At 35.9% G+C, this 72,089-nt stretch overlaps 2 protein-coding genes across 2 annotated transcripts; one reads left to right on the forward strand and one right to left on the reverse strand.

Annotated features, from left to right (window-relative positions):
* Positions 1-25,039: 25,039 nt before the first annotated feature.
* Positions 25,040-40,277, forward strand: LOC129232858 (zinc finger protein 234-like). The gene is made up of 2 exons (XM_054866957.1): positions 25,040-25,069; positions 39,166-40,277. The coding sequence occupies exons 1-2, from the start codon at positions 25,040-25,042 to the stop codon at positions 40,078-40,080; spliced, it is 945 nt and encodes a 314-aa protein (XP_054722932.1). The 3' UTR covers positions 40,081-40,277.
* A 19,158-nt stretch (positions 40,278-59,435) lies between these two features.
* Positions 59,436-60,741, reverse strand: LOC129232929 (zinc finger protein 271-like). Its single transcript, XM_054867032.1, has one exon. The coding sequence runs from the start codon at positions 60,504-60,506 to the stop codon at positions 59,436-59,438; it is 1,071 nt and encodes a 356-aa protein (XP_054723007.1). The 5' UTR covers positions 60,507-60,741.
* Positions 60,742-72,089: the final 11,348 nt, after the last annotated feature.

A 72,089-nucleotide genomic window follows, 5' to 3' on the forward strand; every position in this document is an offset into this window, starting at 1 on the left:
TTTGAATAGTATTTCTTAACTCTCAACGGCATTGAAAAAAATACTTCAAAGATTTAAAAAATATGTATTTAACTTTTTTCTTTAACTGGTCAATAAATAACTCAAATTATCTTGACTAAGTCCTGTCACGTCTGATTTTCTCAATATTTCTAGATTGTACAGAGGAAACTACTCTATCTAAAAGGCTTTCATGTGAATTATTTTCTGCAACCCAACATAAGCAAATCTCGAATAAACAAGGTATTTTTTTAGAAATTAACAGATTTTACGAACGGTCGGACAGAAAACAGTATAGAATGTACAGTATTTTCATTATCTTACGAAAAAGTTTAATATTTCTTACTCTGCACACAGAAATAGAAAAACAGGCAACATAAAATTCAGAGAAATGTCTTGATTAAGCTGGAATTCAGTAAATAGGGATTTAAACTACTTGAGGTTCTACAGAAGTTTTGCATAACAAAATGAAATACAATAAAGTAAAATGCAAGAAAAAAAAATAGTAATTAGAAATGAGCATATGATCAATAGATTTTATCCCTCGAGAAGTAACTTTGCCTTAACTGTTGGTAATTATGGAAACTAAAAAATCTGAAACTTCACCATTCTTGGGTTTCGTCGTCTTTTATATTTTTCTTCAGAAAACGCTGAATGTTAACTAGTTTTCCAACTTTTTTTACCCCAAGACAATTTTTGCGCTTTGTTCATATACTTACGCTACAATATGCTATAAGTACCCCACATTTTCCCTAAAAATAGACAAAAACCCACATTTCTTTTTAAAAACCCAGCTTTAGTTGGGTTTTATTTAAAAATCCCCGAGTCCATGGGCTTTTTTTAAAAAAAAACCGGGTTTTTGCCAACCCTGTTCTAAGGGCGTATGTTTTTTTTTTGTGAAAGAGTAATTATAAGTTGTTTTTTGTGTTTGTGTGTGTGTGTGTGTGTAGTTTTTGATGCTGATTTATTTTTAATTTTTTTTCAGCAATGATCTAAACTGTGTCACATTGGATTTCGACATGCGATGATGTCAGATCTCTGTATGCACATCCTTCACATACATGTCCATCAAACTGTAGGTTTGAATGAAAGTCTGAAAAAATCTAAACTTAGACTCTAATAACCTATAATCCTTTGTTGGAAACCATCCTCATATTTTCCCTTATCGAACCATACTGATTATGAAATTCATTTTATTGGAATGCACAGAAACAAGTAATGAATTGATTTTTTCTGACTCTTTCTTAAATGACTTTGAAGTATGGCATCTGCGAAATCATTTCGGTTAAGTTGTTGGTGTAATACTTTTAATCAATTTTGCTTCTTTCGTTTGTCTCTTATCTCTACGTTTACCAGAATTCATAGACTTGTAAATATTATTCAAAGACACGTTCCTGTTCTTGTATTGGCATGTCATTTGAAGACCAATAACGATGAAAAGCAGCGTTTGTGCGAACATTGTTCTAAGAACTCTTCTCATTGTTCACTTTCCTTCGCTTTAAAACTTCAAAATTCCATGCTTCAGAGGAACAATTATTCCTGTGGTATTCTTGTTCAAGGACTTTTTCTAAAGAACACATTAAAAGTAACATTCTAGGCTCCACCCCTGCAATACACCATCTGCTTGCGAACATTTCCCAGAAATATTTTCCAAGATTTCTTCAAAGTTGAGGAAACAATACCAGGGGCACGCCAGAGGAAGTTGTGGTTTCATTTCAAGTCATTTTCTGGGTAACAACTTTTAGAAACTTATCGCACTGCAAAAAATGCCCTATTCTTGCGAATTCTGTTTTAGGACACATCGGAATGCTTCAAACTTAAAGAAACACTTGAGAATTCACTCTGGCGAAAAGCCATACCCTTGCGCACGTTGTCCAAAGGCTTTTTCTCGATCTTCAAGTTTACACAATCACATGAAAATTCACACTGGCGAAAGACCACATTCTTGTAAGTTCTGTTCAAAGACGTTTTTACATTCTTTTCATTTAAAGACACATTTGCAACTTCATAGTGGTGAGAAGTCATATTCTTGTGAGTATTGTTCAAAGGCATATACCCGGTCTTTAAATTTGAAATATCATCTACGAATTCACACTGGCGAAAAACCATTTGCGTGTGAACTCTGCCCTAAGAGGTTTTCTCAATCTTCCCAACTAAAGGCACATTTGGGAGCCCACAGTGGCGAGAAATCATATTCCTGTGAGTTGTGCTCAAAGGCATTTTCCCATGCTTCAAATTTATACCGCCACAGGCGAATTCACACTGGCGAAAAACCATTTGCCTGTGAACGGTGCCCTAAGACGTTTACTCAATCTCCTCAACTAAAGGCACATTTGGGAGCCCACAGTGGCGAGAAATCGTATTTCTGTGAGTTGTGTTCAAAGGCATTTTCCCATGCTTCATCTTTATACCGCCACAGGCGAATTCACACTGGCGAAAAACCTTATTCTTGTGAGCTGTGTTCAAAAGTGTTTTCCACTTCTTCAAGTTTACGCCAACACATGAGACTTCACACTGGCGAGAAACCACATTCTTGTGGACAATGTTCAAAGGCATTTTCCCATGCTTCGAATTTAAAGGAACACATGAGAATTCACACCGGTGAGAGACCATTTACTTGCAACCTTTGTTCAAAGGCATTTTCTCAGTCTTCTAGTTTACAAAACCACAAGAGACTTCATAGTGACGCGAAACCAAATGCTGGTGGGCATTGTTCGGAAGCATTTTCGCAAGCGTCTCAATAAATGGCACATTAATGGTCGCAGCGGCGAAAAGTCGTATTCTTGCGAGTGTTGTTCAAACGCATTTTCTCATCCTGAAAGTTTACAGCACCATACGAGAATTCACATCGAAGAGAAACCAAATGCTGGCGGGCATTGTTCGGAAGCATTTTCGTAAGCGTCTCAATAAATGGCACATTAATGGTCGCAGCGGCGAGAAGTCGTATTCTTGCGAGTGTTGTTCAAAGGCATTTTCTCATCCTGAAAGTTTACAGCACCATACGAGAATTCACATCGGCGAGAAACCAAATGCTGGTGGGCATTATTCGGAAGCATTTTCGCAGGTGTCTCCATTTATAATACATTAATGGTCCACAGTGGCAAAAAGTCGTATTCTTGCGAGTGTTGTTCAAAGGCATTTTCTCATCCTGAAAGTTTACAGCACCATAGGAGAATTCACACCGGCGAGAACCCAAATGCTGGCGCAGTATAGCCCTGAAGGGCTCTTGCGGCATTGAACCCAAATAAACCAACCAACCAAATGCTGGTGGACATTGTTCGGAAGCATTTTCGCAAGCGTCTCCATTAATAACACATTAATGATCCACAGTGGCGAGAGTTGTATCCTTGTGACTTGTGTTCAAAAACTTTTTCTCATGCTTGAAGTTTGCAGCGCAATGGGGGAATTCACATTGACGAGAAACCAAATTTTAGGGAAGCATTTTCGCAAGCGTCTGCATTAATAACACATTAATGATCCACAGTGGCGAGAGTTGTATCCTTGGTGACTTGTGTTTAAAAACTTTTTCTCATGCTTGAAGTTTGCAGCGCAACGGGGGAATTCACATTGACGAGAAACCAAATTTTAGGGAAGCATTTTCGCAAGCGTCTGCATTAATAACACATTAATGATCCACAGTGGCGAGAAGTCGTATTCTTGTGACTTGTATTCATAAACCTTTTCCCATGTTTAAAGTTTACAGCGCAACAGGAGAATTCACACTGACGAGAAACCAAATAGTTGGGAAGCATTTTCGCAATTGTCTGAATAATAACACAGTAATGGTCTACAGTGGCGAGAAGTCGTATTCTTGTGACTTGTGTTCAAAGGCATTTTCTCATCCTGCAAGTTTACAGCACCACAAGGAGAATTCACACCGGCGAGAAACCAAATGCTGGTGGACATTGTTCGGAAGCATTTTCGCAAGCGTCTCAATTAATAACACATTAATGGTCCGCAGTGGCAAAAAGTTGTGTTCTTGTGCCTTTTTCCTATGCTTGAAGTTTACAGCTCAACAGGAGAATTCACCCTGACGAAAGACCAAATACCGATGGGCATTTTTTAGAAGCATTTTCGCAAGCTTCTCAACTAATAACACATTAATGGTCACCGTGGCGAGAAGTCGTGTTCTAGCAAATACTGTTCAAAGGCATTTTCCCATTCTTCAGGTTTAGTGCCACTACTGTTTGACTACGGATTGCATGTAATTTGGCAATGTGCCAAGTAAAGACGATTCCATCTGAATGAATCCAGCAGGGGGAAAGGAAAATAAGGATAGGATTATGATGCACGCGTTTTATAATGTCACTAGTGTCTTATTCATTTATTGCATTCCAAAAAGTAAAATAAGAAGAAACAAAAATATTTGCTATGGATGCAACAAAAAGAAAATAAAATATTTTCATTTCGTTCAGGAACGTAAAAGCAAAATGTTAAGCTCAAAACTTTGTTATGAATAAATTAATCAATTAATTTTTGCCGTTAGAATGTAGATCGAATATACTTTAGATTTAAAAAATGTTGCTCTGAGCAAATTTTCGTTTTTCAAAACTAAGGCTAAATAACAGAGGCAAAAGTGCACATCTGAAACAAACCAACTAACCTCCCTATAAACTTATAGATATGTCCATTTCCGCCTATAAGCCGGATATTAGCTCTTCCATGTAATCGCTGGTCAGACAGTAGGGAATTTTTCCAATGAACTATTGCCGGCGCTCTGGGCATGGGCTAACATTTATAATCGTTTTACAAATGAAGTGATAAAGCATATAGTGACAGAGCCTTATTCAGTATACGATTTATTGTTGAACAATGACCAAGACTTAGTACCAATGCTTGGGAGGGGAGATTATTGCAACTTTGGACACTGCTAATTTCTAAGAATCTATTTTTAGCAGCCAAGTTTTTGTTATCTCCAATAGTAACCTTCACTACTAAACGGTGCCATAGAAAAAATCAGCATCAAATGAATAAAATTGACGATTTTGTGAGAGAAAGAAAATTTCATGACTCCAAAGTAAATATTTTCTTCATTTTTTGAGCAATCATGATTGCTTACTGTTCTCACTTGACTGTATTTGGCGTCCTATCATTTTATTTTCCCACCGCCACCCTCTGCACCATCATCGACGACCGGGTCCTCACGATGCTGCTCCTATAGCGAAAGCCGTCTCCAGGTTGCATCCATGTCCTACACACACACACGCGTGTACATACACAACTACACCTACACACACATACACCTACACACACAAACACATACACTCACACAAACACATACACACACGCATACATACAGATGCCTACACATACACACACAAAAACACACACACACGCAACTACCCACACATGCCTGCAAACAGAGACAAACACATATGCCTACCCACACATACACATACCCCCCCCACACACATTCATACACACAAATACCCACACACTTATGCCAGCACACAAACACACATGCCTACACATACACATACCCCCTACACACAAACATACACGCCTACATACACACACTCGTGATTGCGAAAAACATAATTTGAATTCAAGATGTCAAAATTCAAATTAATTTTTTATTTCTTTTTCTCTCTTTGTATTTGTAAAACTAATCAACGGAATTTTATTTTGTTATTAAAGAGAAACATTTTAAATAATTTGCTTATGAGAAAATAATGATAGTGCATCTAGATTGGACACTATTTTGGTTTTTCTTAAACCGCGTGGTGATTGTACCTTGGGACAGCCAAACATGTTGTACCTTAGGACATGTTCCAAGGTACAACCTATGCATGGTTCTTAATAATTAAGATATGTTTAGGAACATGGAATAATGTTCTAATATTATGCAGTCTTTTTAACACTTTTAAAGTGTGAGATAATAATTCATTCTTCATAATTCATTATTAATTATTCATGATTTAATCCAGTAAGCCTAACTGACCATTGGGTACCCACCAGTAAGCTGTACTGGCTGTTGGATCAGCTCACGTGACGGGCCAGTAAGCCCAACTGACCCTTGTATCAGTTTACGCGACTGGCCAGTAAGCCAAACTCACCGTTGGGTACCCACCAGTAAGCTGCACTGACCATTGGATCAGCTTACGCGACCGACCAGTAAGCACAACTCACCGTTGAGTACCCACCAGTAAGCTTAATGACTGTTGGATAAGCTCACATGACCGGCCGGTAAGCCCAACTGACCGTTGGATCACCTCATATGACCGGCCAGTAAGCACAACTCACCGTTGCATACCCACCAGTAAGCCCAACTGACTGTTGGATCAGCTCACGTGACCGGCCAGTAAGCCCAACTCACTGTTGGGTACCCACCAGTAAGCTGTACTGACCGTTGGATCAGCTTAGGCGACCAGCCAGTAATCCCAACTGACCATTGGGTACACACCAGTAAGCTGTACTGACCGTGGGATCAGCTCACGTGACCGGGCAGTAAGCCCAACTGACCGCTGGGTACCACCTACCAGTAAGTTGTACTGACCGTTGGATCAGCTTACGCGACTGGCCAGTAAGTACAACTCACCGTTGCATACCCACCAGTAAGCCCAACTGACTGTTGGATCAGCTCACGTGACCGGCCAGTAAGCCCAACTCACCCTTGGGTACCCACCAGTAAGCTTAATGACAGTTGGATCAGTTATCCCCAGACAACCAACCAAATCCAAAAGCCGTCTATAAGAGATTCATTGGATAAAGCAAGTAGACATCACCAAATCTACTAGATATCCATGCATGGTCTACATATCAAAGTCCATATCCACCAGAAGTCAAAAAGGTTGCACTTTAAAGACATCCCAGGGAGGTCTGGATGTTTGGATCTCTTTTGTATATGATACGATCTCCAATGGTTGTTATGGATTTGCGATAGATATCCACGAGATATGCGTTTTATGTCGATTACGTGGATTAGATAGCCATGGGAGATAGCTATTTAGATAGTTTATAGATATCTAGAATATCCATGTTGTTTATTTTGTGTACTAAGCCTATAAGCAAAAAAAATCTGTTCATAAAATGCATACTTAAAATTTTAAATACTAAATCATAAAAAAAAGAGATTATTAAAATTTATATATTTTCTCTACTACTCATTTAAAATATTTACTTTAAAAAAATTTAACATTTTTAATAATAAAAATGCAACTTATATTTACTCAGATATTAAATGCTATAGGTTTAATACACTTTATAATAGTTTGATCAAAAAATTAAAAAAACTACATCAATTTCTTTGACTAATGTCAGATTTAAAATGCAATTATATTTTACTTTATTTTGATAAAATCATAATTGCTAACTCTAAGCAATAACTTCCTTACTGCAATTTTATATTTTTTATAAACCTTATGTCATAAATTGTATTTGATTAAATCTTTTAAATTATGCTTGGTAATTTAAAGTAGCTTTACTAATGGCAACCCCCCCCCCCCCCCTCATACACACACAAAAAATATGTTTATTCAGCTAGTAATTCACTTTATTTGCAACCAATTTGAAATTTTACATCTAATAATATGTTATTAGAAACTCGTGGCTCAAATATAATTTATAAGTAAAAGGATTTCACCCAATGCATAATACTTAATAAAGTTTAGTTTATTTGATAAGTGCTCAAAAAAAAATTAACTATCACACTAAAATATTATGATGCATTGTGATTAATCCATGTATAATCTAGAAAAAAATAATAGAAAATTATGCAAATATTTATTTTGTTTCATATCTCTTAAAAGATGTCAAATTTCAAATCTGAAAACTGAACTTCAATAAAATTTTGATATTCCTAGGCAAAATGACCTACTTTTATATGCTCCTTCCTTTACATGAGTTACACAAAGCAATTTCTACTTTTTAAAACTAAATTCTATATAGTGAAAAAAGCTTTAATGTCATCAAAATTAATGTAAAATGTTTTTATTCACTAACATTTTAAAAAAGGCATACAAACAAAACATCACCATTGCATGAAAATTTGACAGGGACAAAACATCTATGTTTGTTTTGAGCAATCACGAATTGCTTCTTGTTTTCACTTCACCGGTGAATGATGTTAGTCCTTTGATCTTTGGAAAGGAGCCTCGGGAGTACCACTGTTGACTGGCTCAGGTCCTGCTTCTCCAGCAAGCACGGTCTCCACCAGCAGCTCTAACCACCAGAATCCGCTCCTGATGTGCTGTTGCTTCTGTATCCTACACACATTCCTTCAAACATTCACATAGCTTTACACATACACATACACAACAGTGGCGTGCCTCCCATATACCAGAGGGACTAGGCTGGTCCCTTAAATATTTGCCCCTTCAAAAAATTACCTTGCAGAATAATTTATTAAGAAAAAACGTGAGCAGAAAAACAAGTTTATTAGAAAACGCTACTTCTTTTACTGCCTCTCCATCCCTTTCTCCCCTGTGTGCGACGACTTAAATGGACTTGTCCGAGAGAGCTCTTAAGAACCTGTTCCCCAGATCTCATATAGCTTTGTTAGATCCTTGGCGTTCACTCGAAAGCTTATTTGATTATTTCATGCATTTTTTAAACCAACGGATAAATTTTTGTTTCCGTACCTAGCGTACAGGTTTCTATATGAGCTTCAGGAAACAACAAATTCACTAGTCAACGTTATTTTCCTGCGTCCATTGTGTTTTTCTTTTGTAATGGAAGGAGACTCGGTCGAAAAAACAAGTCCCCAACTGGACGTAGTTGAGGAGCATGCGCAACAGCACAGACTGTCCCGGAGCTCGGAAGAGAATTGCTGCCTGCTGGACGTTCTCGCAATCCGTTCATTCGGAGCTTTGACTTGACCAAGAGAAAGCTCAAATAATTTCACAGAGCAGGCCTACTACTGACCTAGCAATGTCTGCGAAGCTAAAAAATTACAATCGGCATTTTAAGAAAGATTACTTTGAGACTGTTAAATGTCTGACTGCTTGTAAGTCAAGAAAAAAATTATTTTGCTGGCCCTGCGTCCTTTTTGAAAAGGAAAAAGGCGTCTTGAATGCCAATGGATTTTCAGATATGAGCAATTTCCACAAGGCAACGATTCGTCGCAGAACCTGTTGCCCTAATTTTGATTAATACTGGGAGAAAACCAATTTATAAAAATACTTATTTTGGCAATGCCAATGCAACATCTGGAATTTTGTTAATACATATTACAGCAGAAAAAAAAATACTTAGAATTTGATGCAAAAATTTAGAATTTCAATTACAATAACATCATGACATTTGGAACTATACTTGCCTGCAACTTATGTGGACAGTGACATCAGCACGACACACAGAAGAAAAACCGAATAAAATGCATGCATCTAAGCAATGAATTAGTTAATTTTACGTTTTATGACTACTGTGAAATTATTTGAGACTAACTTTGATCCAAAAGAAAGAAAAAAAAAATCTGAAAGATATTCAAAATGTATAGTACAAATTTTCTAAATGAAAATTGTGTGTGTGCTTTATTTGGCTATTTTATTTTTTTTATAAACTTGATTTGCTTCACATGGTCACATAACAATGGGGCTGATAAATTTAAATTTATTTTGAAGTGAAAGGAAAAAAAATCGTAATAACGATAAAAAAAGTTTCATTACTACTAAATGAAGCAAACTAAATTTAAAAAAAAGTATAATAATAAGATGGTCAAATAAAGGCTCACTCTACACAAAATATAAAGCACTCTGAACAAGTCACCCTGACGCCAAAGGGTCCGTCTGTGGGCGACTCTAGGACGCCGTGAGGACGTCGGTTTAATGTGGGTTAGTACGCCTTAAGGGGATCTTGGGACGTCTCTGCGTCGTCCATTAACATGAACCCAGACATGGGGGCAGACTTAGGACTCCGGGGAGTGACATTGCCGGGACGTCTCTATCGTCAGCAGATGACGTCCCACGGACACCTGGGCGACGACAGCATGCTGAGTGGGTTACCAATATATTGCTCCATAACACATTTAATGCCCATCGCGCCTCTATATTGCACTTACTTCAAATGGCAAGTACAGTAAACTTCTAATTACCCGTGGCCTTTCAAAATTCGAAAAAAAAAAAAAAAAAATGGCGATGGTAAACTGAAGGTAGTTAAATGTACACTAAACGAGTGCAAAATCCATTTTTAGACATTCCTATTTCATTCTCCCCCTTCCCCTCCAATGACATCAAACGTCACCTAATCTGACTTGTGGAAACCTGAGTTTTATATCTATACTACTTACTGATTTTTAGATCCACTTTCGGCATTTTAAATTTAGGGCGAGGCTCCACTTCGTACACATCATGAACGTAAAATTGCTCGTTTTCGGTTTGTGTTCAGTTTCGGGAGAGCTTGGATTCAGTACTATTTCAGTATGTGATTGGAACAGAAAAAACTAGACCGGTATGTAAAGTCGTATTTATCTTTAACAGGGTATATAGCTAGCGATAAATAGCGGTTGATTTTATAACGCCTGATGACGCCAGAACTTATGGGCGTCCATATGCAAAATTTTATGGGGGGGGGGGGGGGCTCAGATATTTTACCCATGGAACCGATTTCAGTACAGATTAGAGTTTTTAAATTTTGACATTTTTGCAAAGAAGAAAGTACTAAAAGCAAAGAAGTTCGAATATCCTAGGGGGTGGCACTCCCCCCCTTATGGGCCCCCATGCCAGTGTTTTATTCGGTGAGTGTCCATAGACTGTTTTCATGCATTTTCATGTATGATCGGCTAAGTTCGTGTGCTGACATCACTTCGTCTTAGTTACCAGTTACTCCATTCGAACATAACCTTATAGTCATAGATACCACTCCAGCTGGTTGCATGTCGCTCCTTCAAATATCTTTATTGCTTACCTACAACCGTCAGCTAAGAGGCGCTGTTTACTGCTCTGTCGTAGCGTCGTAGCCTTTGAAGCGTACATTTTTACTTTATGTGTGATTCTTTTGGATATTCTAGATCGGAATGTGAATTAATTTAGTGACAAAACCGAAAAATAATATTTTTTGCTTATCGTTTATTGAATTGCTCGAATCGAAGGTTCTTGGTGACAGCAAACTTTCAATTTGATCTTCACTTCGTTCATTAATTAGAGGAAGTAAGTTTTTTTGTGTTTTAACCCTCTCTTGACCATTTAGTTAAAAAGCTGCAAGAAGTGATTGCGTCACTCATGCAGTCCTTATAAGTCAGGTGCTAAAGGAGTTTACCTAAAATCATTTGTAATAATTACCTGTGAAATCGATAGGAATTTAGAAATGCAAGCGCAAAAATAATTTTTTCAGGCAAAGTTTAATCTGTTATGGGAACTACTTTGATATACCCCCCCCCCCCCCCAAATCGGAAATTTGGCGACTTTTTTTTCTCGCCAAGGGAAATACCTGTTTTTGGCGCTTTTTTTTCACAAAACTTTTTTTAAAAAACTCAAAAAATGATACAAAATACAAGAAAATACTAAATTTGGCAGCAGCAAAAACCTAAAAGCTGAAAAAAACCTAAATTGGCAAAACCAAAATAAGAAACAGCAACCCTAAAAAGTCCGTAGTAGTGCCATATTTGGCGCATAATTTTGGGGGGGTTATATCAAAGTTATACCCTGTTATGTTTTACAAACTTGTTAGTCAAATTTCTGTCATTTTGAAGGGATTTTATTATGATAACTTATGAAAAACATACAGGAGGAAAGGGTTGCTATAACCATACGTGTCAAAATATTTCTGATGCTAAAATGCAAAATGAATACTGCGTAGCACCATCTTTGACGATTTTCTAATCAAGAATGTTTTCGCAATTGTTCTGTTGCAAATTCTTCCCACTTTCTCCTTGTTATAAATAATTCCAAAATGAGTTCATTTTGCATTTGCGTGACTATCTATATCAGCTTGAGATGCTTTTGTTTTTTTGCAAGCAAGGTTTTTCTTGATGGCTACATTTTTCTGTTTTGGAGTTTTCTTTTAGTTCTTTGTGTTTCATTTCCCATCTGTTTCTTTTTCTCTTGCAGTTACAAGTTATAAGAGAATTGATTTGTTATAAGAACCAAGTTTATATTAATTTGTATCCTTACTCGTTACGCGAAGGATTTGTGTTAATTTATTTCTACATTTGGTTCTTCATGTGTGCCCCATTGCATGCTGACCTTGTTTATACAAATACAATTGTGACGACTATCAACAGGCTTGGGGCCCAGCTAGGCTGGTTTTGGTTAGTTTATGAACACACCATTACAGTGCCAGGGGCCAATCCAGGATATTTTTCTCGCTACCTATTTTTGTGAAAGTATTGCATCATTCTATTTTTGTGAAAGTTTTTTTTATCAGCATTGTTTTTTTTTTGAAATTTTAGAGGCATACTGATTTTTGTAAAAGAGAAATAGAACAAGTGAAATTTTAGTTCGAAAAGTGTAAATGTCATCTAGTATTATTTTTAACAGGTTTCGTTTTTTGGGGAGGGGGAGCTAAAAATCTACGAAGTACGAAAGATATTATCGTAATTTCAGCTTAATGGGCTATGTACTGTGTACAATATAGGAAATTATGAGAAAAACAGTTTCCCAAAACAGATGTTGAAAGATTGCGATAAGCGATTGTTCATATAAACCTGCTCAGAATTTTATTTTATGAGTAAATTTTGTTTTAAAGAGAGAAACAAATTTAATATTTTAAAATGCGAATTTTTGTGAAATTTTCGATGTTTTTGTGAAGCTACTGATTTTATAACTTGATTTTTGTGGAAGTACCGATTTCAAAACAAGATTTTGTGAAGGTACCGAAAAACGGTAGCAAAATCAGCCTGTATTGGGCCTTGAGTGCCCGCCACTAATAAAATCACTGGATTATAAAATCAGCCGCTTAATAGAATCAAATCTGGAAGGACAGAATCATTTCTATATCAAAACATGTTAGGTTTATACTTTAATAAAATCATCCTCACCGTTTTATAAAATCAAACTTTTGGAGAACACATGTTAATTCTTCTCTGAATAGAACCAGGATTTTTTTTCTTTCAAGGATTTAAAAAATTGCAGCACTAATAAAATAACAAATTCCACATAAACAAAAACAAAAAAAGGTAAAGGTTGTACAATTTTTTTTTTTTTTTTTTGGGGGGGGGGAGTTGAATAAAAAAAAAAAGAAGAATGAAGCAGTCTCAAGAGAATTGTTTCAGAGCCATATATTTAGTTGGCGCTGCCTGTTTCCACTTCGTAGAACTGTTTCGATATGCAGCCTTGCTCACTGACCACTGAGTCAATCAGTTCGTGCTCATTCAGCTATCTACAGGGGTTGATAGTTCATTTCTACAATTGAGTTAAAATTGTTAGCTAGCTAGTCGTGACGACTTGGGTGTGAAAGATTAATTCGAAATTTTGAATAAGTATGACAAGCTTCCTAAATGTAGTTGGTGTGATGCTGCAATTAAATTAGGGATTTCTCAATCTTTACTTTTTAATTCTCTTATTCAAACAAGAATAAGTCAATATTTTAAGACCCTTGTGAAATTTTGAAAATGTACCTTATGTAAGTTAAAATGTCAACTGTATTTTGCAACTGAACTAAAATAATACATTACAGCTAGACTGAAAATAAAATACAACTAATTGTAATTTATTTCTTTTTTAGAGTATTTATACTTAAAAACCTTTTATTTTTTTCAGTGCATGAGTGCGGTTTATAAAATCAGTCGCTTTATAAAATCAAATGTCCTCAGAACGAATGTGATTTTAATAAGCGGCGGGCCCAGAAGCAGAAACTTTCAAGTCAGTCTGCGACACTGTTTTGGGCAGTTGAAAATAATCTGCAGCGTTTATTATTAGTTTTATTTTAAGTTTTCATAAAATACACAAGTCCCTTGAAAGGTCAAGATTCAGATATGTTCCAACTTGCCAGTGGACACTAGACCCGAAAAACTTAGTGGCCCCCACCATCACCGAGTTTTAAAGTATAAAAAGGATAAGGGGGAAGAGGTCACTACTTTATGAATAAATAAATAAATTAGTGAATGAGATGTTGGCAGGAAACTGCATTTTAGATAAATGTTTTGGTTTATAGGAGAGCTTCCAAAGCAATGACGATCAAATACAATGGTGCAGATAACAATTCATTTTTTCATGAAAATGATTTTAAAAAAAACATGATTTATTGTATATTTTCTGTTACCTTCAATAGTTTGTATTGAAGTAAACTGATCAAAACTTGATCCGATTCTTTTTTTGGGAACTTAGCCAAGTAATAGTCTCGTCTATTTAAAACTTGCGAATGACCAAACATGGCGTCTATGCAAAAAATTCAATGATTATAAATAGAATTTTTTATTATTCGTAAAGTAGTAATAGAGAGAGATTCAAAATCCTTGAAATAATCAGTTTTTAGCACATTAGCCTCTAAATCAATGAATATAGAATAATATTGTAAAGATAAAGTTTTGCATTTTTCAAGACAATAATTAACAATTATCCGAAAAAAATGGCACATTTTGCACAATTTTCAACAGCATGAATTGCAATAAACATCCAATTCCGATTCTGAAAACGTAGGCACTTAAAGAGTCTTGCGTACCAACATCTTGGGAATGACCAAACATGGCGACTACGCCAAAAATTAAGAACTTAATTTCTGAATTTGTTGCTAAAAAATAATTTAAAAATAAAAATCCTCTTGAGACTACATTTAAGTTGAAGAGTTTTTAGCGCTTTTGCATCCAAAGCAATGAGGATAAGGTGAAATTTTAAATATAAAATTTTTCATTTCTGAAGAAAACTATTTTAAAAAATCCAAAAAAAAAAAAAAATTTGCTGCACATTTTAAGTCATTTTTATTAGTTTGCAGTTAAATGAAACATCCAATTCTCCTTTGCTTTGGAAAATGTAGGCACTTAAGCATCTCTTATCTACTTCGATCTTATGAATGACCAAATATGGCGACTATGTTTTAGCTGAAATGCTGAAGCATCCATTGCTTTTCCGGTGAAAAAATGAACTCCGAACGCTCTTTTTGCCAAGTTGTATTTCTTTTTCTTTCTTTTATTTATTAATTTTTTCTTTCTTTTTGTTTTTTGGTAAAATTATCTGCAGGCCTCTGAAAAATCTGTGACGCACGTCTTGCGTCTCGCAATTTCTGCTACCGGGGCGGCGGGCACTGTACTATTATTTATTAGCAAATTATTAGTTTATTAGCACATGTAATTTTTGCAAAACATAATTTTCCATTTAAGTTATAGATGATAAAAAAAGCTTTTCTTGCTTTTCAAAGAAACACTTAAAAGTCTCGAGCATTTGAAACAATTTTCGTACTGGGAACTTTGGTCTCAATTTCTTCTTCATCTGATCCTGATACATTAATCTGTTTTTCGCACAATATCGAGAAATACAGGGTTCGTACGGGTCATGGAAATCCTGGAAAGTCATGGAAAAAAAATAGCAAAATTTCAGACCTGGAAAAGTCATGGAAAATTGAAATTTTCATTGAAAGTCATGGAAATTTATTTCAAGTCATGGAAAAATTTCCTGGACAAAGAGAAAGGAACAGTAGCTAAAGGAGCATTAGAAATTTTGAGTGATTTAACAGTATAGCACAAAAAAGCTATTAAAAGTGGAAAATTGAATGATCCAAAAATCAAATCTGAATTTTGAAATCTCATTGCATCTACTTCTGTCGCAGCCCCTTACCATTTTTTGCAATGTGATTTTCCTGCCTGGACATCACTTATTTTGAATTTTCTGTTATTTTCAACACTTCTTATGTTTCAAATTCTGTAGTAGCAAAATTTTATGTTCTTAGTTTTGCCACCACTCAAAAAAAAAAAAAAAAAAAAAGCAGTTCAATTGTATGCAAGTTCGATTCCATCACTCGTAAGGACTTTATTATTATATTTATTAGAGTTTATCTTAATTTGTTAAATGTTTTAGAAAATAAAGATCTTACGTCAGGCGATAGAATACAGAAAAAGAGGAATTCTAATGGTCTAAACCAGTATTGCTCAATATACGGCACGCAAAACTAATCCATGCGACCCACTGCTATGTTCAATGTCGGGAATTAAACGTGTTCCTGAATTTCTGAACCTATTAATTTATATGGATTTGAAAGTATGCAAATTTGAAAACAAAACAAATATACTTTTGAATCTGAAGATTGATTCATTACTGAATGGTTTTTTCAAAAAAGATCTGGTTTAGAAACATGAAGAACTAAACTATGTGGCTTTACTTCAAAGAACCAAAATACTGTCAAGTTACGTGGATGATTAAAGGCACTGTTGACACTAAAAGGTAACTTTTGAAGGAAATTTATTGAAACTTAGTGATGACTCAATCAACCTTGTCCCATTCAATATCATTCCGTCTGTTTAAAAAAAAATATCAGACATTTTAGCATCATCATATTCGCTTCGCTGCATTTTTGATTTACTTAAATTTATATGATGAAGAGAAATAAGAATAGTTTAGTTTTTTAAGTGTTATATTTTTTAAATTACGAGTAAGTGCTTCAATGAGGCTGTGGCATTCATATAGATGTTTTGCTAATGCTCATTTCCAAATATTGCCAAGTTTGAGATTAAATGGTGCTATTCTCTTCGTGTAACAAGGTGATGAAAATTTTCATTGAAGTCATGAAAAAGTCTTGGAAAAGTCATGGAATTTTTTCATCCAAATAGAGTATGAACCCTGGAAATACTTCATTTTCTGACAGACACGTGTTTGTCACATTCTAAATCATAATTGATTTTAGCATAACAGTCAAAGTTTAACACTTTTACCAATCTAATTTTTTTTAGAAATCTTTTACAGCGTTTCATCTTCTTCGTCGAAATTTTCATCTTGGATTGCCTGACAAATCATTTAAGCATTTTTCCTTTGCTTTTTAATAGAGATGTTTTCGGGTACTCGGTAACTACTGGTACTCGGTCTACTCAGCCAAATTCTGATCAGATACTCGGCTAATACAGAGTAGTTGCAAAAAATTTAATATTGTCCAGGACCGATATAAAATTTTATAAAAAGCTCAAGCATGTATAATATTCTGCAATTATTTACAAGTCAAATTTAAATTTTGGGAATAATGAAGTTTGAAATGCTTCAATGGAATAAATCCTTATTTTAATGTCCCCAAAGGTAATAAAACTTATTTATTAAATATTGTGCAAAAAAGGTAAGTATAGAAAATATACAATTTTTATATTAAAAATGTATTTTTGCTACGAGCAAAAATTAGTTATAAGAAATATAAAAATACCTTTGCTCTTCAAAAATAAAAGGAAATAAAACAACGTTAAAAGCACAGTGCAGTTACTCTGCAGACACGTGTTTTGGCATTACAAGGATTTCCTTTTTCAATGCACAAAATAGGAGCTCGTGGATTTAAAGGGCATCCGACAAAAGTCGGATTTTTTTGTCGAATGTCTTTACATTCTTTAGCTCACATGTTATGCTCTGAAAAAGACGTTCCTTGTAACAGGGGGGGGGGGGACAGAAACATGTGTCAGCTGTGTTAATGCACATTTTTTTTAACTGCTTTTAAAAATTATTTATGTTTGGCGGACTAGAACTATAATTGATTGGTATGCAGTGAACCCCTCCTAACGGACACCCCTCTTATGCGGTCAATTTTTAATTCCCCAGTTCCAATGCAAATAACATTGTTGAACCCCTGTCCTGCGGACACCTCTCTGTTGCGGACAAAAAAAATTGTCCCGTTAATGTCCGCATTAGAGGGATTTTACTGTAATTTGTTTTAATTCCAACTTAATTAATCATACCTTTTATTTATTTATTTTTAATTTTAAAAATAATTTTTTTGTAAAATTTTTGACGCAAACAAAATTTTTTATGTAATGCGCAATTAAATTTCAGCAGGAATTTAGTTTTATGGACAAGGAGGTCTATACTACTATTCCAATAAGTTCAAAATTCATCACATGTGTGTCGGTGGTTCTTCTTAAAACATAATTGGTACTTGGTAACTCGGCCGAGTGGTGAAAGGCTGAGTACCCGGTACTCGGCCAAAGTGCTACTCGATACGTCTCTACTTTTTAAAATCAACATGGTGGATGCAATTCTTCATGTGTCTTTTCTGAATTCCATGCTGTTTTAGAAAGATGCAAAGCTGTAAGGATACTCACTCTGTAATCTTCACCTTCTTCGAGTCTGTAAACGTCATTTCAAGTTACATATTAGTATTGTTGGAAAAAACACCAGAAATAGTGTTTGCTGAATTTGGTCGCTGTATTGGATTAGATGATGCAGAACGGTCGTTATACCGGAAGCAAATTAACGTAGAGTTCATTGGAACAAAGTTGGGACTTTTACCACTGGTCGTTATAATGGATTGGTCTTGATAATGAGTGGTCGTTATAATGAGCGCCGACTGTATATTAAAATTTCAATCACATTGGGATTCAATTGACAAAATGATTTTTGAAACAAGTGCGAGGTAGTAGTATCTTCAAGTGACGACATAGACACCCCAATGGGTACTCACTGTGACCTCCCAAAAATTTCTTTATTTGGGAAATTTTGGCTGACTACTCGGAAAAAATTAGCATCACTTGGTTTGTTTTGATTTCTTTAAAGATTACAATTTTGTAAGTTTTTTGGTTAGTTTCTATTTGAGACTTTTTTTATGTGGTTCCTATCCACCGCATAAAAAAAATATTTCAACTGTTGCAAAAATAACTTTTTTTAAAGCTACTCGTATTGTTTTGAACATTTTTTTTTATGCGGTCCCTATTCACCTCATAAAAACAGGTTTGGGTGTGTGTAAAAACTATAAAGGTCAAAACAGAGATAAATTTCAGCGTTGAAGCAAATCGTAATCCTGCCATCCTTACCCATATTCTTTCGAGTTTGCATATCAAGTTTCAAAAAAAAAAAAAAAAAGAGAAAAATTAATTTGAATTTTGACATCTTGAATTCAAATTATGTTTTTCGCAATCACGAGTGTGTGTATGTAGGCGTGTGTATTTGTGTGTGGGGGTATGTGTTTGTGTGTAGGGGTTATGTGTATGTGTGTGTAGGCATATGTGTTTGTGTCTGTGTGCAGGCATGAATGTGTGGGTAGTTGTGTGTATGTTTTTGTGTGTGTATGTGGGTGTCCTTATGTATGCGTGTGTGTATGTGTTTGTATGTGTGTAGGTGTCTGTATGTATGTGTGTGTGTATGTGTGTAGGTGTATGTGTTTGTGTGTGCGTGTGTGTGTAGTTGTGTATGTATGCACGTGTAGGACATGGATGCAACCTGGAGACGGCTTTCGCTAGAGGAGCAGCAACGTGAGGAGCCAGTCGACGGTGGTGCTGCAGAGGGTGGCGGTGGGAAAATAAAATCAAAGGAACGCCAAAAACAGTCAAATGAAAGCAATATAAGCTATCGTGATTGCTCAAAAAAAAAAAAAAAGGGAATGAATTAACCGTTTGAGCATCTTTAGTTTGCTACCCCCCCCCCCCAGATGCAGCACTGATTTTCATAATTTTTTTCCCTAAAGATAAGACGGAAGATAGCACAGAAAGAATAGAAGTGTACTATTTTTTTTAAAGCTGTAATAAATAATGTTTGACATTTAAAATTAAACTTATAAAAAAGCATTGAAATGTAATATTTTTAAAATTCCAAGCGCATTTTCCCCCATCTTTCCATGATGTAAAACTTTTATTTAAAATTAAGTGTGCAAATATGCTTCATAAAATTTTTGAGTCGCATTTTCAATGTTCAAGGGCATTAAAAGTATCTCTGGCTGTACTTCAGCAGGGCGAAATGTTATTAGGTATCAATCTAGGTTTGTGAGTTACTCCATACACACATAACATCTGCCTAATGCATTTCTATGTGCCTGCCTATTGTACCATCCCTCAAACTAAATGCATGGAATAATATTGTACTCCAGGAGTCTTGTCTCTCATATGTTAACTTCTAAATGTGGCTTTAGATTATCTTGTTTATGATGCACAGGAACATATCGGATGTAACACAAAGTGTGACATCATGCATTTTTGAAAATAATCTTATAATAAAAAACTGAGCGTATATGTGTATGTACCTATATATCTATCTATGTATCTATGTCCCAGTTACTTCTCCCGAACGCCATTAAACTGACCATCGAACCAGGTATCGATGGATTTGTCATTTTCCCGTCTTTCTGTTTGGCTATTTAACATAATCCTCCGATTATAATTAGCGGAGATATCAATTAAAAATTATTAATTATGACACTTAGATTTCAACATAAAATCCCAATTTTTCGAAGGCCACCACTCAAATCATTATTCAGTGCTTCATCTCAACTTTCCACAACAATGCTCTTATTAAAATTTATTGCTTTAACGAAATCATTCAGACGAAAGATCTGTTTCCATTTTTTTCTCGTATGTGAACAAATAAAGGACTGCCTTTTGTTTTAAAGGCTTTTCCTGTAATCGGAGGATTTAAAATGTTTAATTTTTGGTTATTTTTCCGCAATCTGCTGCAAAAATTTTGCTGATTTTTTTCCCCGCTCAAGCTTATTTTTGAACACCTGTCACGTGACAAAGCTTTTATTTTCGACGTAGTTTGTGCAAAGCCAGGTGAAGCCGTTTTTTTAAGGAAAAACTGACATGTAACAAAAGGGGTTTTGAAAGGGTAAGGTAAATTGACACAAGTGGGGGGGGGGGGGTATCAATTTTGTTGAAAGGAGTGTGACATCCTTTTAGCTGCCCCTCATAGAGTTAAACTGTTTCGTCCTGCCCTAACACCGTAGACACTGATAAAAAGGCAAAGCTCTATAACGACTTGTCTGACTGTTTCATCATGACTCTGGCAAAGCCAGCTCTGCTCATGAAGCTTCATTAATAGAAAGGTGACTGTGTGTTAACTGCCACCTTTCTAATGCAGTCAAACTCGCTTATAGCGAGCCCTGTTTTAACGAGAACCCGGATTTAGCGGGGAAATCAAAAAGATTTGGTTCGTACAATGTTAAATCGATGGGAACGTAACTCGCTTTTAAGGAGCAAACCCTGCTTAAAGCGAGCAATATTTTTGTAATTCATAAAATATCTGTTGATTTCCTCCTCAGAAAAGATTTTCTATTTTTGGAAAAATTTCATTCACATTTTGAATTCAGCCAAAAGTTTAAGAGATAAAATATTAATCATGAGAACAAGTAATGCCATGACCTTTTTGAAATTCGTGAAGACGTGCATTTAAAAATTATATATTTGTCGAAGGAAATTTTATCACTTCCAAGATGCTTTCAAGAATATTGTTGCTCAAAGTCGAAAGAGAGGAGGGGGGATGGAAGTGACCACTATACCGACAAATGTGAAGGATTTGAAGTTCAATTTGGGTGTCATTAACCAAATTGGTATTGCTTGCTTGATCTCTCAAATTGTCATCAGAGAACAAATTTATCAGGGAAGCTTACTTCTGAACAACCAAACTTAATTTATGCTTTGTTGTTTTAGAATTCAAACTGCTATTTCACAAAATTCTCAGACACTTAACTAGATGTTCTCCTTTGGTACAAGGTGGATGGCGTTGGGCAATGTACAGCCTTCACCAAATCATGAAACGATTTTAATATTATTAAAAAATAGGGCTTAAAGCAATTTAAGTTTTAATGACAAAAATTTTAATTTATCTCATAATAAGCTATCATACAAAATACTACAGATTGTACCTTTCAGTTAAGTTTTAATGTATAGTTTCTGGAATTCGGAAGAATAGGAAATCTTGTTACTAATCCATCAATGCCCAGTGTCGTGCTCTTTTGCGAGTAGGGGAAAGTGTTGTACAGTGGGACACTTTTCATATTTTAATTTTTAACTTCAATTATTTGAATCAAATTTAAAATCTAAAAGTCACATTGAAATACCCCAACATACTTCTATGCAATATATATCCTACAGTTTAAAATAAAATATTGCCAGCCATTTAAAGTACAAGTTCCAAGCTGTCTCAAGGTACAACATCCTATTGTACCTTGGGACACATCCTGTTGTGCTATGGGAATGTCTTCATAATTTAGGAAACAGCTATATACTTGAACCTATTTTGCATCAGAAAACAAAAATATTTTTTTCATGGCAGTGAATTAAATCATGAATAATTAATAATGAATTATGAATTATTATCTAACATTAATTGTGTTTAAAACACCACATAAGATTAGAGCATTATTTCACGCTCCTAAACATATCTTAATTATTAAGAAACATGCATATGTTGTACCTTGGAACGTGTCCAAGGGTACAAAACGTTGGGGCTCTCTAAAGGAACAATCACCACGTGGTTTAACCACCAAAAAACAAAACAAAAATATTTTTTCATGATAGTGTATTAAATAATGAATAATTAACAATGAATTATGAATAATGAATTATTATCACACATTAAAAGTGTTAAAAAGATTACATAAGCTTAGAACATTGTTCCATGTACCTAAACATACCTTAATTATTAAGAACCATGCATATGTTGTACCTTGGAGCATGTCCCATGGTACAAAGTCTTTGGCTGCTCCAAGGTATAATCATGTGGATTATTGTCACCTCTTCTAAATTTATTTATTTTTTTTTTAATTTTTATTTATGTATTTATTTTTTGAGTCTTATAAAAATAACTCGGCGTAAGAGTTTTTTTTTTTTGAAATATACATCTATACGAAAGATATTAACATTTTCAATTGTAGATTTAACGGAAGCTTGAACAGTCCGAAAATTAAGGTTAACAGATTGAAAATGTTTTGATAGAATATAAAGCATTGTTCAAAAACTCTCCAATACAAAGTCTATAAATACATAAACGAAATCATACATGTTAATGATCATCAGCCTTTTCACCGTTGAAAGAGTCGTTTCCCAAAAATTCATCTAGGCGTCAAATCACTACATTGAAATTTCGAGACAATTATTTATGGTTTTAACTCTTGAAGACGATCTTGTGTCACTCGGAGATTGCATAGTTAAACAGCCTTCAGAAAAGATATTTGTTGTTGTGCGATATTTTTTTCAAAAACAGCATTTATTTTGAAGAAATATTCCTATAGAGCAGCGCTTCTTAAATTGTGTTCCGCGGAACTCCAGGGTTAGACGAGGTTTACGCAAGGGTTCCGCAAACTTGAACTCTTCCTTTTAATTCAAAAAGTTATTTAAAAACCGAGAAAACAAGGTTTTGTGTGAAGCTTGTAATGAATATTTTCATAAAGATCATGTATAAGAGATGCATAAAGAGTATCAGAGAGAAAGTATCTAAATGAGTTACGGATTAAAAATCATTTACTCTCATTCTACGATCTTTTAAAACGATTTGAGAAATTTGGGGTTAATTTTTGAAGTTAATATTTGGAGACGATAAATATTGTTTGAATAATATTTTTTTTTTTTGTTACAAGAAACCCATTTTCAGAATGTTGCAATCAAGCTATAATACTGAAGAAGTATAAGGGGTTCCGTGAAAAAAGTGGACATTGAAAAAGGTTCCACTTATCAATCAAATTAAGAAACGCTGCTATAGAGCATATTATGCACTGAGTAGCTGAAATGTGTTTCTTGCAGAGGAAAGCGATGAACACTCATTAAATAAACAAACATTTAAAATATGAGAATAACAGTGAATGTAAAATAGCAAAGAATTTTCTTATGAAAATCACACAGCCACACCAATGCACAGGCAGGCCCGGATCTACGTACCAACAGACCCTGCAATGCAGCAGGAGGGCATGCCAAGGAGGAGTCCGTGGCCCTTAGTGGCATAGCAATCTAGTTAACAGTTAGGGGGGGAGGTCTTGCTAATTTTTTGCAGAGTGACTCATAATTTATACATCCCAGCTTGGCACTGGCCTTTCATATTGGATGCACCATCATTAAGCCAAGCACACAAGTATGAAATATTTAACATGTGGCGCACGTCAGAGAGCACATAACCTAATTTTGCCCCTGAACCTTGAGGTCCTTTTGGTTCAGTTAGAGCCACTATATAGATAGGCCGACGCATCAGCTTAAGTTTAGCCATTTTGGATCGGATTTTTCATTGTTGCACTGCTAGGGTTACCACAGCAAAGTTACAGTTTTCGCCAAATTTGCCGAAAGTAATACTTTATTTAATAAACAATCCACGTGCCACTAATAATCGCTCGCAGTGAAAAATCACCAAACACGATAACTTGCCAGAAAATACAACCACTCAAACACGCGCTCCGATCCAAAATGGCTGAACTTAAGCTGATGTGTCGGCTCGTATATATAGGGGCATTAGGTTCAGTGTTTAAAGCACTGGGTTAGCATCACAAAGGTCCGTGGCTCAAATCCCGACCCCGACAATCATCGTCCATGTCATGATGACCCGTACGCCACAAACATATACCAGAAAATTACTTCTTTAGTTAAAATAAACTGATTCACCATTAGTTTTTTCTGTTCTGAAAAGGTGGGCGTTCGGGAATTCCTAAGTCATTCCCATAGCGAGGAACACTTGCTCTTGTCTGGAAATGCATCAAGTTTCATCAACTTCTTTTAAGAATTGGCGAGACTTTTTAAAAAATTAAAAATGATTTGCGATTTACATAGATGCAGTGAAGAGCAAAGGGATGTAAGTGGCAAAATTAAAAATTTGGAGATAACCACTACAAATAGCAGGGGAACGCTCTCCTCTCTCTTGGGGCAAGATAGTACTAGTTGTCCCAGTAGGTGCTGCTGTACAGCACGATTTGGAGAAAAAAAAAATCAATGAAAGCCTACTTAGGAGGTTATCTTTATACACGTTTTACTCAAAACTTGCAAATGTCCACTTACATCCCTTTGCTTCTCACTGCCTCATATAAATAATTTATCCATTTTTTACCATCCTGCTCAAAAAAATTCGAGGTGCGACTGCCCCCTATTTGCCGCCTCTGTATTCAACATTTGTTTCCAGTGGCATACGGTGATTCATAAGGTGTGATAGCGCGGGGAACGTTTTTTTGTTGGGACACACAATCACCTTTATAGTTAAGGAAAGCTCAACCTGCCAGCATCGTAATGCAGTGACTAGGATTAGCGTAGCTTTCACAATGATTCCAGGTTAGACGAGCCCCCACTAAAGTCTTCCTTCAAGGCACTATGCCGGCTTGCAGCGACGTGGACAATGTTGTACTGTCGGTTGTACTGTCAATGCTTTCAGGTCACCCAAGAACGTGCTGTCATGACAACACGGACCGAAAACTGGTTTTAGGGAGAAAAAGTCGGCGCTGACTTGCATGTCTGGATTACGCTTAAGGAACCGGACTCGTAATTTTAGGATTCCGGCTTTGGTACTGGCCGGTTAAACATCTTCCGTGTTCATTTATAGTGACTGGTTAAATATGTCCGTGATCACAAAGACCTCCAAGTTTTGTTTTCCGAATCAGTACCTCTCGGGGTAGTGGGCCATGGGTTGCTCAGCTCCCACTCTGGATCAATTTACCAACGTGACAACCATCGTCCACACAGTGTGGCGCTCCCAACATTGTCTTCAAAGATATGATGTACTCTCGTGACCTTCCAGAACACCGGACCTGTCGCCAGTACAGCACGTCTGGGACATACTTATAAGGCAACTGCAGCTGTCTCGCAATAATGTTTTGCTGATTCGATTTTCCAGTTGCGAAAATGATGGCTCGATCTTTCGCAGGGGCCATGGGTGACTAACTTGATTCAATGTCACACCATGTTTCGGCTTGTGCAGCTGCCGGAATTGGTTGTGCTACTTACTGACTGATAGTAGTTTTGTGATAGTAGTTTGTTTCCTTTTAAGGGCGTATATTTTTTCGTGAAAGAGTCAGCAAAAATGTTTTACATTAATATTGTTATTTTTAATTAATAATAAGTTGTTTTTGTGTGTGTGGTTGTGTGTGTGTGCGTAATTTTTGATGCTGATTTATTTTTAATTATTTTTTTTCAGCAATGATCTAAACTGTGTCACATTGGATTTCGACATGCGATGATGTCAGATCTCTGTATGCACATCCTTCACATACATGTCCATCAAAATGTAGGTTTGAATGAAAGTCTGAAAAAATCTAAACCTAGACTCTAATAACCTATAATCCTTTGTTGGAAACCATCCTCATATTTTCCCTTATCAAACTGTAATGATTATGAAATTTATTTATTGGAATGCACACAAACAAGTAATGAATTGAATTTTCCTTGACTCTTTCTTAAAGGACTTTGAAGTTTGGCATCTGCGAAATCATTTCGGTTAAGTTGTTGGTGTAATACTTTTAATCAATTTTGCTTCTTTCGTTTGTCTCTTATCTCTACGTTTACCAGAATTCATAGACTTGTAAATTTTATTCAAAGACACGTTCCTGTTCTTGTATTGGCATGTCATTTGAAGACCAATAACGATGAAAAGCAGCGTTTGTGCGAACATTGTTCTAAGAACTCTTCTCATTGTTCACTTTCCTTCGCTTTAAAACTTCAAAATTCCATGCTTCAGAGGAACAATTATTCCTGTGGTATTCTTGTTCAAAGACCTTTTCTAAAGAACACATTAAAAGTAACATTCCAGGCTCCAACCGTGCAATGCACCATCTGCTTGTGAAGCTTTCTCAGAAGTATTTTCCAAGACTTCAAAGTTGAAGGAACAATATCAGGGACACGTCAGAGGAAGATGTGGTTTCATTTCAAGTCATTTTCTGGGTAACAACTTTTGGAAACATAACACACTACAAAAAATGCCCTATTCTTGCGAATTCTGTTTTAGGACACATAAGAATGCTTCTAATTTAAAGAAACACTTGAGAATTCACTCTGGCGAAAAGCCATACCCTTGCGCACGTTGTTCAAAGGCTTTTTCTCGGTCTTCAAGTTTACGCAATCACGTGAAAATTCACACTGGCGAGAAACCACATTCTTGTAAGCTCTGTTCAAAGACGTTTTTACATTCTTTTCAATTAAAGACACATTTGAAACTTCATAGTGGCGAGAAGTCATATTCTTGTGAGTATTGCTCAAAGGCATTTACCAGGTCTTTAAATTTGCAATATCATCTACGAATTCACACTGGCGAAAAACCATTTGCGTGTGAACTCTGCCCTAAGACTTTTCCTCAACCTTCCCAACTAAAGGCGCATTTGAGAGCCCACACTGGCGAGAAATCATATTCCTGTGAGTTGTGTTCAAAGGCATTTTCCCATGCTTCATGTTTATACCGCCACAGGCGAATTCACACTGGCGAAAAACCACATTCTTGTGAGCTCTGTTCAAAAGCGTTTTCCCATTCTTCAAGTCTACGCCAACACATGAGACTTCACACTGGCGAAAAACCACATTCTTGTGGACAGTGTTCAAAGACATTTTCCTATGCTTCGAATTTAAAGGAACACATGAGAATTCACACCGGTGAGAGGCCGTTTTCTTGCAACCTTTGTTCAAAGGCATTTTCTCATTCTTCAAGTTTACAAAACCACAGGAGACTTCATACTGACGAGAAACCAAATGCTGGTGGACATTGTTCGGAAACATTTTCGCAAGCGTCTGAATAAAGGACACATTAATGGTCATACTGGCGAGAAGTCGTATTCTTGTGACGTGTGTTTAAAAACTTTTTCTCATGTTTGAAGTTTGCAGCGCAACGGGGGAATTCACACTGACGAGAAACCAAATTGTTGGGAAGCATTTTCGCAAGCGTCTCAATAAATAACACATTAATGGTCCACAGTGGCGAGAAATCGTATTCTTTCGAGTGTTGTTCAAAGGCATTTTCGCATCCTGAAAGTTTACTGCACCATAGGAGAATTCACAGTGGCGATAAACCAAATGCTGGTGGACATTGTTCGGAAGCATTTTCGCAAGCATCTCCATTTGTAACACATTAATGGTCCACAGTGGCGAGAAGTCGTATTCTTCTGACTTGTGTTCAAAAACTTTTTCTCGTGCTTGAAGTTTACAGCGCAACGGGGGGAATTCACACTGACGAGAAACCAAATAGTTGGGAAGCATTTTCGCAATTGTCTCAATAAATAACACATTAATGGTCCACACTGGCGAGAAGTTGTATTCTTGCGAGTGTTGTTGAAAGGAATTTTCTCATTCTTCAAGTTTACTAAACCACAGGGGGGCTGCACTCTGACGAGAAACCAAATGCTGGTGGGCATTGTTCGGAAGTATTTTCGCAAGCGTCTCAATAAATGACACATTAATGGTCCAGTGGCGAGAAATCATATTCCTGTGAGTTGTGCTCAAAGGCATTTTCCCATGCTTCATGTTTATACCGCCACAGGCGAATTCACACTGGCGAAAAACCACATTCTTGTGAGCTGTGTTCAAAAGCTTTTTCCGATTCTTCAAGTTTACGCCAACACATGAGACTTCACACTGGCGAGAAACCACACTCTTGTGGACAATGTTCAAAGACATTTTCCCATGCTTCGAATTTAAGGGAACACATGAGAACTCACACCGGTGAGAGACCGTTTTCTTGCAACCTTTGTTCAAAGGCATTTTCTCAGTCTTCTAGTTTACAAAACCACAAGAGACTTCATAGTGACGCGAAACCAAATGCTGGTGGACATTGTTCGAAAACATTTTCGCAAGCGTCTCAAACCATTTCGCAAGCGTCGGACCATTAATGTGTCAAATGACACATTAATGGTCCACAGTGGCGAGAAGTCGTATTCTTGTGACTTGTGTTCAAAGGCATTTTCTCATCCTGCAAGTTTACAGCACCACAAGGAGAATTCACACCGGCGGGAAACCAAATGCTGGTGGACATTGTTCGGAAGCATTTTCGCAAGCGTCTCAATTAATGACACATTAATGGTTCACAGTGGCGAGAAGTCGTATTCTTGTGACTTTTTCCTATGCTTGAAGTTTACAGCTCAACAGGAGAATTCACACTGACGAAAATCCAAATACCGGTGGACATTGTTCAGAAGCATTTTCGCAAGCTTCTCAACTACTAACACATTAATGGTCACAGTGCCGAGAAGTCGTATTCTTGCGATTACTGTTCAAAACATTTTCTCATTCTTCATATTTAGTGCCACTAGGGAATTTTTCCGATGAACTATTGCTGGCGCTCTGGGCATGGTCTAACATTTATATCCGTTTTACGAATGAAGTGATAAAGCATATAGTGACAGAGCCTTATTCAATATACGATTTAGTGTTGAACAATGAGGAAGACTTAGTACAAACGCTTGGGAGTGGAGATTATTGAACCTTGGAACACTGCTAATTTCTAAGACTCTGTTTTTAGCAGCCAAGGTTTTTGTAATCTCTAATAGTAACCTTCACCACTAAACGGTGCCATAGTAAAAATCAGCATCAAATGAGTAAAATTCACTATTTGGTGAGAGAAAGAAAATTTCATGACTCCAAAGTAAATATTTTCTTCATTTTCATTTCATTTTTTGTATTTGTAAAACTAATCAACTGAATTTTATTTTGTTATTAAAGAGAAATGTTTTAAATATTTTTGCTTATGAGAAAATAATGATAGTGCATCTAGATTGGACACTATTTTGGTTTTTCTTAAACCACGTGGTGATTGCGCCTTGGGACAGCCAAACATTTTGTACAGCCAAACAGGACATGTTCCAAGGTACAACGCATGCATGGTTCTTAATAATTAAGATATGTTTAGGAACATGGAATAATGTTCTAATATTATGTAGTCTTTTTAACACTTTTAATGTGAGATAATAATTCATTATTCATAATTCATTTTTAATTATTCATGATTTAATTCACTATCATGAAAAAATATTTTTGTTTTGTTTTTTGGTGGTTAAACCACGTGGTGATTGTACCTTTAGACAACCACAACGTTTTGTACCCTTGGACACGTTCCAAGGTACAACATATGCATGGTTCTTAATAATAAAGATAATAGGGCGATGATAGAGAGGGGATAGGTAGATAAAGGAGCGTGAAATAATTCTCTAATCTTATGTGGTGTTTTAAACACATTTAATATTAGATAATTCATTATTAATTATTCATGATTTAATTCATTACCATGAAAAAGTTTTTTAGTACAAAATTAGTTCAAGTATATGGCTGTTTGTTGAATCATGAAGACTTTCCCATAGTACACCAGGATGGGTCCCAAGGTACAATAGGATGTAATAGGAACAGTTTGGAACTTTTACTTTAAATGGCTGGCAATATTTAATTTTCAAACTGCCTGAATTTTAAAAAATATATTGCTTAGAAATATTTTGGGGTATTTTAGTGCTGACTTTTAGATTTTAAATGTGACTCAAATAATTGACGTTAAAAGTTAAAATACGAAAAGTGTCTCAAAGTACAACACTATCCCCTCCTGATTGAAGCCACTTTGAAGTAACCGGGTAAACTGCCAGAAACTGACTGTTAAAAGATCAAACTGTTGGTGTTTGGATCAAGGAGGATAGAAGAAAGGGGAGACGCCCAAAGCCGTAAACTTGCTGCGCGCACTTGAAACCGTGGACAGAGCGGGTGAGGGAGAGGGGAAGGGGAAAACTCTATCCAAGAAAGCAATGGTATTCAATGTAGAGGAATAGGGAAAACGTTCAGAAAGAGAAATAAATGTGCGGCACTATTATAATTTTTACTGTCCGAGCCAAAAAAAAAAAAAAAAAGCTTTATTTATCACATACAATAATGAAAAAAGCTATTTCTTTCGAGATTTTTTTTTTTATTATTTTTATTTATTTTTGTTGTTAGTGAATGCATTTTTGGAATGTTGAGTAGTTATTTATTTCCCCCGATTACCACACAATTTCAGAAGCTTAAACGCACTTAATTAATGAAAAAGTATGTTTATAACTGTGCTTAGTTAGAATTAGAGTATAAACACATAAGAAATAAATTATGCTAAAAAATGTGGATGCCTTTAATCTTAAATTTTGAACATTGTTTGAAAGAACTACAGAATGTACCAAGTACAGAAAATGTCTTGATTATACACAATAAATATTGACACACTGAAAGTAAAACACAAATGCATGACAAAAATTTAAATTTCTTCAAAATACCCTTAAAATAGCCAAAAATTTAAATAATTTTTCGATTACATTTTCTTTGTCAAGAGCTCTCTTCAATAAGTTTAGTTAAAAAAAAAAAGAAAGAAAAATCTACCTTGTAGCTCAAAATTTATGTATTGCTTAAACCATTTGCACAAATGAGACATTTTTACGCACTATATTTCTGGAACATTAAACTTGTTTTTAATTGTGACAGTTAAAATATGATGAATCATCATTTTTATCATAATATGATGTAGCAATTTTATAGTTTTCTTGCATTTAAAAAAATATGTGCCCTATCTTTTTTTTTTCTATGGTTCTAGTACTGTCTGACCACGGATTGTATGGAGAGACAAACATCCGTTTTACAGCCGGAAATGGACGAATCTATTATTTTTTAGCGATGTCAGCTTTTGCAGAAGCAGAGTCATTCAAATGAGCGGAATACGCGCATCAAATTTCTACCTTTCTCCTTATTCACATAGATTCGTCTTATCTGGACGTTTGAAAATTCTATGCAATCCGTGATTGGACAGTAGAGATATTTCGAACAAGAAATGAGTTATTCAAGTTGTGTTACCAGGGTTGGCAATTATTTCGCCACGGGTGGAAAAACCACGGTTTTCCCCCTCCAGCAAAAATAGATTTTTTGACAATCTTTAAAAGGGAACAAAAATATGGAATTTTTACAGACAACTTATGTAGTTTTTTTAATTTTGCCCTCAGTAAATGAATAAAACTTATTAATTTCTAGTTTTGGTTTCCTTTGACATCTAGCTTAAAATAAATGTAATATTAAACTTGCTTAAACGAATGCTTCCAAAGATTTTTTTTTTTTAATAAAAATTGAATTTACAATTTGTATTTGAGATACAGGAAAATAAATGCAAAGGATGATTGTCTAAAGGAACTAGACATTTACAGTTCTTAACTACTTTTCCTCAGGTATCAATTTCCCCAGTCAGGAGAAAAAAACGTATTATTTCTTTACAGAAAAAAGATAAAAGATCTGTTTGTACACCCGTACGCAACACAAGCAGGCATTTTAGTTAAACCAACAGAAAATATTCGCTATTAAACACAGCATTCTAGTTAAAATAGCACTGATAAAGCCCTTCAAAGCCGAATGTTTTGGGTAGACTTTTCTCCGCGTCAGTTAAAGCCGGTTACGGTCTTAGCTTCAGGTTTTGTCGCGTTGAGCGTCTCCCCTTTCTTCTATTCTCCTTGGTTTAGATTTAGTAGCTGATAGAAGACAATCCTACTGACGATAGTGTTTCGAATTTTATTCAGAATTGTAATCCCGTGTTTTGTGAAAACAAGCAGTTTCAACGTGTTATTAAAGAGTTTCCTGGGTTGAAACTGAAGTCTTTTGCTTTTGTACTTCGATTAGGTGCCGTGTTTTTATGTTACAAATATGCCGATACGTCTGGTAAAGCTGTTGCTTCTGCTGAAATTAATGATTATGTCTCAAATACCCCTTTTTATGTTAATTGGAATCTTAATACTAATCTTACCGATGGTAAAGCAATTGCTGATAATTCTTCCTTTAAAAAATGTATGTGAAGTATAAAATCCGTTGTGTTTTAGCATAGAATCCCTAATTATATCTGTCATTACATAGATACTAGTGTTACTCCAGGAAGGTAGGCAATCAAGGTGTTGGTCAATATTTAGCGAATAGATTACTTAACAAACTGATTTTTTGGCCCCCGATACATTATAAAGAGGTCTTGATTTTGCATAATACTGTTTGGCCGCGGATTGTATGTAATTTGGCAATCAGCCAAGTGAAGGCGATTCCATCTAAATGAATCCAGTAGGGGAGATGAAAAAACAGCAATGGGATTTTGATGCACGCGTTTCATAATTTCACCAGGGCCTTATTTATTTATTGTCATTTTTGGGGTGAAAATGAGTGGAGACACAATGAGTTTCTATGGAAACAACAAAAAGAAAATAACATGTTTTCATTTCGTTCGGAAAATTAAACGCAAAATCGTAAACTTCAAATTATGTTGTAAACAAAATAAATCTATTAATTTTTGAGTGAGAATATCGTTCGAATATAGTTTAAATTAAAAATTATTGTAGTGAATAAATTGCAATTTTTATAAAACTGAGTAGAAATAATTAAGGGTCAAACTCGCACATCCCTGTCAGAAAAACTACTATCCCTAAAAGGTAATAAACGCGTCCGTTTCCGTCTGTAAACCGGATATTAGCCTTTCCATACGATCCGTGGTTATACAGTAGTTTGTTTACTAATTTGAACGTTGGCAGCAAACCACCATGTAAATTTCCGTTGAAAATATCATCATACTGTAATTTCACACATCGTCGCCTCAGAGCAACAGTAAGACATCTAAATTCCAGAAATAACTCTAAGATATCCTACTGTTGCTCTGTGGCGATGATATAAAGGTTGAAGTTTTGCTGTTCCACCCGAAGTTTGCTGTTTAATAAATGCAGAGGCTTACCGCAAAGCAAATGCAAATACGTGTATTGTGTATTTATAGCGTGCAGTCTGGGAGACATCAGATGGACTTCAGGGATGGAACTGGGGAGAGTTTTACCACACTCCAGCCTGTTCCGCCTGTCTATTCTGTGACTTCACGCGTCGAAAATGTAGGCTAGAGCTGCTATATACAGTAGAACCTCTTAATGAGGGACACTAAGGGGACCTGACATTTTATCCCTTAAATAGAGCTGTCCCTTAATGGAGGTTCTACTGTACATAGGCTAACGTATCAGCCTAAGTTTTTTTGCATTTCGGACCGGGTTTTTCATTGTTGCGATGCTAGAGTTACTGGAGCAAAACTACGGATTGTGCCAAGTTGACAAGAATTAATATGTTACTAGCTGCGTCGCCCGGCTTTGCACGGTCCACCTCGAAAATAAAAGTTAGGTCAAGTGACGCGAGTTCAACACTCAGGCTTGAACCAAAAAAAAAGTCAGTGAAATTTTGCGCCAGATTGCGGAAAACCCAATAAAGTAAACATTTTAAATCCCCTGATTACAGGAAAAGCCTCAAAACAAAAACAAGAACTTTACCTGTTCATATTCGAGAAAAAAAATGGCAACAGATCTTTCATCTCAGTTATTTTCTATCCGCTATACATTTTAATAAAAGCGTCGTTGCGGAAAGTTCAGAAGAAGCACTGAATAAAAATTTGAATGGAGGAAAGCCTTCGAAAAATAGGGATTTTTTGTCGAAATCCAAGCTTCATAATTAATAGTTTTTAACTGATATCTCCGCTAATTATTACCGGAGGATGATGTTAAATAGCCAAACATGAAGACGGGAAGAGGACGAATCCATCGACACCTGGTTCGATGGTCAATTCACTGTCGTTCGGGAGAAGAAGCTTGGACATACATAGATACGCTCAGTTTTTAATTATATAAGAGATTCAATAAACAATTCATGTGCCGCTAATAATTGCTCTCAGTGAAAATAATCAAACGCGATAACTTGCCAGAAAAGACAGCCACTCAAACTTTCGCTCCGATCCAATATGGCTAATCTTAAATTGATGCGCCGGTTCGTCTATAGAAGGTAAATGTTGGCAGTTTGTAAACTTTGGGAGGAGCTAAGCGCTGATTGGTTGAGGGACGTAGCTTTGTCTAGGACTTTTTTTTTTATTATTGACTCGCTGCTCCTGCCACACAGAATATGGCTGCTTGGCATTCAGCAGAGGTCGTCACAGTATCTCGCCAAGTTTTGTAACGCACTTAGGGACACTTAGGTGATGGCTTGGCATCATTCGGCTGTCTTCTGCATCAAACCGGATGCCATGATAAAGCCTTTTTATTTTTAACTAACTTAATAGAGAGAAATGTTTTCTCTGCGATAGCTGTCTTGACCCCGGAATGATTGGCGGAGAAAACTTTGCCTAAATATAAGACATGATCAATATAGTTTTTAATAATGCCTTCGTTTACATCAATGAACTTTGATGATATCAAGGAGACATAAAATTTTAATGACCTCAACCATCTCCGGAATAAAATCCTATATTCGCTAAATGAGTTAACCACTGTATAGTACATTTGAAATGAAGGAATAAAAATGTACATTGTGCACACTCAAAGCAATATTTACGAGTAACTCCCAAACTAAAAAAGTTAAGTTTTTTTGCTTACGTAAGACGAGTAAGAATGAGTCGGTTGACGCACACGCACTCGACAGTTAAAACCGTTGTATCAACCCTGCATCAACTGTACCTGGTCTTCCATTTATACAAATACAAAAGTGACGACCAGCAAGAGGCTCTGGGCCCAGCTAGACTGGTCCTAGTCAATTTACAATCCCCAGTGAAGATCAATGGCCCTCTTAAAACTGTCTACTCCCTCGCTTCCGGTAAGCTGTTCCAAGGTTCCACTACCCTGCTAAAATAATAATTGTTCCTAACGTCCATGTTAGCCTGAGATTTAAATAGCTTAAAACAATGACCCCTTGTCCTGTTTTCGGTGCTAAACTTCAGCCCCGTAACATCTTTCATGTTACGGTGTTGTATTATTTAAATAATTTTCGCCTTTCAATCAGGGTTCGTTAATTTAAATCTGCTTGATTTAAATCAAGTGAATTTTTTAAAACTTCATTGATTTAAATCAATTGATTTGAATCAAGTGTTTTTTTTTAACAAAATCATTAATTAAAATCAGTTGCTTTTATTTTTATAAATTAATTTTGAATTTTCAGAATGTGTTGCTCTAAATTTAATTACACTGCGTCATACAATCTTAACTTCAACAGGCAAAATTACATAGATCCCTCTATCTGTGAGTGAAACAGAGTTCCACTCTTGCAATATTGCTCTTGCTCCATAATTACAGTTCAACTCGTAACAGAACCAAATAAAAACTTGCAGTTTTTCTTATACACCATCACTAATATAGTTTAAAAAAGTAATTGCTCAACATATTCTTTTACACTTAAACGTACATGATGATGGAAACCATATTTTTAAGCAAAGCATAAAACAAAATCACTTCTTATCCAAGTATTATAACGTATTTATAAATCTTAAAAATGTATTGAATAGTTAGACAACGTATCTTAGTTTTAAAAGTAAGCAGAATGGATTCATCTATTGTTTGAAATATATTATGTTTATAAATGTTAAGTAATTAATAACTACAAATTTTTGAAGACATTAAAAAATAAAAAAAAAAATCCAATTAAATAAAAATCCCATTTTTTTTTTTTTTTGATTTTTTAAAAAATTTTTTTTTAAAATCCCGATTTTTTTATTTAAAAAAAAAATAAATAAAATCACGAACCCTGCTTTCAATGCACTTCTATGAAAGTATTTTGTTCTGTTGCGTGTATATTATTGCTTTGGCTCAAATTTTCAAAAGGAGTTGATGCAAAAAATATTGATTTGCACGTTTTAGTCAACGATGTAATTGCCCTCGTAATCAACAGCCTTTTGCCACGTAGTCTGGCAATTTTCAATTACAGATATAAAAATCAATTGCTTTGGAGCAAAATACCAGGAGAGGTTGTCTTGGATACGAGCTAAAGTTCTCAGATTTTTGTCTCATGGAAAGTGTATTAGCAATCTGAAGAAAGAGAGATCAGATGGTGGAATTTGTGGCTAGAATATTTTCATTGTTATCAGCAGAATAGGAGCGATCCTGAAGCATGAAATTGCAAGACCACACTGCTCAAAGCGAACCCTTAAAACATTTATGAGCTGTGCAGCACTGCTTCACCCACCCTACGCACCTGACATTGCACTATCTGATTTCCCTTTTTTCTGATCTATATGTGACAAAAAGCTTGGCAAATAGGTCCGATGTTCAAAATGCTATCTCGAAAGTCGATTACTTTCTATCTGTCCGGGATTGACAATTAGTGCACTGCACAGCAAAAGGTTGCTCATAACGAGGGTAATTACATCGTCGATTGAAAATAACAGATCATGTAATGCTATAAATAAAAGTACGATAAATATTTGTAAGGAACTTTATGACACAACTACTTTTAGTTACTAGTTAAGTCACTGGCGTAGCCAGAAATAGCTTCTGGAGGGGTTTTTTTTTTTTTTTTTGATCAAAACTTCCTTCTGCAGGGGATTTTTTTTTTTTTAAATAAAAATACCTTCTGGAGGGTTTTTGTTTTTTGTTTTTTTCTTTTTTTTTTTATCAAAAATGCCTTCTGAAGGGGATTTTTTGATCAAAAATACCTTCTGAAAGGTTTTTTTAAATCAAAACTACCTTCTGAAGGGGATTTTTTGATTAAAAATGCCTTCTGAAGAGGATTTTTTAATCAAAAAGATCTTCTGGAAGGGGTTTTTCGATCAAAGCAGTCTTTTCACATGAATAAGCTATTTCATTTCAGCTCATTCAATAAGCCTTTTCATATAAATTTGTCTTTATGATAGAACCAATGCCTTTGGGAGGGGAGGGGTCACCCCCCTTTCGCTGCCCCACTGAGTTAAGTATGTGTTATGATTGATTTTACTCTTACATGAAGTCTTTTCTCACAGCACTTTTTTAAGTGGCTGTACTGCTATCAATTTTAGTTTTAAGATCTATTTGTAAATTTTTTGCTACAAATGATTTATTTGCTTTAGATTGGGTTTTGATCTTGTACAAATTTAAAGGATTTGTTGCCAAACCCAACTTAACTGGTACGCAATTGCTATTCTTACTGGTACAAAGCTGATACCATGTTACCCCCATTATCTGGCGTGCCGCAAAATTCGGGGGTCACCAGATTTTCGATAACACTTGCCTGGTCCTTTTCGGCATGCCGGAAAAATCGAGTTTAGAAAAAAAAAATAATACTATAGAAATATATGTTCAGCTTAAAAATAAATATAAGTTTTATACACATCTTATTAGTTTTAATAAACAGTTTAATTTTGTAAAAATATTTACAAACAATGTTATTTGTTATTTTAACAAGAAAAATATTGTTTAATAACGAATAATTTTATAAAAATTAAAACTAAGTAAGCAAACATTTAAGCAGTAAGTAACCGCCCCTAAACCAGTGCTAAAGAATTTACCATAGCTGTTCAATAAATAAAAATTAATCTTAACTTTCTAAAAGGAACCTAAAATAATTTATTTTAAAAAAATATGAATAGCAGTAACGATGATGCTATCAAAATAGTGATATTTTTCAATGTTTTCTAATTCTATTTATTTCTTTTCAGCAAAATCTGAAAGGCATGTTGTTGGATTTCAGTAAATGTGACGTCCTCGTTTGATGCGTTCCGAGTCGATACTTTTGCTTGTGCCTTCATCTAAGGAATCAGCTTAGCTGATTTTTGGATCGATACAACTTAAGTAAAACTTTCCTAAATACTTCCCTAAGAACTGTGGAAACAGCAGTTGTGGCGAGAGTCGATGCTTATGATAGATTGATCTTTATTGAAAGCAAAAGAGTTAAAGTTAAAAATTAAAGTTTTAAAATTTTGAGTACATTTTAAAAATTACAGAAATAGCAAACTGGTTTGAAACTGTTCAGAAAACAAGAAAATAGTGAAGAGTGTTATTTGGAAGCGTTTGTGTACGCAATTATTTTTATTGAGAACCGATTATATATATTTACTTATAAAACCCGGTCCACAAAGAATAATTTTGAACAGTTGTCTGCAGTATTTTTTTAAACAGTTCTTCTTCTTCAAAAAAAAAAAAAAAAAAACGAACTTTCCAACTCAAGAAACTTCTAACTCTTGCTTGACAAAACAAGAATTTGATGATAAAATCTAAGAGTGAGTGATAGTGTAAAGAATTAGTCCTATTTTATGTTCTATCTCTAAGTGTGAGAGTTTTGTTAAAAAACCGCCATTGTGCTTTGGTAGTGTCCAACCGACTCAGTCTTTTCAAGCGTTTGAAAACTGTAGGAACTTTTTGAGCATTTACCTTCGCGCAAATTCATCATCTTGTAAATTTTCTGAGGGATCACTTCCTTATTGTTCCGCAATGGCAACCAGTTCTGATGATGGTGGAGAAAAACCCGATCCAACTGAAAATTGTTCAAAGGCTTTTTCCAGTGCTTCCGATTTAAAACCACGTTCAACCCATACTGGCGGAAAATCATTTACTTGTGAGCATTGCTTAAAGGCATTTTCTAAAAATAAAAATTTAAATCAACATTTGAAGACCCATACTGGTGAAAAACCATTCACCTGTGAGCATTGCTCAAAGGCTTTTTTTACACCTTCAGCTTTAAAGCAACATTTGAGGACCCATACTGGTGAGAAAACATTCACCTGTGAGCAATGCCCAAAGGCGTTTTTCAGCACTTCAGATTTAAAGAGACACCTGAGCGTCCATACTGGTGAGAAACCATACACCTGTGAAGTTTGCGCAAAATCATTCTCCAGACCTAGTATCTTGAAAATGCATCGGAGGACCCATACTGGTGAGAAGCCATACGCCTGTGAACATTGCTCAAAAGCCTTTTCCCGCTTGGAGCGCTTAAGATTGCACATGAGAACACATACAGGAGAGAAACCACACGCCTGTGAACATTGCTCAAAGGCATTTTATACAGCTACAGCTTTACAGGAGCATCTGGAAATCCATCGTCGCGCGAAACCACTATGCTGCGAAATTTGCTCAAAGATTATATCCAGTGCTTCGTATTTAAAGGCGCACATGAGAATCCACGACAGACGTTATTCCTGCCAACTTTGCTCAAAAGCATTTTATAACGCTTCGCGTCTGGAGAGGCACGTGAGATCCCATACTGGAGAGAAGCCACACACGTGCGAATATTGCTCAAAGGCGTTTTCCAAACTTCCAACTTTAAAAGCACACCTGAGGACCCATACAGGAGAGAAGCAACCGTTCGCCTGTGAACATTGCCCAAAGGCGTTCTCCAGCTCAACCTATCTGAAGATACATCTGAGGACCCATACTGGCGAGAAACCGTACAAATGTGAAGTCTGTTCAAAGGCGTTTTCCGGCGCCGCTGATGTAAGGGTGCATCTCAGGATCCATACTGGCGAAAAACCGTTCTCCTGCGAAGTGTGCTCTAGGAAATTCACTCAACTGTCGCACCTGAGAGCGCACTTGAGGACCCATACAGGAGAGAAGCCGTTTGCCTGCGACGTTTGTTCCGAGGTATTTGCTCATTCGATTATGCTGAAACGACACTTGAAAGTTCATGCTAAGGAAAAGCCAAATTCTTCTGAAGTTTGATCTAGAATAATATGTTTCCCATTAACAAGCCTAGAAAAACGCCTGAGAATTTTTGCTAGTGAAAACAACTTGAGTTCACGAATTTTCTTTTGAAGCATGGCCCCACTAGATGGCGCTGACGCTCTACAGGCCTTGACAATTTATGACTTTTCTATGTTAAGCCAATGCAGCTATGAATTGCTCTTGAAATTCTCGAAAAAATCGGAACTTCCATGTGTTGCCTATTTTGACCGCAAGAGGCCCTGAACGGGCCATGAACGGAACCATGGCATCCACCAATCAATGGCAACGTAACGAAAAACAGGGATTCCCTGCAGCGCCCTCTTTATTGAAATGAGTTTCAGCGATTGTCACGGCTTATAAGCATAAGCGAAATTTAGTGAGGCCATGTTAGAAGATATTTTGCAATGCACGTGAATGAACTGTTGAGGGAAAAAAAAGAAAGCAAATTACTGTGAATTGTGTTCGTAGAGTTTTTCTCGGCTAAAAATCCCAAGATAACGTTTGAGGATCTGTTCTGGATAACGACTTTCTTCTGAATTTTGTTTCAAGCTATTTTGTCAACAAGGAAATTTGAAAGTTCTACTGCAATTCTATGCGGACAAGAAACCAATGAAGGTGGAAATTTTGTTTGAAACATTTTCTGCAGCTGAAATATTGACTGTGTGTCTGTTCTTTATAATTTCGTGTGGTGTAGCATTTTTTTAATCTGATTAAATTGGTTAAAATTGGAAGTTTCAGATAACGAGGAATACAAAATTATTTTTGTTTTGAATTACAAATAATTCTTTTAATTTCTGCTCCTTATCTCTTAGAAAAATTGCGATTTTTCGTTGCTCCAGCAAAGTAATTGGTCATCTCACGAATACGTAATCTGCATTTTTTTACGACTTTAAAATTCAAGAATAAATCTCTACATAGTATAAAATGAAGTCCCCAAAAAGCGTCTGTGTGTTTCAACTCGCAAAACTCGAGAACTTCCCGGCTGATTGCGCTGAAATTTTCACAGTTTGTTCCTTTAAGTCCTGAAAAGGTTTGCAGACCAGTTCGAATAAAATTCAATGATTAGTTCTTTTTTATTTCAATTTACGTCCAATTTACACATACATTCTCGAATATGGGGTGAAAAATCACTTGCACATATTAATACTACATATCGTTAGAAAGGGTAGAATTTTCCGCGTTTCACGCAATTTGTTTCAGTGCTCTAACTTCATTACGGCGGGAGTTATTTGCATTTTTAGCTCGAATTTTTTTAGGCTTAGCTGAAATTTAGGCACTACTTTCTTCATGAAATCCATCAATAAAAAGTGAAGGAATTGCCAAACAGCTTTCTTTTTGACGCCATAGGAAAAAGCGATCTTTTTTATTCCAGATCTAACTCTACCTATGGTCGAAAAAATAAGCTTTTATCTCGAAAGGAAAAAAAGTTACAAGCCTTTTTAAATCAAGTTAAAGAAATCTCGATTCCATTCAAATTGTGAACCATTTTCTTTCGCATTTTAATTCCTTAAACTTATTTTATTTTGTGTTTCCATGGTTACGCATTTTAAATCCGTCTTTCTGGATTTAATTCCTTAAAAGTATTTTAATATGTCTCGTCATTGTTTGGAAAGGAAATCAGATGTTTTTTTTTTATTTTTTTTTACGCCAGATTGTTGACTATACGTCACTTGACACAATTTTTATTTTCAAGGTGGACCGGGCGAAGACGGGCAATGCAGCTAGTCTTTAATGGAAAAAAAATCCTTAGGGATTCTTGTGACACGAAAACACACACACAAAAAAAAAAAGATCATCGAGAAGAATCAATTTAAAGTTTTCTTTTCGCATACGAACACATAGCGAGCATGACCTAAACCCATTCATAGCTTTTTAAATATTTGAACTAAAGCAATGAAAGTTTTCTCCTGTGTTTGGACTAGTGTTTAGTTTTGAAATAAGCAATAAATTTTTTTTTTTTTTGATCGTTTGGACATTTTTGAGGTACTGTAACCTCTTAAATCATGTATTGTTTTCCAACAGCTTTATGTTTTGAAGGCTTTGGTTAGCTGGAATAAATAAAAAACTTAGTGTTACGCACGGGACTTTTTTCGAGAACCGCCCAGAACCATTTTCGCTGAATTTTCAGTGTGTTGTTTTTGTTGTCGTATGCTAGTTGGGCTGGCAATTTGGGGTGCGCTGCTTCACTTTTCCAACTGTACCGTTATCTGGTGCGAAGTCTGACTTCTACAGTACGCCGCCAGGGGGTGATTGTGTTTCGGTATTTTACCGAATTTCCGGTATTTTCGGACGTATTTCCGGTATTTTTATGTCCGAAAATACCGGAATTATGTTTTTTTTTTTTTTGTTATGCTTTTATCTTCCTACCTCCGCATTTTTTTTTAAATTATATAACACTCATCAAATATACCTGCAAGAGCCTTAAGATGGACATCTATCCCTTAAGATGGACAAATGTCAAGATAATTTGTATAACACCAGCTCAAAAATAACTTTGTAACCCATTAAAAATTTAATCAAATGTACACACAATATTTTGACTCAGAACTATTTAATATTATGGCAAAGGTGCACTTAAGTAATAGGGATTTACTTAAGTGATTACCCCCCCCCCCCCCGTTCTCGCTTTGAAACTTTCAGGTATTTTTTGATGAACTCACAATCACCCCTGAGTACGCCATAAGGACCCGTTTATAGGGTAGGCTACCAAGGCCGTAGCCGGGATATTTTTTCGGGGAGGGACATGGTCGAGGCAAAGGTGGTTCCAGAACATGTAATCAAGTGGGAAAACAGCATTTAAAAATTATGTTTATTATGTTGTTTGTAATAATTAAACAACGATGTATTTAAAAAATTTGCCAAAGAATTATTTTAATTAATTATTTCATTAATATTTGATAACTAATTTACAACCATCGGAGTTATTTATTATTAAGTTCAAAAAATAAGAGGACTGCTTACGTTACGGTCTATAACACTTGATACAGTGTTTATTACATGTTTGCAGTTACAAATGCATGCGTCGGGGGCTTTTAGAATAACTTTGAGGCAAATAAGTGAAAATAGTCACTTTTGAAAAGTAATCTCCACTCACCACCTCAAAAAATAAATTAATATTCTTAAAGGCTTACTTTATTAAAATCTACAAAATTGAGCATGTAATTAAAAGTATGATAGGATTAAAAATGATCGTTTTGATCATGCAAATCTGTTACGCCTCTTGTTGAAGTGTGTATCAAGGAATGGTTTTAAAATGTTATCCGTTTACAAGAGTCTTTAGCAATCAGTAATGGAACAGGGTGTGAAAAAATGAGGACTTTTTGAAATTTTTAAAAAATAAAATTGTACGGTGGTGAGGAGGAAGGGGCGAAAAGAAGAAGAAGTCTGAATGAAAGAAGATTTGTACAACAAGGCTAATTGATAGTGAAAAAGGAATCGAAGGAAGAGTTTTGATTGGATTGTCTTCGTTTCTTTATTTTTTCGGCAATTTAAAATTTCGGGGGAGGATTTGTCTCGACCGTCCCCGCCCTGTCTACAGCCCTGTAGGCAACCATCCACAGCGTAACAACACATTCACACAAAGAAAGGACAAGGACAAGAGAGAGAAAGTGCGTCCATGCTCGAGCCGGGATTTGAGCCCAGACCCCTCTCGCATCTGACCACTCTGTTTGTGTTATGAAGGTTTGTGTACTATTTCCTAAAAAAAAAAAATCGACAAGCAGTTCTTTTTATTACCTTTTACAAAAAAGGAAGTATTGTATTCGCGAAAAAATTTTTGCTCAAAAATTAGCCTTAATTTCCATTTTTCTCTCCCTCGAATGAACGTTGAGTTTTTTTTTTTTTTTTTTTCGACACGACCACACGTGGATATATGCCTACGAACCTACAGACACCCGAAATATCCATTTTGACAACCCCCGAGTTAATTACAACGAATTTTCTCGTGACGTCCGTATGTATGTGTGTATGTATCTCACATAACTCAAAAACAGTATGTCCTATAAAGTTGAAATTTGGTACGTAGACTTCTAGTTGTGCACCTTCCCTTTTGGTTGCATTCGGATGTTCTTAAGGGGGTCTTTTGCACCTTTTTATTGGGAGATCATTGTTAATTTCGATGTAAACTCAAGTGGTGTTATAATTTGTCGGACACTTGGCGATATATCACCAATCTTTTGGTCGCCAAGTTTTTATCTCCAACTTGGCGACAAATTTGGCATTTTTTTTTTTTTTAATAATTTGTTTCCAATTTGGCCGTTGGTGATATTTAGAGAGAAAACAATTGAATCACATTAAAACTACCAATAATGGAGAAATGACATTAAGTTGGAGTAAAAGGAAGTCATGTGATGCGCACATCATCTTGGTTTTTTTTTTCTGAACATCAAATGCTGCAATATACTTCCAATTCCTATACTTTAACTGAATAAATTCTTTCTTTTTAGTAAAGTAGCTGCATTAATCCGGCTTATATATACAAGATAGCCATTTACGACGAGTTCTCAATTTGTACCCCCTCCCCCCAAGTAAGGGCATGTAAAGATTTTTCCAAACCCCTCCCCCTCAGATCCCTTACGTAATTAATGAATGGTCCCTTACAGATTAAAATGCTCTCCATGCTGTTATGCGATAACGTGTACAGCTCTGTATTTAGTCCTACTTAAATGAATAGCAAACTTTCAAACCCCCACATAATTTTGATATTAAACACATCGCTATGCGCAGAGCCTGATTACCGCAGGGGCATGTGGGGCACAGGACCCTCCTCTTAGATTTCAGGGGGGCCCCGAAATCTCCTTAATTTATCATGCTAGTTAAAATAAATGATGATTGCACTCAGAATCTAGAGTACAATGGTATCATTGATATTTTTGCAAATGCAAGACAAGGAAAAAATCTCTTATTGATAAAAATTTGATCTCTTTGCAAATATCAAAACCAATCCAAGTTTAGTCTGTATTTACTATTAAAAGTCATATTACAAATAACTTTGATATCTACAGTAAACTGCAACAACCCATCTCTTATTGATAAAAATTTGATCTCTTTGCAAATATCAAAACCAATCTAAGTTTAGTCTGTATTTACTATTAAAAGTCATATTACAAATAACTTTGATATCTACAGTAAACTGCAACAAGCCAAGTTGAACCACATCTTTTACAATTATCATATGATATCTCTTCTCTTTTTACTTCCTTTTACATAAAAGGAAGTATTGTATTTGCGAAAAAATTTTCACTCAAAAATCGACCTTAATTTCCATTTTACTCACCCCCGAATGAATATTGAGTTGGATTTTTCGACTCGACCACACGTGGATAAGTGCCTAAAAACGTATAGACACGCGAAATATCCATAATGATGATTCCCGAGTTAATTACAGTGAGTTTTCACGTGACGTCCGTACGTGTGTATGTGTGTATGTATCTCGCATAACTCAAAAACGGTACGTCCCAGAAAGTTGAAATTTGGTACGTAGACTCCTAGTGCGGTCTAGTTGTGCACCTTCTCTTTTGGTTGCATTCGGATATTCCTAAGAGGGTCTTTTGCCCCTTTTTGGGGGGAAATCGTGATGATATAATTAGTCGGACACTTGGCGATATATGAGTGGAATGGGTCAGCGCTGCATTTAGGCTGAAATAAAATGTGAAAAATTATTCCAGGTCTATCCAGTAGCAGCTTTAAATTCTTGCTCCTGTATCCTACATCTACCGAGCAAGCTAGAAATAATTTTTCACATTCCATCTAAGCATTAATGCTGCGCTGACCCGTTCCTTCCAACTCTCCAACAATTTTAACGGAGATTTCTTCAAAGAGTAAATCATAGTCTTTATTATATTTTCGCCGTAGAAGAAATTCTTTGAAGAAACAGTGTTATTATAGTGACGAGAATACCTTCCGTAATAAATTTTACTCTTGGATAGTTGAATTGGGCAAAAAAAATTTTGAGATCCGTATCCTTAGATCTTGACACTAATGATCCGGATCCGTATCCGCGGATCTACTTTTTTAACGATCCGGCACGTCACTAATTGTTATCCATAGGAATGTATGGGCCCTCATGCTACATTTTCTGCCATCACATTGTCAGAAATGTACTGAACCAGAACTTTATTATAAATTCATATGCTAAGCATCGATAAAGCACTATTAAAGCAGAAATGAGGATTTTTTTAAAAAGTGGAGTTAATCGATTTGCCAATTGAGGCATCCATATCAATGTAGACCACTGTCTTAGTGTAACTGCACTGTACATGCACACAAAACTTGTAAATTGCTTTGGACTGCTAGACACAAAGATTTAGATTGGTAAACCCATCTTTCGCTTAACTAGATTGGTGTTTTCTTTTTTTACTTTCTTCTATATCTAATATATAGAAGAAAGTATTGGATTCGTGCAAATTTTCGAATTTAGAATTTTGACGGATTCGAACGTTTTGAGGTGTGCTGAGTCCATTTCGACTATTTTTGGAAAATGTCTGTCTGTGTGTGTGTATGTATGTGTGTGTGTGTGTGTCACGTCTGTGTGTATGTGTATGTGTGTGTCACGTCTGTGTGTGACCAGTTTTTTGTTGCCGCTCTACAGCAAAAACTACCGCATGAAATCGATTGAAATTTGGTACACATATGTGCCCCTATGTGAACTTGTGCCCATTGGTTTTTGGCGCGAATTCCTCCAAGGGGGTGGAGCAATGGGACGTTTTTTGAGTTACGCGTGCTTGCTATTCCTCAGGAAGTAATTGGCGGAATCAAACAAAATTTGGTCCATATGTTGCCATTAACAGGAACAGGTGCTGATTCAATTTTGGTGTCAATAACTCAAACGGGGGTTGAGCTATAGAACGTTTTTTGTCGTCAATTGTGACAGCTGTATCTCAAGAAATAATGAACAGAATGAAAGAAAAATTTATCGGCAAGTAGTCCTTAGTGGGTATAAGAGCTGATTTTATTTTGGTGTCAACAGCTAAAAAGGGGGTAGCGCAATCGCCCGTTCTTTTTTTCCATTGTGAGTGCCCTATCTCAAGAAGTAATGCTACGTTCTGGTTGAAATTTGGAATATATGTGAATCCATATGTAAACAGGCTTTGGTTCAATTTTGACGCCAATCGCTCCAAGAGGTGTTGATTTTTTTTTTTTTTTTTTTTTTTTGCGAATAAAAATAGCTTTATTAATGCAACAATAAGAAAGATAAATCGTAATAGATTGTCGTCTGCGTATTTCTCGTGATTTTAATTGTATGGAAATGATCGGAAATATTATCTCAATGATTTAAAATTTTTAATTGTTGCCATCTTATGTTTGTTAACAAATAAAATAATTGTAATTAATTCAAGCAAGGCTTTTAAAATAACTTTCAATTTTCGCTCTTTGTTTTGCTTTTGCAATAATTCATACATTGGAATGGTCGTCAAGTTTTTGCATGTGTAATTTTTTTTTTTTTTTTGGGGGGGGGGGGATATTGCTTCCTCATCAAGCATGGTGAGGGATCAGAAAAAAAAATAAATAGAGGAAAGTTTCGTGATGGCCACAACATACTAGTTTTAAATTTAACTCAGAATAAAAAATTAATTGCATTTATTTTGCTGTGCGAATAAGCTTAAAGATTGTATTTGTTAAGATTAAATATCTGAATAAAATTACAAAAAAAAAAACTTTTAAGCATGAGAATCTGTTTCAGTGCCATACATTGCACCACTTTAATGTCATAAAAAAGATAGTTTAAAGTGTGTATCAGTGCTTGGATATGCAAAACCTAGTTTGGAATTTAACTAGAAACGCAATCTAATTTTAAGCACTTTACAATTATTTTTATTTTATTAATATATTGTTATTTTATATTATTACTAGCTGCGTCGCCCGGCTTTGCACGGTCCACCTCGAAAATAAAAGTTATGTCAAGTGACGCGAGTTCAACACTCAGGCTTGAACCAAAAAAAAAAAAGTCAGTGAAATTTTGCGGCAGATTGCGGAACCCCCCCCCCCCCCCAAAAAAAAAAAGTAAACATTTTAAATCCCCTGATTACACGAAAAGCCTCAAAACAAAAACAAGAATTTTACCTGTTCATATTCGAGAAAAAAAAATGGCAACAGATCTTTTATCTTAATGATTTTCTTCACGCTATACATTTTAATAAAAGCGTTGTTGCCGAAAGTTGAGATGAAGCACTGAATAATCATTTGAATGGAGGAAAGCCTTCGAAAAATAAGGATTTGATTTTGAAATCAAAGAGTCATAATTAATAGTTTTTAATTGATATCTCCGCTAATTATTATTGTTGGATTATGTTAAATAGCCAAGCATGAAGACGGGAAGATGACGAATCCATCGATACCTGGTTCGATGGTCAGTTCACTGTCGTTCGGGAGAAGAAGCTTGGACATAGATAGATAGATAGATAGATACTCAGATTTTATATGTATAAGATTATTCAATGGGTGGGGGGGCGGCACTTGTCAAAATTGCCTAGGGCGGCAGAACTACTAGAGCCGGCCCTGCAGGGTTTCATACCAATCGTATTTCAATGATAAGAATGTGAAAGTTTTGTATATATTAGAGATATTTATTAAAGAATGAAAACATTAAAGTGGATAATGGTGTTGTTTCCTTCCGTCAAAAGTAGTACTTTTAATCACTGAAATTGATAGAATAAGCAAAAAATAATAACACGGACCCAAAAAATTCTTTTACTTTCCCAACAGTTATTTTTTAATTAATTTTTTAAAATATCCGATTTTTCAAACAAGGCGTGGTCTTGATGACGTCACAAATGATGCTCTTTGGCGCATCTTTCTATCGCGTTTCCACGTTATGATAATCAAGCGAAGTGAAATTGCGCTCCACGCTTGCCATCCACCATATCGTTGCCAATAGACGTGAGTAAAAATGCGAATTAAATATTTTGCTCTGTGAATGGCAACACAGAATGGCATTTCATCATTTGTGATGTCATCGACAAGAAATGTAAACAATGAAAGATCACGGGGCCGTGGTAGCCTGATCGGTAAGGCATTGGACTCGGGACCGAAGGGTCTCGGGTTCGATCCTCACTGGTCGAAGACCCACCGTCGTCATTAATGGTGGCTGGGCGACGTTAAATATGCTCGTGGTCACAATGTCCTCCAAGTGAAACGATACCTCTGGGGGTGCCAGACTAGGAAGTTATTCGGCTCCTGGCCTGGTTCGAAATTGTCTCTCGAACTGTTCATAGATGGCACCACCATCTATTGTGTTGCCTGTGTGCTGTCCTGGAAAATAAAATTCTGGAAACATTGTGTGGATTAATAGAGGTATAAGCTTCCCTAGTGGAATAGCAGAAACCCCAATATGTGTGTGTGAAAGAAAGAAATAAAGATGAAAGAAAGATCACAGATTTAAGTAATTTTTTAAAAATATTCAATTAAACAAATTATTTAAAAAATTGTTAGATCCTATGTTTTTAACCATGTTCTTTCATAAAGAAGTAACTATTAAAATATTGGAAACGACCCCATTACTTTCTGAAATGTTTCAAAACATAGAAGTTTAAAAAAAAAGTTTTTGCTTTTAAGTACTTATCAGTCACTTATCTCTCTTAAAGTAACTTATCATCCCTACTATTCTGTTTACCCATTAAACAAAGCAAAATTTTTGACAATTTTCACTGTACGATGTAACGGATAACCAAATAGTCTGAAAAGAAACTATCTGCTATCTACCGTAATCAGTGGCAGCTCGTGGGAGTGGCCGGAGGGGGCCTGGGCCCCCTCATTATTTTCAGACAATAATTTATTTACAGTATACTCCGGATTATCCGTGTGCGGATTATCCGGTTTGCGGATTATCCGTGCATCATTTCGGAATCACACTTTTCTAAAGCTTCGATGATGTTATCGATAATATCATTGAGAAAGTTAAAGAAATCGAAGGTTTCGAATCCGTTGACGCTGAAAATGTCGAAGAGTGGTTTAAAAGCGACGAATGTGCATCAGGATTTCAATGTCTGACTGACGAAAATATCATTGAACTTGTTACTGAATCAAACGCAAGTGATGATACCGAAAACGAAGATGAAGAACATGAAGAAAGTACAATTTCACATTCTAATGCTCTACAATCTGTGGAACATTTATTGGATTACATGAGTGAAAGAAGTTACGATTACGGAGAAATAATTGTAGTAAAAAAAAAATCGTACGGACATACGCAACAATTTAAACAAACAAAGAAAACAAAAATGTATCACCGATTTTTTTTAAGCAATAAATTTCGAAGAAAAGTTCCTGGGTTGTGTGAGTATATATATATATATATATATATATATATATATATATATATATTATTTAGTTTTTTCTAATTTCCCCTTAAATAGTTACCCTGCATATTCTTTAAATGATTTTTCGGATTATCCATGTTTTTCGATTATCCGTGCTACCCGGTGATTAGCACGGATAATCGAAAGTATACTGTATTTTTATATCTATTTATTTATTTATGCGTACGTGCTTGAAATAAAAAAGAAATGAATTGTAGTCTTTTCCTGGCCATAATCCGCGGATTATCTGTTAAAAATGTGTAAAATTAATGAGCTGCGGATTATACGCTGCTGCGGATGATTAGTTTTTTTTTCTCCCTCAACACAACGCATTGAACCTCAATATTTACAGCAGGATTCGCAAAGACCGTTACCCTGCCTGTATGCTGTTTATTTCACATAGCTTGAATGTTCTTTTTATGCAATTCAGGCAATGTAAAATAAACATACGGTAAAAGAAGAAGCTTTCATTTGCACAAGATTAGACCGTTTGCTCCTAGACTTGAATCTTTGTCTTCAAGTTATTAGCGAACTATAATGATAATTAAGACAGGATTTAAAATGAATTTAATTTTATTTATTTACAAATATTTTAACACAAGTAATTTTACTTTAAGAAAGTTTAAATATTAATTTTTTTTAAAATGTCTTTTTTCCAAAAATTAGGGGGGGGGGGGAGTGCCAGTGGCATAGCGTAGGGGGGGGCAAAGGGGGCACTCGCCCCGGGAGGCACTTTGCTAGGGGCGGCAAATTCTGTAACTCTACATTAACATCGAAAAGACTTTTTTTTAATTAAGACTGCGCTTTGTATCACTAAATCAACATCAAAATGTTTTTTTGAGCAATCACAATTGTTAATTGTTTTCATTTGACAGTCCTTGATGTTTGGTTCCTTTTTCAACCCCACCGTCCTTTGCAGGTGCGGCTCCTCCGGTCCTGGGTATTTTCCCCCGGAATCCGCTTCTTCTGGTCGGTGGCGTCCAAGTCCTACACACACGCACGCTCATACACACTCACACACGTACACCACACACACGCCAACGTGCATACACACAGGTCTACGCACACACACAAGCCTACACATACTCAACTATACACACGCTACCGCCCAAGGTTAGGAGGGTAGGTTTGGGGAGACAGGAGCCGTTTCTAGAAACAATAACTCCAATGAGGGTCCTGTCACAACTCGTGATTGCGAAAAACATAATTTGAATTCAAAATTTCAGAATTCAAATTATTATTATTTTTTTTTTACTCTTCAATTCTAACTTGTCTCGGGAAATTTTTCTCGTTGAGGCACGAGCACGAAATACTGGATACTGACATGCAGACCATTATCACTGGCGCTGACGTAAAAAGACGAGAAGAGAGAGGACAATCTCGTTGGAGAAGATTATAAATCACAAAGATTGACAAGCAGGCAGGGGCGGACTGGGTCCCCCAAGAGGGCGCCAACCTTAACTACCAAAGGGCACTGAGGTTCAAGGGCGCAAAGGTTTTAAAAGTGCAAAATTAAACAAAAGCGCACAGGTTTGAGGGCGTGAAAAAACGAAGGCGCACAGGTACAAGGGCGCCAAAAATAAAGTAAACGAAGTTGCACAGGTTTGAGGAAGCCAGAAAAAAAAAACGAAGGTACACAGAGGACGACACTCGAGGGCGCATCGGCCGGCAGGCCAGTCCTCCCCTGTAAGCAGTCACTACCTTAACTAACGTGATTGCGCCTCCACGCGTGTTTGACGGAACTAAAGAATCCTTATGCGCCCTCGTTTTTTTTTTTTTTTTTTCTGCGCCCTTGTTCTTGAGTTCCTTTTTTTGAGCAATCATGAGTGTTTATTGTCCTTACTTGATCGTCTTTGATGTCCGGTTCCTTTTTTTAGCTTGGACCAGGGGTCTCTGCAGCACCACCGCCCACCGGCCTCTGCAGGCACGGCTCCTCCGGTCCAGAGCAATCCGCTTCTCGTAGTTGGAGGCGTCCATGGACACACTCGCATATTTACACATACATGCCTTCACACTTATACACTCACCCACGCCTACGTGCATACACACAGGTCTAGACACACACACAAGCGTACACACACACACACAACTATACACACATAACTGCCAAGAAGGTGGGGTAGGCTTTGGGGACGGGAGCCGTTTCTAGAAACAATAACTCCAATGAGTAGGGTCCTGTCGCAGCTCGGAATTGCGAACAACATAATTTGAATTCAAAATTTCAGAATTCAAATTTTTTTTTTTTTTGAGCAATCACGATTGCTAATTGTTCTTGACCGTCTTTGATGTCCGGTTCCTTTTTCAGCTTGGACCAGGGGCCTCTGCATCCTCTGACAAAAGCGTCCATATGCAAAATTGTAAGGGGGGCGGGGGCTCAGATATTTTAACCATGTTTTAGCATGATATTTTCCCCATGAAAACCAATTTCAGGACAGATTACAGTTATTAAAATTGGACATTTTAAATAACATATTCATTGGTTGGAGAAGAAATATTTTTACATTTTTGCAAAGAAAAAAGTACTAAAAGCAAGAAAGTTCTAATTTCTAAGTGGGGGGGGGGGGGGCTCGAGCCCCTCTCCCCCCTATATGGGCCCCCTTGTCTTCTGATTCTCAGCACTGTCCCCCGGAATCCGCTTTGGGGCGGTGGTGTCCATGTCATACACACACGTACGCGTCTTTTCACACATGCACACACGCCTACGTACATACACACACACACACGTAACCGCCCAGGAGGATGGGCAGGCTTGGGGGGGGGGGGGGACAGGAACTGTTTCTGGAATGAATAACCCCAATGAGTAGGGTTCTGTCGCAACTCGTGAGTACGAAACACATAATTTGGATTCAAAACTTAAGAATTAAAATTATTATTATCTCTTTTTTTTTGCGCCCTCGAGCCTTTTTTTTTCATTTTATTCTATTTGTGCCATCGAGCGTGTGCACCGCCTTCGTTCCCCCCCCCCAAACCTAAGCGCCTTCTCTCTTTTTGTGCGCCTTTGGTTTTAATTTTTTTTTTTGCGCCTTTGATCTTGTGCGTCCTGTTTTTTTTTCTCTCTCCAAACCTGAGCTCCTTCGTTCCCCCCCTTTTTATTTTGCGCTCTGAAACTTTTTTTTTTCATTTTATTTCATTTGTGCCTTCGAACGTGTGTGCCCCTTCGTTCTCGTTTCTGTGTGCCCTCCCCTCGAACGTGCGTGCCCCTTCGTTCTCGTTTCTGTGTGCCCTCTCCTCGAACGTGTGTGCATGTTTCTTTTTGCTTCCTCAAACCTGTGCGACTTTTATTTTAATTTGTATTTGGCACTTTGAACTGGTGCGCCTTTGTGTCTTTTTTTTTTTTTTTTTTTTTGCGCCCATTGAGAGTCAAGGTTGGCGGCCTTTTAGGGGACCTAGTCCGCCCCTGGTAGAAAGATCCATTTTCGGGTCCAAAACGTAAATTTCGAATAAAAAAAGAACTATTCATCGAAATTTTTTCGAAAATGTCTATAAACCATCCCAGCACTAACCTAGAAAAACTGAAAATTTTAACGAAATCGGTCCGGTAGTTTCTGACGTACATCTACATTTGGATTTTGAGTTTTATTTATATAAAGAAGATATTAATGCTAATTTATAGGAACACTTATTTTCATTCGTAATCTTCAATGTCGTCGTAATTTAATAAATATACATAATCCGGGAAGGTTTGTGACTGAAGATCTGTGATGCGACTTATATGCAACTTACAGTGCTTCAAGATTTCTTATTTTTTAAAATTTATATTTATTTATTTATTTATATTTATTTTTAGTATTTTTTTTTTCAACCTAAACTTCTTTTCGAACATGGGGCTCACAGAAGTGAAGCCGATGCTTGGTTTTACATCGAAAAGTTAATGATTGTACATCAAAAAGTACAATCGAAAACAAACTGTGGAAAAAAAGAAAAAACAGTTCGTTTTGATGATTTTTTAATTATTTTAGGGGGAAGTACCACAGTGAGGGTCCCTCCTTGCTACAAATGCTCATCTTTTTAAACTTTTCTTTTCTCTAGTCCCCTAGAAGAATTTTAACGATTAATATAATGCTCCCTCCCACTCCAAATAAAAATATTGGCTTAGAAAAAATTTGGAGGGGGAGGAGGTTGATCTTCAGAACTCCATAACGGGGTGGGTAATAGGGGAAAACAGTGGTCATATTTGCAGGCCTGGATCTATAAATTTTGGACCCCCTGCAACTAAATCAGCTGGGCTTCTCCCCAGAGACCAGCGCAGTGTATATTGCAACGTTAATAAGTCTTAGTGCTAATTTTTTTTCTTTTCCAGTTTCTTGTTTCGTCGGGCCCCTTAAGGCCGTGCCCCCCCCCCCTCCCCGCACTGCAGGGTCTGCGGGAACGCAGATCCGGGCCTGGATATATGGATTCAGGGGGTCATTTTAAAAAACGACATTTTATACAACAGTTCACAGAAACGACTGATACAATCGATATTGATGGTGTGTGTTGAAGAATTTCCGTTGATGAAAAGTAGAAAATTAAAATTTTAGGTTAAGAAGAAAAAATCTTTAAAAGTATAAAAAAAATGTATCGATCAGGTAATTTATAATCATATATTTTCTTCTTCTTTTCAATAAAAGGTTTAAGAACTACTACCAGTATACAGTTTTAGATCATGTTTTAAATGTTTTTATCTAGGGAAAATATCTCTCATAATGCAATAATTTTTGAAAAATATTTCGATCAACAATATTTCCTGTTGAAGTAATATTATATTAAAATGTAAAACATGTTGCAGTAATGAAATCTTGTTTTCGCTTTTCCGTTCCGCAAAATATTAAGCATGCGTTTTTTTGTGTGTGTGGGGGGGGGGGGAGGCATATAGCAGGACAATGCACGAGGGGCGGCAAATTTGGTGCCTGCCCTGGGCGGCAGAAACCTACGCTACGCCGCTGGGGAGTGCACTCATAATCTGGCCCCCTCACTTTTTCAAGGCACGAGCCACCACTGACCGTAATATGTCAGCTGCAGTTAAACACTTTTCTGTTTCAAAGCATTGCTAAAGCACATTAGTTATTTTATCCGATACAACTGACTATTAAATTTAAAAAAAAATCACTCAATACTGTTATTAAATTTACAGTCACCTAAGCATAGCAATCAAAAGCTTTTATTTACATTTATACAGTAAAATTTTATTAAAGTTACAATAAAATGAAAGTAAAGGGAGAAAAAAGACAGAATGGTGTATGTTCATTAAATAACACAAGGCTAATATTAGCATTCATATAATTGTAATGGTTACTGGTAGGCAAGAGGTTGAAAAAATTTAGTAAATCATCCCCCAAATTTTTTCATCATTAATAGGGTTTAAACAAAAGAAAGTAAGCGTTTACCAAGAGCGGATCCAGAACATTTTTCAAGGGAGGGGAGATTTATTTTTATTACTTACTTTTTACTATGTATACTGATTTAAAAGTATTGGACACAAAGGGTTTGAACTTTAGTTCTTAAACAGTTTGCGTTTTTTGAACTTCATTTTCGAAAAATTACCGGTAGAGAGTCCCCAAGGCAGGGGCGGTCGCCCCTCCCTTGTATCTGCCCCTGGCATTTACAACACCTGTAGTATTTCATACAAAAGAAGCATTCTTTACATTTCTCTTCCATTCACTATCACTTTAGCAGGTAAAACAATTGTTTGATTTTATTTACATTTACACATTTAAGTTTTATCTATATTTTCAGACAAATGGAAACAATAGTAATAAAAAAACTGAATGCTCTGTGTTCATTAAATAACATCGTCCAAATATTGCAACTGCAGAGAACATCAAGCAGAGAAAAAAAAAGCTAGAAGTGAAAAAACCTAGAAAGGTCACCTTTGTCCCTTTTTAACTTGGTTTCGCCATTGAGACCGTTTTTTCCTAAATCTATTTAGGTGCATTTGTTTGTGAAATCTTAAATACAGTAAAGCACCATTTATACGTTCTGCTTTTACACATTTTTATCAGTTACATATACGTTTTTCAAATTGGTCCCTGCAGATTCTAATGCACATTAACACATTCCTATTATACGCTCTTTTCATACAGTCCCTTCAAATACGCATAAACGATGCTTCACTGCACTTCCTTCCGTATAATGTACAAGGTTGTGATTGCCAACTGCAAATACCAAAATTAATAAAACTAAACTTCCCCTTCAAGAAGGGTTATTGTCATTCTTGTTGATGAGAAATATGAATCCCGTGCCAGAAGAGAAAAACGAAATTGGCTGTTTTACTTATCCTTGGCAATAAATAAGTTCGCCCTAACACATTTGACGACTTTTCCCAATATTTGGCAGACCTGAGTGAGTTCGAAATTAGAAAAGTTTGGTCGATGATACTTGCTGCAGCTTATTATTTTTTTTTTAAATTTTTTAACACACATCCATCGTAATTTTTAACACAATAGTCCCTTTTGCCTTAATTTAGTCTAAAACAGTCGTCATAGTCTGCAACTCTTCAAAATAGTCGCTTTTTAGCAGGGGTGGCAAAAACCTGGGTTTTTTTTTAAAAAAAAGCCCATGGACCCAGGGTTTTTTAAAATAAAACCAAAAAAAAAAACCAACTAAAGTGGGTTTTTTTACAAGAAATGTGGGTTTTTTGTCTTTTTGTAGAAAAAATGTGGGTACTTGTAGCATATTGTAGCATAAGAATATGGACAAAGCACCAAAATTGTCTTGTGGTAAAAAAAAAGCTGGTAAATTCAGCGTTTTTTGAAGAAAAGTATAAAAGTCGACGAAACTCAAGAATGATGAAGTTTCAGATTTTTTAGTTTCCATGATTACCAACAGTTAAGGCAAAGTTACTTCTTGAGTGATAAAATCTATTTAGTATTTTTAGAGAAAATGTGGGGTACTTATAGCATATTGTAGCGTAAGTATATGAACAAAGCGCAAAAATTGTCTTGGGGTAAAAAAAGCTGGAAAACTAGTTAACATTCAGCGTTTTCTGAAGAAAAGTATGAAAGACGACAAAACCCAAGAATGGTGAAGTTTCAGATTTTTTTAGTTTCCATGATTATCAACAGTTAAGGCAAAGTTACTTCTTGAGTGATAAAATCTACTGTTTGTTTGTTTGTTTTTAATTACTGCTTTTTTTTTTTTTTTTGAATTTTACTTTATTGTATTTCATTTTGTTATACAAAACTACTATAGAACCTCTTTTTACTGAATTCCAGCTTAATCAAGACATTTCTTTGAATTTTATGTTGCCTGTTTTTCTAGTTCTGTGTACAGAGTAAGAAATATTGAACTTTTTCGTAAGATAATGAAAATAATGTACATCCTATTCTGTTTTCTGTCTGACCATTTGTAAAACCTGTTAATTTCTAAAAAATATACCTTGTGTTTAGTCGAGATTTGTGACGTGTGGTTTGCAGAAAACAATTCAAATGAAAGACTTTTAGCTAGTTTCCTCTGTACAATCTACAAATATTGAGAAAATCAGACATGACAGGACTTAGTCAAGATAATATGAGTTATTTATTGACCAGTTTAGAGACGTACCGAGTAGCACTTTGGCTAGTACGGAGTACTCGGCCTTTCACTACTCAGCCAAGTTACCAAGTACCAATTGTGTTTTAAGAAGAACCACCGACACACATGATGAATTTTGAACTTATTGGAATAGTAGTATAGACTTCCTTGTCCATATAATAGTCTTTAAATCTAAATTCCTGCGGAAATTCAATTACGCATTATATAAACAATTTTGTTTGTGTCAAAAATTTTACAAAAAAATTATTTTTAAAATTAAAAATAAATAAATAAAAGGTATGATTAATCAAGTTGGAATTAAAACAAATTACAGTAAAATCCCTCTAATGCGGACATTAACGGGACAATTTTTTTTGTCCGCAACAGAGAGGTGTCCGCAGTACAGGGGTTCAATAATGTTATTTGCATTGGAGCTGGGGAATTAAAAATTGACCGCATAAGAGGGGTGTGCGTTAGGAGGGGTTCACTGCATACCAATCAATTATAGTTCTAGTCCGCCAAACATAACTAATTTTAATACAACAAATGCGCAGGAGCACTACAGGCACGTGTTTCTGCCCCCCCCCCCCCCCCCCGTTACAAGGAACGTCTTTTTCAGTGCATAAAATGTGAGCTAAAGAATGTAAAGACATTTGACAAAAAAATCCGACTTTTGTCGGATGCCTTTAAATCCACGAGCTCCCATTTTGTGCATTGAAAAAGGAATTCCTCGTAACGCCAAAACACAAATCTGCAGTGTTCCTGCACTGTGCTTTTAACGTTGTTTTATTTCCTTTTATTTTTTAAACAAAGGTATTTTAATATTTTTTATAACTAATTTTTGAAATTAATTAATGAATCCATTTTTAATATAAAAATTCCATATTTTCTATACTTACCTTTTTTGCATAATTTTTAATAAACAAGTTTTATTATCTTTTTGGACATTGAAATAAAGATTTATTCCATTGAAGCATTACAAACTTAATTATTCTCAACATTTAAATTTGACTTATAAATTTTAATTCTAAATGATTGCAGAATATAATGCTTGCACTTTTTTAAAAATAAATTTTAGTATCTGTCTTGGACAATATTAAATTTTTTGCAACTACTCGGTATTGGCCGAGTATCTGATCAGAATTTGGCCGAGTACCGAGTACTCGGCAAATTGGCCGAGTGCTGAGTAGTTAGCGAGTACTCGGTACGTCTCTAGACCAGTTAAAGAAAAAAGTTAAATGTATTTATTTAAAATCTTTGAAGTATTTTTTTAATGCCGTTAAGAGTAAAGAAATACTATGGAAGTTCAAAATTCATTTTTTATGTTCATCGCCTGTGGTGAAGAACAAATAAAAAAAAAGTTTAAATTGTGAAAATATTGAAATTAATTAATTTCTTTAAAAACTTCTCAGAAAAATTAAAAAAAAAAAAACAAAAAAGTGGGCTAAATAATGTTTTTTTCTAAATGGGTTTTTTCAAAAAAACCTAAAATTTAACCAAAAAAACCTTTCTAAATGGGTTTTTTCAAAAAAAACCCATTGGGTCCAATTCGGCCAACCCTGTTTTTTAGTCGCCAGTGGCAGCCTTGTGAGTTCTTGAGTGCGCTTTCAGGTAGTCCAGTCGAGCGAATTCCTTAGCACAAACTTCACACGCATACGGTTTCTCATCCGAATGCTTAACCATCCGATGTCTCTTCAGACTCTCCGACTGAGAAAATTCTTTGGCGCAAACTTCACACCAAAATGGCTTCTCGCCGGTATGCGCCTTCCTCAAGTGCTTTTTCAGCTGCGCCAGTCGACTAAATTTCTGAGGACAAACTTTGCACGGATACGGTTTTTCTTCCGTGTGAATTCTGATGTGTCGTTTCAGCGTATCGGAATGAGAAAACTCCTTGGAGCAGACTTCGCAGGAGAACGGTTTGTCGCCGGTATGTATTCTCAGGTGCTTTATCAAGGACCCGGGTTGAGCAAAAGCCTTGGAACAAATTTCGCAGGCATGTGGTTTTTCGCCAGAGTGCGTCTTCAAGTGAGCTTTCAGGTAGTCCAGTAGAGAAAACTTCTTGGAGCAAATGTCGCACGAATATTGCTTTTCATCAGAATGCATCGCCTTTAGGTGTCTTTTAAGACTTCCTGGTTCCGAAAATGTTCCGGTGCACAGTTCGCAGGCGAATGGCTTGCCGCCGGTATGAATCACCAAGTGTCTTTTCAGGTGCGTCAGTCGAGTGAATTTCTCCGAACAAACTTCGCACGAATGCAGGATTTTCTTCGTGTGAGCTCTCATGTGCTGTTTTAGTATGCTGGAGTGCGAAAATTTCTTCGCACAAACTTCGCACGAGTACTCCTTTTCGTTTTCGTCAGAATGCATTATCATCAGGTGTCTTTTGAGACTTCCGGACTGAGAAAATCCCTTGGCGCAAACTTCGCAGGAGTACGGTTTTTCGCCGGTGTGCGTTCTGAGGTGCTTTTTCAGGTTCGAGAGCAGAGAAAATTTCTGAGGACAAAATTCACACTGATATGGTTTTTCTTTCGTGTGAATTCTGACGTGTTGTTTCAGCGACTCGGAATAAGAAAACTCCTTGGCGCAGACTTCGCAGGAAAACGGTTTGTCGCCCGTATGTGTCTTCAAGTGCTGTATCATGCCGCTGTGTTTGGCGAACGTCTTGCCACAAATTTCGCAGGAATGCAGTTTTTCGCCGGTGTGTATCCTGGAGTGCGCTTTCAGGTAGTCTAGCCGCGCAAATTCTTTAGAACACACCTTACATGAATAGGCTTTTATGCCAGAATGAATTTGCAAATGTACTCTTAGGTTTGAAGCATAAGAAAATTCTCTCGAACAATGTTTACAAATATACAATTTTTTATCTTTCTTAATATTATTCATCCTCACTCAGTTTTAAGGTGTGGGAAAATACTTCAGAAGAGCAGTTACAAGAAACCTTGTGGATTATTTTTCTTCCTTTTACATTCGATCCTCACCAAGGTACTAGAACAAACTGCAAGCTCACTGTCAACACAAATGCCTGCCTGGAGCAAATTGCCCCTTTTGAACGAAAAATTGCCTTTTCATACTTATGACGATAAATTTATTCATTATCTGGTTCAGATAATTAAATTGCAGTTATTTAAGGTACAGGAACGCTGATCACAATCCCTGAACACAAACAGGATTCATTCGAACACAACAAACAACTAACAAGTCCCTACGGCTACAGTTAAAAATCGATTTCGATTCCGAGTCACAACTGACTACAACTGTATTTATACCGAGGACTGCATACTAAGTGCCTTGCCTCCATTATTTTTTTACACCGATAGATGACAGCACCATCACCGGATTACAGTTAAAAAGAAAGCATGAAACGATGGTTGCGTTCGACAAACTTAACCAGTCTCCCGGTAAGATAAATAAATACCTTTAGGGTTGCCAACTGAGGGGTTTCCCCCTAAATTTAGGGGGAAAATTTTAGAATGGGATTTTTTTAGGGGGATAAAATTTTTTGGGGTAAATTTAGGAGTTTAAATTTCCGATTGTTTCATGCATTATTTTACTTACATATACTTTTTGAACCTTTGTAACCATTGGTTTTGATCAGAAATGACATAAAAATGATAAAAATGATTTGATTCCACTCAGCAACGAAAAATAGCAATGGTCGCGTGATCGTTTAATCCCATGTGTGACGTCACAGTTAAAGGATCACGTGACTTTATGACGTCATTTAGGGGTTTTTTAGGGGTTTTATAAGTTGAATTTAGGGGAAACATTTTTAGGGGTTGGTAACCCTGCCTTTGTGCTGAACAGTGAAGTAAGAAAAACAACGTTAAAAAAAGCACAAATTTGCCAACTACAGCAGACACGTGTTTCAATGCAAAAGTAATGAGCTTATCATCCATAAGCTCATTACTTTTGCATTGAAAAAGGCGTTCCCTGTAACGCCGAAACACGTGCCTGCTGTAATTGGGGGCCGTGGTAGCCCGATCGGTAGAGTGTCGGACTCGGGATTGGAGGGTCCTGAGTTCGAACCTCGATGGTTGAAGATCCACCGTCGTCATTAAAGGGGACTGGGCGACATTGAATATGCTCGTGGTCTCAATGTCCTCCAAGTGAAAAAAATACCCCTGAGGGTGCGAGCACCAGGCAGCTATTAGTCCCTGGTCTAGTTCTAAATTCTCATTAACTGTTCGATCCGGTGATGGTGCTGCCATCTAAAAAAAATAACGGAGGCAAGGCACTTAGTATGCAATCCTCAACATAAACACAGTTGTAGTCAGTTGTGACTCGAAATCGAAATCGAAATGCTGTAATTGGCAAATTTGTGCTATTTTTACGTTGTTTTTCTTACTTCACAGTCTACCGATACCTAACCAGTTACTAACCGCAGCGTTTTAAGATCTACCGGTTAATGGACCGGTTACCGTTTTAAGCTGTTTATTGAAGCAAGTGATCATTAGCTGTCACGTGATCAACTAACAGGTAGCAACCGATCGTGCTCGTCGAACGTAAGCCATAATAAAAAATCTGCAATAAACAATTTTCAACAACAGATCTCAATGATGAAACTATTTTTCAATGGAGGATTTAAATTTAGTTTTTTAAAAGTAGATAAAATTTACTTTCTATAGCCCGGGGAATTTAAACATCTCTGTTGCTTACCTGCAACCGAAACCACGAAGAGCGATGTTGTTGTTGTTGTGATGTTGTCTGGGTTAGATATGAATTTTAAAAGTTTGCTCTAAAACAAATGCCATCGTTAAAGACTTGGACTTAAACAATATGTATCTTCGTTCTAGTTAGCTGGAATAACAAATAATTAGTTTGAAATTCTAGATATTTATATGAAAATAATTGTCAACAAATGAATGTTGTCTATTGATCTTTTCAGTTGTTCTATACTACATCTTCACTCATCGCAACAAGTAAGTTTTAATTTTCATACTACCTTTTCCTTCAACTTATTATATTCAGTATGTGCAGTTAGTTTACCAAACTTGAAAAATGAAGCGATTAATATCATTTAAAATGTTCCTTTGGACTACAAAACACATTTTACCCCCCCCCCCCCCACTGACTTTTTTTCTAAAGATACTTTTTTAGTTTGAAAAACACACGTTTTATGATAACAGTTTTGTTTTCTTTCTGAAATTATCAGTAATGTCTCGTTATCTGCAGGTAAAAATAATTTCGTTTGAGCTGGTTTTAAGTAATTTCTTCTTTTGTTCTATATTTTATTTCTGTTACCCGAGAGAAAGACGAAAGTAAGTGACATAATCGCAACTTTACAGGAGGGAGAAAAACCCCTTTTCTAGCAAAAGATGGGACAGTCACTTTTAACCCTGGTAAAAAATTGAAATTTTTTTTTTTTTTTTGAGAATTACGTTCACATGGCTCAATTTGGAATAGGCTTTTGCATAATGGTCTGGCTATAAGTTAACAAATTTTTCATTCAAGTATTTCCTCTCATGTATTTTTTCACTTTTATGCTATACTAGCCTGTATACGATCAACAATGTGAATTGATCAAGCAATTTATTATCATAAATGTTGTTTATGTGAGGACCAGTTTTGAAGTAAAAGTGCTTTGGTAGTAACATTTACCTGATTGAGGGTTATTTTTACCAAACTGCTTTCTGTCCTGATGGTATAGGTGCCTTAAAAAGGTGAGGGTCAAATGAGGTGCAGAGAGCAGGGTTCACTGATATATATATCACGATATATATCCAATATTTATTTTGAAAATATCATGATATTTTCCAGATTTATTTTTTCAACTTTGGTATTTTAAATAAAAAGTATATTAATCGTAGTATATTAGTCATAGTTAAATTATTTTTTATAATAATCTTATATAATTAAAAACTGAGCGTATTTATGTATGTCCAAACTTCTTCTCCCGAGCGACATTGAATTGAGAATCAAACCAGGTATCGATGAGTTCGTAATCTTCCCGTCTTCATGTTTGGCTATTCAACATAATAATTAGCGGAGATATCAATTGAAAACTATTAACTATGACACTTGGATTTCGACATAAAATCCCTATTTTTCGAAGGCTTTCCTCCATTCAACTTATTATTCAGTGCTTCATCTCAACTTTCCACTACAGTGCTTTTGTTAAAATATATAGCGTGGAGAAAATAATTGAGATGAAAGATCTGTTGCCATTTTTTTTTCTCGAATATAAACAGGTAAAATTCTTGTTTTTGTTTTGAGGCTTTTCCTGTAATCAAGGGATTTAAAATGTTTCCTTTTTTGGGGTTTTTTCCCGCAATCTGCTGCAAAAATTTCACTGACTTTTTTTTTTTTTTGGTTCAAGACTGAGTGTTAAACTCATGTCACTTGTCATACCTTTTATTTTCGAGGTGGACTGTGCAAAGCCGGGCAACGCAGCTAGTTTATTATAAGAAGTAACCAAAAAGTTACGTTCTATATTTTTATGATGTATAATACATCATTAATATAACAAAGTAATATAATATTCCATTTTTACTAATATTTTATATACATAAAATTATTAGTAATGTAACAATTTTTAATCATTAAAAGTGCCTAATTAAATGTTAAACATTGCTCAGAAGAAAATGAAAATGTCCCCTTATGACTGTACACCAAGGAATGCATATTATTTATTTCTGAATCATAACTGTAAAAAGAGCTCACAGAAGAAAATGATAAAACAGCTAGTTCCAAATTACTCCATCAAAATTGATAGATATGAAAAATCAAATATTAGATATTGACTTAAAAATAATGAAAGAAACATTAATTTTGAGTTTACATATTGTAATCTTTACTAATAATAAAGCTGAAAGTCTCTGTCTGGATGTCTGGATCTCTGTGACGCGCATAGCGCCTAGACCCTTTGGCCCATTTTCATGAAATTTGGCACAAAGTTAGTTTGTAGCATGGGGGTGTGCACCTCTAAGGGATTTTTCGAATATTCGACGTGGTTCTTTTTCTATTCTAATTTTAAGAACAAAATTATCATAAGATGGATGAGTAAATTACGAAATTATCATAACGTGAAACCGCAACATGGGCACAAGCCAACTAGTGAGATACGAAATTATCATAACGTGGAACTGTAACATTGGCACAAGCCAATTGCCGAGATACGAAATGACCATAACGTGGAACCGCAACATGGGCACAAGCCAATTGCCGAGATACGAAATGATCATAAAGTGGAACCGTATCATGGGTACAAGCCAATTGGCGAGAAAATTCACCATTCATTATTTGTAAATATACAGGCGAACCAAAAGACCTTTTAACTTTTCTGCTACGGGCAAAGCCGTGCGGGGTACCACTAGTTATAATATAAGATAATAAAGAGTGATTTGAAGATGCAGTTATTATTTTGAAGACTTTAATTTGTGCTTATTAAAAATATCGGATATATATCAAAATATCTGATATCTTTCATATATTCAAAAATATCATGATATTTTCAAACCCTGGCGCAGAGGGGCAGACAGGTTACGTGAGCAATGAGTTGGCTTTTTTTTTTCCCTAAAATTGCATAATTGAGTTTTAATGACATTATTAACAAAATGACTTTCTCTGAAACTTTCAGAACATGACCACAAAAATCGTGTGGATGGCCTCCTGTCTTCCAATCAGGGCCTGATTAAGCTATCAAGAGGCCCCAGGCAGTCTTGCATAATATAGACGAACACGCGATCGGCGTTCGCAGAAAATTTTTGGCTATGCGGAATTTTTTTTTCAAACAGCTAATGTTAATGTAAAGAAAAGAATTTTTTTTTTTTTTGAATTCCAGTTTATTTTTGCTAAAGCCTTTCTCCAAAAGTCTTTTAAAGCACATGTGTGAAAAAAAATAATGGTTTTGGAAGTTTTCTTCAGTTGGTGAAAAATTAAGCACAAACTATATGTTATTGCAAAATAAAAAAATAAATGATTTAAAGCACTTTTTTTTTGTCTCTTTCGTATTGGAATATAAATTTATTTCTTTACTCATGAGTTAGGCAAAATATTTATTTGCAGAAAATTTTCCAGTTAAGATTTGTGTTTGCCGAAAGCTTTTCATTTTATCCAAGTCTGGCCGTAGGCCATACGCTTTTTTGAGTGTGTAGTCCCCTGTGTAGTCAATATTTACAATTTTAGCCATTGGCTAAAACAGTTTTAGTTATAGGTTAAAACAATTTTAGCCATTTGGGGCAGGGTTGGCAAAAACCCGGGTTTTTTTAAAAAAAGCCCATGGACCCTGGGTTTTTGGGTTTTTTTAAATAAAACCCAAACCCAAAAAAACCCAACTAAAGCTAGTTTTTTTTAAAAGAAATGTGGGTTTTTTTTGTCTTTTTTTAAGGAAAATGTGGGTACTTGTAGCATAGTGTAGCGTAAGTATATGGACAAAACACAAAAATCGTCTTGGGGTAAAAAAAGCTCGAAAATTAAGCGTTTTCTAAAGAAAAGTATAAAAGACGACAAAATCCAAGAACGGTGAAGTTTCGGATTTTTTAGTTTCCATGATTATCAACAGTTAAGGCAAAGTTACTCCTCCAGTGATAAAATCTATTGTTCGTTAGTTCCTTTTTAATCACTACATTTTTTTTTTTTGAATCCTAATTTATTGTATTTCATTTTGTTATGCAAAATTACTGTAAAACCTCAAGAAGTTTAAATCCCTTTTTACTGAATTCCAGCTTAATCAAGACATTTCTTTGAATTTTATGTTGCCCGTTTTTCTAATTCTGTGTACAGAGTAAGAAATATTAATTTTTTCGTAAGATAATGAAAATACTTTACATCCTATTCTATTTTCTGTCCGACCGTTCGTAACACCTGTTAATTTCCAAAAAATATACCTTGTTTATTTAAGATTTGCGACGTGTTGGTTGGCGGAAAATAATTCAAATGAAAGCCTTTTAGCTAGAGTAGTTTCCTCTGTACAATCTACAAATATTGAGAAAATCAGGCGTGACAGGACTTAGTCAAGATAATTTGAATTATTTATTGACCAGTTAAATAAAAAAGTTAAATATATTTATTTAAAATCTTTGAAGTACTTTTTTAATGCCATTAAGAGTTAAGAAATACTATTAAAGTTCAAAATTCATTTTTTATGCCCATTGTCTGTGGTGAAGAACAAATAAAAAAGATGTTTAAATTGTGAATGTATTTAAATTATTTTTTTAAAAAACTTCTCAGAAAATTTTAAAAAACCCAAAAGTGGGCTAAATAATGGGTTTTTTTTAAATGGGTTTTTTCAAAAAAAAAAAAAACCATTGGGTCGAACCCAATTGGGTCCAATCCGGCCAACCTTGATTTGGGGACACCTAAAAAGGTGGGGCCCTAAGCCACGGCCTAGTTAGCTTACTCAGTAATCAAACCTTGCTTCCAATTCAAAGCTCCATTTTTATTTTTATGACTGCAAGCTATATTGCCATGTGTTGCATGGTCTACCTCACAAGTAAAAGCAGTTTCAAGTGTGACATCTTCATAAATGAGGCAAAAAAGTAAAATTTCCAACGTGTAGAAAAGAGCAATTTCCCGACTCAAAACTAAAAATTTAGACCTCTTTGGATTTTTTTAAAATTTGAAAATGTCACTAAACCAGCATCATCAGGTGGGATCTTTTCATTCTGACATGGCAACTAGAGTGCTAATTGTTACTTTGATGAATTTGCATATTAACGAATTAACTTCTGAGCATTTTAGAAAAAAAAAATTAAATACTTGGCTAAAAGTGATTCTCTCTCTGTCTCTAAAACTAATGTACTTCAAGTTTATCGAATTTTTCAAATCTATTGCAGGGGCGGATCTAGAAATATTTGTAAGGGGGGTCCAGTTTCAATGGCCCGAGTTATATCTCCTACGTAAAAAAGCTTCTCTTAAGCAGGGGTGCCCATCCCTTCAAGGGTGATGGTGCACCCTCCCCCCTTCCCAATGAGATGAAAAGCCATTCAAATCCCCCTCCCTAGAATTTTTCTATGGTTAAGCTCATTAGAGATGACTGTACTTTTGAAAATAATAATTAAAAAAAAAAAACCTGTAAAATAGCAATAGAGCCCATTTAAACGAACCAAGGCAATCCTTTGAACTGTGACGTGCTGAGAAGAAATACCTTACGGAACGATGCAAAAAAATAATGTTAACAGTGATTCCGTGTACTATTTTTTCAGATTTAAAAATTTGAAGATTGGTAATTATCATAATAAAATTCTTGTCAAAGGGGGGTCAGCTACCCCTTTGACCCTCCCCTGAATCCGCCCCTGATCTATTGTCATAGTTAGATTATACATACGTTTACGGATGCTTTTGCTGCTGTGCAAATACAGTTACTATAGAAATGTGCATCGCCTGATATTTCTTAATTAATGTAAAAAATAAGCATTGAAAATCTTCAACATGGGGGGGGGGGGGTCAAACTAGAACATAGTTTAAACATTTGTGCTCAAATACAGTTGCCTCTCTGTTTAACGACTTTCAAAGGACCACAAAAAATCGTCCTTAAATAGAATGCTTTTAACACTACAGTGGACCATCTGGGACTTTGAAAAGCCGTCGTTAAACAGACTGCCAGCTACTTTATATTTTTATATTAGTGTTCCACTAAAGCTATTAAAACTGGCAGAAGGTGTAGTTGATATTTTTAAAAGAACATGGAAACTAAATCTATTATTCTTTTTTTTTTTTTAAAGTTTTCTCTCATTTCTCCACAAATAACTCGGATTACAAAAGAGGCAAATTTTATGAAGAAAACTAACTTTTTAACTCTATTCAGGGCCAGATTTGGAAATTTGGGGGCCCCCGGGGCAACGAAGGAGTGGAATCCCCTAATCAGGTTTCGAATATATCATTATATTTTCGAAAATATCCGATACTTTGATGTATATCCGAATATTTCGATATTTATGTATATATACGATATTTTCGACCCATGAAAGTTAGGATATTTTGTAAAAATTTTATTTTGAGGGCCCCTTTGTTGTGAAGGCCCCGGGGCAGTAGCCCCCGCCTGCCCTCCCCCTGAATCCAGCCCTAACTCTAAAGAAGCCATCTGCAAGCAGTTTCTACCGGCAGCACTGTCCACCGGAGTTATATCCTACACACGTATACACACATCTACACACAGACAAGGGCACCCATATAGGAGGAAAAGGGGGGCATAAACCCCCCCCCCCCTTTGAAATGAGAACTTCCTTGCTTTTAATTTTTTTTTTTTCATTGCAAAAATGTTTAAAAATCTCTTTTCCACCCATTAATCAATAAGTTATTAAAAATATCAAATTTTAATGTGTCTAATTTGTACTGAAATCGGTTTCCATGGGGAAAATAGTCTGCTAAACCATAGGGAATGCTTTTGAGCCCCCCCCCCTAAAAATTTTGCATATGGGCACCCTTGCACACAGACGTCTACAAACAAACACATGTCTACACTCATACACACATGCTTGCACGCTCACCTGCACATACACACTCATGATTGCGAAAAGCATATAACTTAAATTCAGCCAGAATTTTTTTTTTTTTTTTTTTGAGCAATCACGATTGCTTATTGCTTTCATTTGACTGTTTTTGGCGTTCCTATGATTTTTATTTTCCCGCCAGCAACCTCTGCAGCATCACCGTTGACCGGCTCCTAACGATGCTGCTCCTATAGCGAAAGTCATCTCCAGGTTGCGTCAATATCCTACACACACACACATACATACACAACTACACACACACATGCATACACAAGTACACACACACATACACATACAAACACATACACACACAAACACATACACATACACACAAACACATACACACATACATACAGACACCTACACATACACAAAAACATACACATACACACAACTACCCACACATTAATGCTTGCACACAGACACAAACGCATATGCCTACACACACATACACCTACTACACACACATACACATACACACACGCATACATACAGACACCTACACATACACACCACAACATACACACATACACACAACTACCTACACATTCATGCCTGCACACAGACACAAACGGATATGCCTACACACACATACACACGTACACATACACACACGCATGCATACAGACACCCTACACATACACACCACAGCACACACACATACACACAACTACCCTCACATTCATGCCTGCACACAGACACAAACACATATGCCTACACACACATACACATACCCCCCCCACACACACACATTCGTACACACAACTACCCACACACTTATGCCAGCACACAGACACAAACACACATGCCTACACACAAACACACATACCCCCCACACACAAACACACACGCCTACATACACACACTCGTCATTGCGAAACACATAATTTGATTTTTCGTGACCAGAAACAGCAGATGATACTTTAAAAATGAAGGTAAGCCTTGTTTGAGAATATGAAAACAAATTGCAAAATTGAAATGATGAACTTAGTGTTGTTCCAGCTGCTCCTCAAACTTCGGGTAAAGTTTGGGTTTATGGGCTTTAAAATGTTGAAAAAATAAAATAAATATGATTATTTTACAATGAGTTACTCGCAAATCAATGATTTTCTCTAAAATTGAAATAAAAATCTTGAATTAAAAAAAAATATATATGTGAAGGGTGGCTTGGGTTCCATTCTACTCCCCTGACAATGTGTATAAAAAATTTTACACGATGATCGATTGAGTCATGAAAGAATTACAAACCCACTTTAGTGTTTATAATATTAGTAAGTATAGTCGAAGCTCCATATATCGAACTTCCACATATCGAAATTTTCTATAAATTGAAATCCCAGCAAATTTCCATGTCCATTATATAGAAAAATTGTTTCCATATACAATCGACTCCCGCTGCAACGCGATCCGACTTACTTTAAATGGCTCTAACGCGAGTTTTTTTAGGAGCATCGAATTTTAGAGCTAAAGCGAATTTCTCGCTCACAACATGAAAATATATGGAAAGGAATCATGATGCTAAGAACATAATTTAGTTTAGCAGTCATTCATGACTTATAACAATGTTATAAGTCATTAATGACTACTAAACATTGACTTCTTGAATGTATTTTCATCCTTTCAGCATCACTGACTGCGCAAGTTCCCACGTACCGCTCTATAAACATAGCTTTATTAGTGTGTATATATCACCACTCCTCATATGTTCAGTAAGTTATCACCCTATAGCCAGGTCTAAGGCAGAAATACATGAAATACACCGCCAGCTCAGTCAATTCCAGCAGCGGACTGCAGTTTCGTGCTTATTAGCACTCGTCAGCCCGGCATAGTATTAACTGAGCTGGAGGCGGAAAACCTCTTAAGGAAGCCAAGAGTGCCAAACAAGCTGGTAGCTAATATGGAATAAGCACTGACCAGACGAGTGACCGAAACAATGGTTCGGTTCCACTCGAATATTGCAGGCAAGGCAGGTATATTCAGTAAACCGTTATTTTGTTAGCTACGGTTTGTTTGGCACTCTTGGCTTCCTTAAGAGATTTTCCATCTCCGGCTCAGTCGCTCTCCTATGCCGGGCTGACGAGTGCTAATAAGCACGAAACTGCAGTCCGTGGCTGGAATTGACTGAGCTGGCGGTGTGTTTCATGTACTCCTCATATGTTTCATTTATTTATTCTAAATATAAGGTGAGGAAAAATTGTGGAAGCGAGGCACGATGTTTCATCTAAAGTTTGAAGATTGATACAAGAAGCGAAAGTTAGCGACAATTTAAGAAAAGCTAAGGATTTTTGATACGCTTGGAATTACTAGAAAGTGGGTCGAAGGTGGGACAACAGTTAGGTATGTGTGAATCTTTCATACGTATAATGAAAAGTCAAGAGAAGGGAATCCGTATAAGTCCAGACCTTAATTTTAATACGAAGCTCGCAGAGTAGTGTTTAAGCAAAATACAAACTATTTGAAATTGGAATCTGCTTTTGCATTGTAGATTATAGAGATCCTAAAAAAGGTGTGTTAGCATAGATGTAAATGTTATAAAAAGCTACTGTATTTTAAAATATGTTAGAATGACGATCATAATCCGCAGCATAAATCACCATCTTCAATTTTCGAGTTTTAAGTGTAACTTATCGTATCTACTGTTTAGCACTCTTACAAGTGCAGTGTTTTATTATTACTACTTACCGTACGTACCGTACTGTTTTCCATTTTTCTCGCTCCCATTGATCAATGAGTTTGTGTATCGTAACATTATATTTAATAATGCAGCTTTTTTTAAAAATACGGTAAAAATTCA

Source organism: Uloborus diversus, unplaced genomic scaffold (genome assembly GCF_026930045.1).
Source record: "Uloborus diversus isolate 005 unplaced genomic scaffold, Udiv.v.3.1 scaffold_14, whole genome shotgun sequence".
Lineage (NCBI taxonomy): Eukaryota > Metazoa > Arthropoda > Arachnida > Araneae > Uloboridae > Uloborus > Uloborus diversus.

Coding starts and splice junctions, on each gene's coding strand:
- LOC129232858 (XM_054866957.1), top strand. CDS start 25,040: ATGCCGGCTTGCAGCGACGTGGACAATGTT. Junction 25,070..39,165: donor GCAGCGACGTGGACAATGTT/GTACTGTCGGTT, acceptor CAATGCCCAAAG/GCGTTTTTCAGCACTTCAGA.
- LOC129232929 (XM_054867032.1), bottom strand. CDS start 60,506: ATGATACAGCACTTGAAGACACATACGGGCGACAAACCGTTTTCCTGC.